This window comes from Lathyrus oleraceus, chromosome 6 (assembly GCF_024323335.1).
Source record: "Lathyrus oleraceus cultivar Zhongwan6 chromosome 6, CAAS_Psat_ZW6_1.0, whole genome shotgun sequence".
Classification (NCBI taxonomy): Eukaryota; Viridiplantae; Streptophyta; class Magnoliopsida; order Fabales; family Fabaceae; genus Lathyrus; species Lathyrus oleraceus.
The window spans coordinates 302,067,808-302,139,896 of record NC_066584.1 but is presented as its reverse complement, the minus strand read 5'-3'; the positions used below and the strand labels follow the sequence as shown (position 1 = coordinate 302,139,896).

Here is a 72,089-nt window from a genome sequence, read left to right as displayed (position 1 = left end):
TCACATTCTTCAACTTTGGCTTCGATAGCCAAATTTTGTAGTTTCTTAGCTTCTAGAGCCGACTTTCTTTTGTTCTTAGTCAAATAGGCCGAAATTCGAGTTAAACTTTCTGACTCAGTAGTCATTTCCATCGAATGTAGACCACCCCGTAGGTGGAATTACCATTTCTGGCTCCATTTCTTCTTCAGCATCCCATATGAATCCATAGTCGGGATCGAGGTTCAGGACACGACCTATGTTGACTAAAGTGTAGGACCCCGATTCGTCATCACAAGGCGATGTTTTCCAAATGCTGGTCAAAAGATTTCTTCGAGCTCTTGGCCTCGTCGATCCTGTAATAACTCTAGTCAGCTTTGATGTTTTCAACGATGTCATCCTTTCTCCAAATTATGAGTCTTTGATGTACAGTTGATGGAACTGCTCATATTCCATGGATCCATTCCCTCCCTAGGAATAGGTTAAAATTTGCTCTAGAGTTTATTACCATGAAGAGCGTCGATCGCATGGTTGTACCAACGACTAGATCGACTTGGATAACCCTAAGTATGTTATTGGTTTTTCCCTCGTAGTTGGATAAAACCATATTATGTTGTCGGAGATCATCGTCACATTTCCCCATCTTCTTGAACAAAGTGTAAGGCATCAAGTTGACAGTTGCACCTCCGTCTTCGAACACTTTGTTCACTGTTATCCCGTCGACCTTTTCCCTTATGAATAAAGGTTTCAGATGGTACATCATCCTTGGACTAGGCCTTTCGAATGTGGATTTTTGCTCCTCAACCATGCCATTATTCATAATATAATAGCATAGTGGTTTACCTTCAGCAGTTTCATCTGGCATGAAGTCCTCCTCTGCTTCAGAGACTTCTGACACCATATCATATTCTATAGGAAACACTGATAAGATGCCACAGTTAACGATAAAATCTTCACCATAAGTGTCATCATTATTATCGTCATACATCTCCTTATCAAACTCTTCATCGGACTAAGGAGAATACTCAAGCTCCTCCTTATCCGACTGAGGGGAGTATTCAGGATCCTCCTCATTAGACTATAGCGTGTTCTCAAGTTCTTTCACATTCTCGACCTGAGATGAACATTTCATACTTTGAGATGATATTATCCCTTTTCTTCCCGTAGGGTCAACAGTCATGGATATTGTCTGATTTGCCATGATCTCCCCTTTCACTGTCCATACTCCTTTTGGGAGTTGCCTTTTCTGTCCAGCGGTTTCCACAGGCTTCAACTACGAAGTCGAAGCTTATTTCCCAACTTTCTTATTTCGCTGGTAACGCCTCCATTGCGTTCTGGTCATGGGGTTTTTTCCCTTGTAGTTAGGAGAAACCACATAACCTCTTGCTTCGACCTTATTTTTTGGAATCTTTGCTTCTTTTTTCAAATAGAGCACTCTCCACTTTGGCCTATTGCCCCCCTTTGGTTTACCGATTCCACCCACTTCTCTTGTGGGATATCCGATGGAGGAAGGAAAGTCTTTGGTCGAGGTTGCTGGAATTTCCTCATGTATTCTTCATTTCAGTGTGGTGCTCCATGTTTGTCGAACACAAATCTGGGGATGATAGGCTTCTCTTCTTTCTGTGCCTGCTTTTTGTCAGCTTCAAATCTTTCAGTGGATTTCTCGTCGAACACAATGTTATACCTTGGGAACAGTACCATTTTTGATCCACTTACTTTGCATTTCTCTTGGAAATTCGTCAGGTATTCACCCGCTTGAGGATAAACCACTTCTAGTTCATCTTTAGTTCTCTTGTCGAAACCGTCAGTAGTTTCAACCATCAATACGTCAAAGGATTCAACTAAAGACTCAGTATCCAGAGACTCCATGGGACCATCATTAGTATCCACCATCATGCATCTAAAGGGTTCAGAGTAAAAAGCTTCTTCAACCTTCAGAGGATCTGAATCCACTTGCATCTTTGGCCTTTCGCCAAATTCAAGCCTACCTTTTTTCAAAGCTTTTTGCACCAAATCCATGAAAAGAACACATTGATAAGTTTTATGACCAAGAAAGTTATGAAACTTACAAAATCCCCTTTTCTTTTTTTGTTCTAAAGGAGGATCCTTTAAACCCCGATGAACAATAATTTGACCATCTTTAACTAACAAATCAAAGATATTGTCACACTTAAACACATCAAACGTGTAAGTTTTAGCAACATATTTATCCGTTTTTTCTTTATCGATGGGACTTTTCCCGTTAGATGGTTTTAATAATTTACATGTGTAAGGAGGTCCAGACTTGAGTTTATCCATGTTAACCTCGCTTTCGTCGACAAGCTCTTCATCATCAAAAGAGTAGTCATCAACTAATATATAAGAAACTTTCTCTTTCTTATGGTATCAGCCATTTTTGGTCTTTTCGGCTTTCAAGCGTTCGATGTGTCAAACCCTATCAGCTAATTGTGCCATATCCCCCAGACACTGTGTATCTAACTTCTTTTTGATAGAATAGTCTAAACCACCTGCGGATATTTCGACTAATTTGTTCTCAGGGACTTAAGTAAAGCACATAGTCTTCAAAAGTCTAAACTTGTTGAGGTATTGATCGACTGTCTCAGTAGTCTTTCACTTGACGCTGGCTAGTTCTTTCAAACTTATTTTCGTCTGCCCCATGTAAAATTGTTCATGGAACAACCTCTCTAACTGCGTCCACGTTTGGACGGATTGTGGAGGTAGCATCTTAAACCAAGTGAACACATTTTTTGTAAGATAACTGGGAAAGTATTTCAACTTCAAATCCTCATTGTTTGCTATGTCGCCAGCTTCGATTTGATATTTGGAAACATGTTCGACGGAAGACTCTTCAGTATCTCCGACGAACTTAGTGAATTTTGGAACCTTCCATCCCCTAGGAAATTCTATTTGTAAAACAAAATCTGGTAAGGGAGAAGAATATGTCGGCCTCTATAGGCTTGGGTTTATCCCGTTACGAACTATGATTTGTTCGACAATAACTTCTAAGTTTTGCTCCCCAGTCATTGCCTCTTGCCGAATCTGCCTGACCACATAGTCAAGATCCTGATTTCTATCAACTAATACAACGGGAGGCCTTTGGGAAACCCTAAGTATTGGTTCGACTTCCTAGTATTCTTGCTCAATCGTTTCATCGACCATCTCCTCATGTAGGTGTAAGACCCCAATTTTGACCCTAAGATCCCTCATGCAATTTCATCATAAGCATTAGCATTGGGATCATACCTTGGCATCCTCCTTACCCCTCTTTCATTGGGTATGTTTTGGGAGAGATCACCAAGCACTATGTGATTGTATCATACTTGTATTTTATCATTTTACTAGCCAAAATACCAAAAAAATATGTCTTTGCATTTTCCTAACTCTTTTGTAGGTAGGGCATGATCTCCATTGATCTATCAAGTTCATATCTAGGGTTTAAGACCCTCATAACAAAGAGCATAACCATTGAATTGATCCAAGAATGGTTATGAGCATCATATATGAGTTCCATTGATTACTACATGTTATATTGATCAAGTTTTCTTCAAGAGTTTGGAAGTGATTTGCCTTGGAAACCCTAGTTTGACTGGGTATCTTCAATAACTTCTCCAACAAGCTATCTCACCAATTGATAAAATTTATCAAGGGATACTTCAAAATTCATCATATTATGCACATATGATCTACCATGAGCCAAGAAAGTCCAAAGAATTGAAGGTTAGCAAGTTGGTCGATGGTGGTTGACCAGATGAATTCATCTGATCAAAACTGGGTCTCCATAGACCCTATATCCTACAATTTTCACAATATGAAAATGATTTAAAGAGAAACGTTACTCTAAATGACATTGCAAACAACTTCCATTTTGAGACCTAGAGCTAGTTGTGCTTGGAAAATCATATTCTATGTTAAAACATTATAGGTCATTTTGTCTAAACCCTAATTTGAAAGTCAACTTTGCAAGGCCATAACTTGCTCAATTTTTATGAGATGAAAGATTTCCAAGTTTCATAATTAAATTCAAGATGTCTACTTCAAGTTTTATGTTTGGAGTGAGAGCTAATTCAACTTTTATGAGCATGTGATATGAGTTTACATTATAGGTTATTTTTTACCTATACCTTTGAACAAGAGATTTTTGCAAACTTCAAAAATGCATAACTCTATCATTCTAAATCCAAATGACATGAAATTGGTGACATTTTGAATTTATTTGAAATAGCTACAACTTTTATTATGACATTTTTCTCATTTGAAGCTCACATAAAAAGTTAAGCAAGGTGGAATATTGAGATATATGGCTTGACACTTAGAAAAAATTTCAACATGTTGAAATTTCCAAACTTCCACCTCAAAATTCTCCATGTTCCAAGCTCCAAATGAAAAAGTGTTGAACACAAAACTTGTTCCCCTTGATCCAAGCTTTCCAAAGAACCCAAGTTCATGCATTTTGGATGAGGTTTGCTATATCTTCGCATGGATTTAACAGGGCTGCATAATTGGAAAGAATCAAACTTCAAAACTTCAGTTTACTTTGCCTTGCTAATCAATCTTCCATTCAAACTTCATTTGGAATCATTTTGGACCTTTTTTCATTGCATCATGGGCCTGTACATGGCCATGCACTCGTGCCATCAACATTGCTAAAATTGGACAAAATTTGAAGTGTGCAAATATCATTCATTCATGCTATAAATACATGACCACTGTGCTCATTTGAATCACACCTTGCGCGCCAGCTTTTCCCCCCATTGAAACCCTCTCATTCCAAAGGAAAACCGGATAAACTTCAATTTGAAATTTGAGTTTGAATCTCAACTATTGGAGATTCAAGAACTCCAGGATCCAAAGCCTTGCAACATGTCTAATCACTTCCTGCTAGCTTCTCAAGTGTGATCAGATCGTGTTTGGAGCAAGCAACATCAAGAACTGCATAACATTGAAGGTAATTTTCAAAAAACTTTCTCTCTTCGATTCTCTCTCAATTCTACTCAATTCTCTTGGATCTTTGGTTGTCTGAAGTCCTACTAATGTAGGCAAGAAGATTAAGTTGCTTAGAGGTCAAATCGAAGCAACTCAGTTGACACACCTCAAAATTCAACTCATCATATCTTTCTATATATGTGTGGTTAGTTAAAATTGAGGTCATATTCGTGCTCTACACCATTTTTTCTTTCAGATCATGTCCTCCTTTTTCATTTATGTGATGGTGATGACTGAACCAGTCCGGTGAGCCTCGCCTGAGAAGGTGACCGGAGGTCCAGCGCCGGTGGTGTGCTGGATAGGTTCTGAGCCACATGATCATTCCAAAATGTTTTAATCTCACGCGTCCATTGTGAATACCAGGCGTGTGGATGAGTTGACTAGAGCGCATCATGGAAAGCACGTTCTAAGCCACTTGATCTGCCACCTCAATTAATGAGGGAGATCAAGTGGCTTACGTTTTTTGCTATTTTCTGATTTTCATTTTAATCCTTTTATTTTCATTAATTCATATTATTTTTAATATTGATCCAAAAAATATGAGAGTTTCACCAAAAAATTTCAAAAAATTTCCTCTTTCATATTCTGAATTAAATTTTTTTTTTGGATCATTATTAATATTTTTCATGATTTAATTGATTTTGTGATTATTTTTTAATTGTTTAAAAATACTTTTAAGTCTTTAAAAATTCTGAAGTTTTTTCTCCAAGGTCCTTTGACCTTGTTTGACCTATGATAAATCTCATGGACATTTCTTTGGTGTTTTGATGAAGTTTTAGGAATTTGATAAACCATATTTAATTTAAATGTATTATTTTAGTCTTTTTAATTGAATAAATGCCACTTAATTGTGTTGACCAATTGTGATGACTTATTTGAGTTTGACTCTTGTTGTTGAGCCTTGATCAAGGTTGATTTGACTTTGTCAAGTTAATATCATTGGATTTAGGGAATTGATGGAATGTACATTCCATCTCCCAAAATGAATGAATGATATTAATTTGGTAAAAATCCTCCTTTGATCAATTTGAGTTTTAATCCATTTCATCCCTCTTCATCTCATTCCCATTCTTTATGCATTCATCTCATTTGGCCTATGATATCTCAAACTCCTAAAGCTAGTTGATTGAAAAATTAACATGAGTATGGATGAGATTATGTCACCTCTTTTGCATATTCTTTTTGTGTGTGGTATGTTTCATGAGCATAGTCCATTATACTATGTCTCAAACATGCATTAACACCAAAATTCTATTGTCCGACCTCAAATAGTTGTGACTTCTACATAAGTCCAATTATAATTGCTTAACATAGCGCTAAATTTGTGACACAAAAGGCATATCATTCTAGTTAGTGAGATTGTAAGTCTCCTCTCTTTCATGGTATTGTATGGAAACTTGGCCTTTTTTCCTTCCTTTGGAAGATGTCTTGGCTCAAGGATCCATGCTTGTGATAAGTGGGTTGAGTGTTCTCCACAAAATGTCTTAAAATAAAAAGCAAAAGCAAAATAATACTAACTTCTAACTCATTAACAACTACCTTTTAATTTCAAGCCATTTACTTTAATGTCATTTAATTTTAGCCTTTATTCATTTGCCATTATTCATACCATTCTAATTGTTTATGTTAATGTAATTTTCACTTTGTCCATTTGGACCATATTGTGTGATATATCTTGTTTGTGTATACTTTGCTTGTTTGTGTGGTCTTTGACCTTTAATGTACATAATAACAACAAAAACCCTAAAAAAATTGTGTGGACTGTTGGCTTAATCTTGGACAAATGGACTTAGAACTTAGGCAACATCCCTATGCTAAAGGACTTGGTCAATGCCAACTTTCTATGAAACCAAGTGTTTGCAATTTGAAACTTCATCTGATACATCATTCAAGATCCCTCTGAGTTCATCTGCAATATGATCATTATGAAGCTGTTATTTTGAACTTGTGACTTGTGGAATTCATCTGTTACATGGGCTAATCTGAATAAGATTATGGAATGGCTAAAGCTTGGATGTGGCTATCTTTATTTGATGCCTTTGCTCTTCAAGATAATATAATTGTGCATTTGTGTGTTGCTTGATTCTAAATGTCCAAGGGAATTCTGGGTTTCTATTGACATTCTTTTCTATTGGAGTGCTACCCATTTGGTCAGATCTTTTCAACTCTTAACTTTTAATTTTGTGCATAGGATTAGTCTCTTCATCTTCTCCCCATTTCTTTAATTTCAAAATCTCTCCTTCCATTTTCAAAATATTCTTTGACTGTAACTTATTTTGTTCTAAACTTTGACCACTTTGCAAAAAGATAGAAACTTTGGTCTTATGCCATTGCATTTTCAAACTTCTTTTCGTAAATCAAACTTGTAAATAAACTTAACTATACTTGACTTAAACTTTCAGAAAAAAGCCAAAATAGAACTAACTCATTCAAACCATTTTTAGGCCTCTGTGCCTTTAAAACTTAAAATTTTGTTAAAATCAATGCATCCACTTTGAAATTTGTATCACGAACTACGAGGTTTTGATCCCTCATTTTTATGTTGGTACGTAGGCACAAGTCCGAAGGTCTTGTCAAACACAAAAATATAATTAATGAATTCTTTTCTCATCCCCCCATTCTATTTGTTTGTAAACATCATTTTGTATCAAATACATATGCACACAAAAAGGGCTCCCTAGGAGTACCTAAGACACTTTGGGTGCTAACACCTTCCCTATGTGTAACCAACCCCCTTACCTGTAATCTCTGACATTTTATTAGTTTTGATTTGAAAACTTCTTACTTTTGGGTTTTGTTCGTACTTTTTCCGTTTTCCCTTGGAAACAATAAAAGCACGGTGGCGACTCTTGTTATTTGATGTCTAGCTTATCCATAGCTTGATGATTATGAATTTACCGCTACAATAGGACCAGGGTTTCCGGTCGAGGCGGAGGTGGAGGAGTCTGACGAACTTGCGCTCCGGGAGCCCTTAGGAAATCTCCTATTCGGGTCATCTGAGTTTCCAATTGTTGGTAACTCTGAGTCGAATCCTGAATTAAAGTTTTCAGTATGATACCCATTTGTTGAGTCAGCATGTGAATCATTTCGTGATTGCTTTCATCCACTTGTTGTCTTAGGACTGCGACAGAACTTGATGTGAAAGTTGGGATTGACTGGACTGACAATCCGAAACCTAGGGGTCGACCAAATTGGTTTGTCAAAGGTCTTAACCCCTGGTAGCGTGGGAATGTCGATGATGGAGTTTCGCCAAATGTCGAGCTGGTATTATGCATACTTGCCATAAAATCAGTTGGCATTCCCAGCGTTCTATACATGGGAACTGTAAAACTGGGCATGTATTGCCCTGAGCTCCCCATCACCGTCGACCTTGGAGTTTCAGGCTGACACGGTGCTAAATTGGTCCACTATATGACGTCAAAATCGTAGATATAGTACCGAAACCATCATTGGTCGCTGGCGATGCAACTGTGTCCCCTCCCGAAGACGGTTCTTCGTTTGGACGTGGTGATACCATTTTGCCACTACGTAGTTGCATATACTGAACACAATGGATTCCACCAGGTGTGCCAATTTGTTCGCCATGGCTAAACAATCTCTAGCCTTCCTATCAAGGTTTACTTACAAGACCGACTACAAAGTCCTAGACCAAATTTGTGTTGAGTATATGGTGTGTTTGTTCGTAAAGTGTTTGGATCAATAGAGCAATAAGTAAAAATGTTTGCAAGAAAAAATGCAGTAAAAGTAAAAGGGTAAAACAAAGATAAAGACGTAAATGAAGAGAACAAATGAAATGACTTGATAAGTTAAATGGTTTGAAAATAAATGTGGAAGCAAGTGTACATTTTTGCAGGAAGTTAACTCTTTTCTCTTAGACGCTTGATATTTCAAGTGTTTTCCTAGCAATGTTACAAATGCCAACCCTAGAAATGAAAATCACATATACTTAAATAGTAATAAAAAATAACTGTTAGGGGATTGTGGTCCATTCATGATGCGCCACGTGTCGGAACCTGTCAACCCATGTCTCTAGTAACTTCCCCACATTCTGCTTCAAAAGATTTGTATCCATCATGACACGTTTCGCTTCGACTTCGACAAGATCACCCCCTCCGTCGACTTCACTTTGACCTGGCTTAGGTCCTTCCTGACTGTCGAACCGCTTTTGACTGCATCTCTACTGTTCTGATTTCTATCTATCGACGTGGTCGAAATTTGTCAGCTAATAGTCCCCTTTTCTTTTTTTACAACAATTATTTATTATTTATTTTTTATATTTATTTATTGAAATAAACGTAAGTTACAAATGAGAGACGAGTTTATACGTTGAGCGGTTACTGTTTAGCGGTTACGATAATGTTCCTTTATGACTACATATGGGTGAAACAGAGATGGGAAATGGAAAAGTAAAATTGATGCGAGAAAGAAACAAAGCACGTACCCATGGGACAAAAGAAGGGAAGGGATCTGGTTTTATTCAACTTGCAGCACATAGAAAGTCTTCTATTCTTTTTTTCTAATGAGATTAATTACTATGCACTGTCAGTGTAAAAAAATTTAGACAATCGATTCATCACCATCACCCTGTCATACCCCAAAATTTGCCCATTAATCGCGCAAAACATTTCTCGAAGCACTCCAACTTATTCTGCAAGGCACTGACCTTAAAGGAACAAAAGTCCAGCTCACAACAGACCCAATCCAGAAAAAGGCCCAAACTGGCATGCTCGCTAGGCGAGCAAATCCTTCGCCTAGCGAACCCTTCGCTACACGCTCGCCTAGCGAAGCTAGCGAATATCAGAATTTTTGGGCTTCATTCTGAGCCCATTAGGTCACCACAATCACTATAAATACCGACACTTCAGTCACGAAAGGGGGGGACGAAGACAGACGAAGACAGACGAAGACGGACAGAAACCCTGGCACAGAAACCCTGGCATAGAAACCCTGGAGACCAACTCAGAGAATTCCGAGTAAAGAAACCCTGAAGGCCACGCATCCGCACCAAGGTTGCCTCCGCCCAATTCGACCCGATTTGCCAATCCAAAGCTGCAATTCCATTGCAAACAGGTTTGCGCATCACTACTGTTTTATGCTTTTAATCGGTAATCGCTACATACATAAGGCATCATGATTAAATTTTCGGATATGTAATTTGATTTCACATGTGAATTTAAGTATGCCTGAATATCCTGAATGTTTGTCCATGCTATTCCTGTAACTAAATGCCATAAAGTTCAGGGTGCCGGAGATCATGCTGCTATCAAACTCAAAACCCGTAGCAGCTCGCTAGCACATCGCTAAGCGAGCCAATAGCGAGCACTCGCTAAGCCTTCGCTAGGCGAAGCAGGAGCGAACGGGACAGTGGCTGTTTTGTTTCTTTTCTGTTCTGCCTTATGTTTATCTAATCAAGATTTATTATAATTCTGCATTATTTGGCCTGACTTTATGACTGTTGTGTTTATTTTGTGGTGCAATTTTCAATTGTACTTTATCTCGATGTTCTAACCCGTGTGCTGAATTGTGTAAAGGCTTACACATTCCCGAAGAAACGGCCGGCTAAGTATTCCACTTTATTTGTGGGATACCCTTATGGAGATGGATTCTGAATTACTTAATTTTAATGTGGAGATACATCCTAAATTATCTAGCTGATTTTAATGTATTGATGTCATCGATTTTAATGTGGACCTAATTACTTAATCGATTACGGCTATCTAATTAATTGTAAAACTTTGCCTTTAAATATGCGATCTTGGACCTCTCTTTGTTACCCTACGACTACGGTATTACGGTCATGTCCCGCGAATATGGGGATACACTTAGCAAAGACCCTTCGGTTAAACCATCATAGTCCCTCGAATGTTGCCTTTGTCCCTCGATGACCCTTCGGTGTAGCCTACGGTTAAATGATGATGGTCCCTTCGAATGCTAAGGTATCCTCACAACTGTTGCCTTCAATGACCAATCGATGACCCTACGATGACCCTTTTACATCCAAAGGATAAAACTACTTATTTCTCAATAATAAGAACGGTTTTACCCTCACAAGGATAGGAAATGCCCATCACGACCTTGGGTAGGTATAACTCTTAATTGCTTACTCACAATTTAAAAATACTTTTCACACTTCACAAATACTAGAAAATCACCACTTGGTATACATTCATACTAGAATCATTACTGAGTTATATTTTTCTAAACCATTTTCAAAACTAAACGAGATAACCACTTTGTATACATTCATACGAGAATCATTACAAAGTTAAATTCTCTTTTTCAAAACATTTTCTAAACAATTCACAAACACTTTTTCAGACAAGAAAAATAATATAAGTGATCAAGCAATTAAGAGCCCATGGATAACCATGGATACAAAGGGTGCTAACACCTTCCCTTTGTATAATGTACCTCCCGAACCCAAAATCTAACTAAGGTCTTTCCTGTTCTTTTCCACCTTTCCTTATTGGATAAAAGAAAAGTCGGTGGTGACTCTTGCTAACCGCGACATTTGCTTTCCAAAGCAAAAACACACAAAGTCAGTTCACCGTATGACAGAACTGGCAACTCTACTAGGGATGTTTAAAAGGAGAGGTTACCTTAAAAAACAAGATCACGTATTCAAATTGTCTGATTTACTTTTAAGGGATTGCTTGGGTATTTTATGCTTGAGTGAAAGATCCTACACCCGGATCTAGTGTACCTTAGGTAAGTAGCAATAGATCATCGCGACTATCCGGCTTATACTGGAATGGTCAAAATGATGGCTACGGTTAATGTGACACTTTGGATGTCCTGATGTTCCTCATGTTTACTTGAGGAAAAATTTGGCTCCCGCGTGGTGTCATCAAAGCATTAACCAGACCTTTAGAACCCTAATTGACTCATCCTAGCCATTAGAAAGTAGTGAGATAACTGACTTCGGTTCCGACTGAGGTTGGTTGAGACTCGATACTACACTCTTTGAGATTGGACTTTAGGGAAGCTTCGGTCAACCACTTGGTGTTGCACTGAAGTGGACTTAAAGGAAGGTCAATGATTTGAGATCCTTCTAGAACACGGTTACTACTCTAGGACAGGTTGAACCAACCAAACTTCAGTGGGGAGGGTACTTACCTATGGAACTCATGCAAGCCTTAAAACTTAGGAATGATGATTGTGTGACTTGCTTGTGCTTGTTATTTACATAACCTCATAACATCATAACATCATAACATCATAACATCATAACATCATAACATCATAACATCATAACATCATAACATCATGACATCATGGCATTGTACTAACCATTTCAAGGACTTTAAAACATGGAAAACATTTCATACATGGCATAGCATAACATCACATTGCCTAACAGGTACTCTAAAGGACCATATTCTCACGGTCTTCGTCTTAAACAGAAAAATGGCTCTCGAACAAACTGTCAAAGATCTCCAGGCTCAGAATGCTCAATTCCAGGAGATGATGCTGAGCTTATCCAAGGGGCAGGAAGAACTGAAGGCTCTCTTGCTCGAGAAGAAGAAAGACCAGAAACCTGTGAGTTACATTAACCCGGGAAGGAGGCTTAAAGGACAGGCTGCAGGAGTCAAGATTAGAATTCCGAAGGATCAAGAAGAGGAGACAGAGAATGATTCGGAGGATAAGAATGTTGATCTCTTCAACCATGAGGACGACGATGAAGATTATGAAAATGAACAGTACTCTCCAAAAGATGATAAGTATAACTTGCTGGAAGAACGCATGCTAGCTATGGAGGGTCAAAAGGCGCCCGGTCTGGATTTCGAAAGCTTGGGACTGGTCTCTGATGTGGTCATTCCTCGCAAATTCAAGATCCCCACTTTCACTATATACGATGGGGCATCTTGTCCTCAGATGCATCTGAGAGCTTATGTGAGAAAGATTCAGCCGTATACCACTAATAGGAAACTATGGATCCATTTCTTCCAAGAGAGTCTGTCTGGCACACAGTTAGAATGGTACTATCAGCTCGAGAGCTCTGACATCCACACCTGGACTGACTTAGCGACAGCTTTTCACAAGCATTACCAGTATAATTCTGAATTAGCACCTACTCGGCTACAGTTGCAGAATATGACTATGGGATCTAAAGAAGGCTTCAAAGAATATGCTCAGAAATGGAGAGATTTGGCTGGCAGAGTCAAACCCCCCATGACTGATCGAGAATTAGTGGACATGTTCATGAGTACACTGACTGGCCCATTCTACAGCCATCTATTGAGAAGTTCCTCATCAGGTTTCACTGAACTTATATTAACAGGTGAGCATGTGGAACGCGGCATTCGAAATGGAAAGATACAGGCGGCTACCTCTGATCCTCCGGAGACTCCTAATGACATCACTGCCCCTCTGCCTAACCATGACGAGACTGTCAATGCTGTGGAAGATGCTGATAACGATTGTGACTTGGATAGTTGGATTTTCCCAACAATTGGCGACGGACTCAATAATTGGAAGGCTGAAGACACTATCCTGATTTCCTTTAGTCAGGAGTAATTGTTATTGCTTATTTTAATGTATTAAATTTTGTTAAAGGTTTCGTCATTTTATAAGCATCTTCACATTCAATAAATCAATGGACCTTTTTGCATTCAAATATTGCGCTCTTTATCTTTCCTGTCATCTTTCAAATAAGCTATGTTTTCTTGCACACACTCACGTAACAATTTGCCGATCCATATCCACTCTGGATCCTGTTGGTAATAATTCTGCTACTGTGCATTATGACTTTGAAAATCCGATCTACCAAGCCGAAGATGGAAGTGAGGAAATTTGTGAAGTCCCTGAGAACTTGCCAAACTATTACTGCAAGAAGGAAAGACCATACAGCCGCAGGAATAATCAATTGAAACTGTGAATCTGGGTACTGAAGTAGACAAGAACATTACTGAGGAAAAATCAAGAGATAATATGGAATGATGAATGTCAAGAAGCTTTTGACAAAATCAAGAAGTATCTCCAAGAACCCCCAATTCTGATGCCACCAGTTAAAGGAAGACCTCTAATCATGTATTTGACCGTGTTAGAAAATTCAATGGGGTGTGTTAGGGCAACATGACGAGTCTGGTCGAAAAGAGCGTGCAATATACTACCTTAGCAAAAGGTACCGACTGTGAAACAAGATACTCACAGCTCGAGAAAGCTTGATGTGCTTTGGCTTGGGCTGCTCGCCGACTAAGACAGTATATGTTGAATCATACCGCTTTATTGATTTCTAAGATGGATCTTATCAAATACACATTTGAGAAACCTGCTGTCTCCTGAAAGAGCTATCACTGATAATGGTGCTAATTTGAACAACAAGATGATTACTGAACTCTGCACGCAGTTCAAAATAAAACACCATAATTTCGAAGTGGCGACTTGGTAACAAAGCGTATCATTCTACCACAAGGTGATTCTAGAGGCAAATGGACTCCCACATACGAAGGGTCATTTATAGTTAAGAAGGTATTCCCTGGTGGAGCCAGGATGCTTGCTACAGTGGATGACGAAGAGTCCCCGCATCCCGTGAACACGGACATAGTTAAAAAAATACTACGCATGTACACCCGGCAAGTCGAAAACCTGAAAAGGCGGCTTGGGCAAAAAAGGGTATCCTGGTGGACTGAAAACCTGAAAAGGCGGTCCAGGCAAAAATTAGGGATTAAAGCGTATGACTATGTCCCGTTCTCGGTCAGCTTCACCTAAGTTCAAGGGACTAAACAAGCCAATCACTTCTATCCGACAGCAGGAGATGAGAGGCTTGAAGACATAATGACAGTAGTGGAATTAAAATCGATGGGACTTTTTCTGCATAGCTTTCTCTTTGTTTCCTTGACAATTTCCTCTTACTAGGATTTCTGTCTCCTTGTACACAAATTGCCTGTTTATGGGCCCTCTTTCAAAATCAATACAATTTTGTTTCCAAAAAAATGCTTTTGTTTTACTTTCTCTGTTTTGTTTGCGTAAACGTCCATTGATTTAGATTGAATTGGTATATGCATTTGAATATGATCGATGTCTATCAAAATACATGTATAAAATAGCCATAACAGTTACCGAAAGACTTTAGGGTCGAGGATAAGGTCTAACCATGCTTTCCAACAAGTCCGGTTACAAATCCAGTTCCCCAGCAAAACCAGTTATTCCCCAGAAGAAATGGGTATCACCAGACAGACTAGTCATCTCTTCTATCCTCAGCCAGGCTCTGTTGAGTATTTCCACCATCAGACAGAAATCAAATACCCCCAGCTGAGAAGGGGTCATCAATACAAGTATCTCCAACCAGAAGATGGGGATTTACTTTCCCCAGGGAGTCGCCAGGAAAAACTTTTCAGATGCATAATTCATTCATTACATCATTCCACAGCATACGCATGCATACATTGTTCGCATTTATTTTCATAGGCATAAAACATCTCATGCATCATGACATGGCATGAAGCTAACTTTATTTTTCAGGTTAATTATCCTTCGGATACAGTCAAAACAAAGGTCCATTCAGACAGACGTCTTTATCAATTACATTCAAGATTCAACTACATCTCTCAGATACAATCCATATGAGCATTCACTCTGGCAAGCGCTCTGATATCCGCCCAATGGTGGCATCATTAAACCCATCCCAGACATTTATTGCAAATACAACATATACAAATATCATCGGATATAGCCTAGTGTACGGCTCATTCTGATTCAGCTCAACATATGACTCCTTCAACTCGGATGCGATCTAACGCACGATCCATTCTGATCTTCAAATCCTTAGATGCTACCTAGTGTACGGTACATTTCTGAAGTGTAGTCTAGCATACGACTACCCCTTTCATCATCAGATTCAGCCTAACGGACGGCTCATTCTGCTCAAATACGGTCTAATGTACGACCCAGTTAGACCTTCATCTCCTCAGATGCTACCTAGTGTACGGTACATTTCTGAAGTGTAGTCTAGCGTACGACTACCCCTTTCATCATCAGATTCAGCCTAACGGTCGGCTCATTCTGCTCAAATACGGTCTAATGTATGACCCAGTTAGACCTTCATCTCCTCAGATGCTACCTAGTGTACGGTACATTTCTGAAGTGTAGTCTAGCGTACGACTACCCCTTTCATCAGCAGATTCAGCCTAACGGACGGCTCATTCTGCTCAGAGACGGTCTAGCGTACGACCCGTTTGGATGTTCATTCCCTCAGATGCTACCTAGCGTACGATACGATCTAGCGTACGATCCGGTCTGACCTTTACTTCTCCGGATGCAGCCTAATGGACGACTCATTCTGCTACTCAGATACGATCTAGCATACGATCCATTCTGACCCTTATATCTCAGATACAACCTAATGGACAACTCATTCCGCAACTTAGATACGATCTAGCGTACGATCCATTCTGATTTTTCATCCCCAGCGAAGTCATCCGCCTAATGAACACCTCACTCTGCTATTCAGATATGGTCTAGCGTATGATCTATTCTGATCCCTTATCCCCAGCAGCGTATAACACACTCTGACTCCCCAGCGAAGTCGACAAGGGAGGACTCACGATACGGTCTAGCGAATGACCCGGTATGACACCCATGTCTTCAGATATCGTCTAACGTACGACACAATCTGAAGCTCTCATCATCAAACTTCCTGGATGGCATCTTTAAGCCCATCTCCATCAAGACTAATTGACAAGTGCAAATTTTTGGGGCATTCTAGTGTTCAATAATCTTCCACCTCCAGACCACGAATGGCATACCTGCCATCCTAACTCTCTCGGTTCAAGAATATTGAACAGGGGCAGCTGTCATACCCCAAAATTTGCCCATTAATCGCGCAAAACATTTCTCGAAGCACTCTAACTTATTCTGCAAGGCACTGACCTTAAAGGAACAAAAGTCCAGCTCACAACAGACCCAATCCAGAAAAAGGCCCAAACTGGCATGCTCGCTAGGCGAGCAAATCCTTCGCCTAGCGAACCCTTCGCTACACGCTCGCCTAGCGAAGCTTGCGAATATCAGAATTTTTGGGCTTCATTCTGAGCCCATTAGGTCACCACAATCACTATAAATACCGACACTTCAGTCACGAAAGGGGGGGACGAAGACAGACGAAGACGGACAGAAACTCTGGCACAGAAACCCTGGCATAGAAACCCTGGAGACCAACTCAGAGAATTCTGAGTAAAGAAACCCTGAAGGCCGCTCATCCGCACCAAGGTTGCCTCCGCCCAATTCGACCCGATTTGCCAATCCAAAGCTGCAATTCCATTGCAAACAGGTTTGCGCATCACTACTGTTTTATGCTTTTAATCGGTAATCGCTACATACATAAGGCATCATGATTAAATTTTCGGATATGTAATTTGATTTCACATGTGAATTTAAGTATGCCTGAATATCCTGAATGTTTGTCCATGCTATTCCTGTAATTAAATGCCATAAAGTTCAGGGTGCCGGAGATCATGTTGCTATCAAACTCAAAACCCGTAGCAGCTCGCTAGCACATCGCTAAGCGAGCCTGTAGCGAGCACTCGCTAAGCCTTCGCTAGGCGAAGCAGGAGCGAACGAGACAATGGCTGTTTTGTTTCTTTTCTGTTCTGCCTTATGTTTATCTAATCAAGATTTATTATAATTCTGCATTATTTGGCCTGACTTTATGACTGTTGTGTTTATTTTGTGGTGCAATTTTCAATTGTACTTTATCTCGATGTTCTAACCCGTGTGCTGAATTGTGTAAAGGCTTACACATTCCCGAAGAAACGGCCGGCTAAGTATTCCACTTTATTTGTGGGATACCCTTATGGAGATGGATTCTGAATTACTTAATTTTAATGTGGAGATACATCCTAAATTATCTAGCTGATTTTAATGTATTGATGTCATCGATTTTAATGTGGACCTAATTACTTAATCGATTACGGCTATCTAATTAATTGTAAAACTTTGCCTTTAAATATGCGATCTTGGACCTCTCTTTGTTACCCTACGACTACGGTATTACGGTCATGTCCCGCGAATATGGGGATACACTTAGCAAAGACCCTTCGGTTAAACCATCATAGTCCCTCGAATGTTGCCTTTGTCCCTCGATGACCCTTCGGTGTAGCCTACGGTTAAATGATGATGGTCCCTTCGAATGCTAAGGTATCCTCACAACTGTTGCCTTCAATGACCAATCGATGACCCTACGATGACCCTTTTACATTCAAAGGATAAAACTACTTATTTCTCAATAATAAGGACGGTTTTACCCTCACAAGGATAGGAAATGCCCATCACGACCTTGGGTAGGTATAACTCTTAATTGCTTACTCACAATTTAAAAATACTTTTCACACTTCACAAATACTAGAAAATCACCACTTGGTATACATTCATACTAGAATCATTACTGAGTTATATTTTTCTAAACCATTTTCAAAACTAAACGAGATAACCACTTTGTATACATTCATACGAGAATCATTACAAAGTTAAATTCTCTTTTTCAAAACATTTTCTAAACAATTCACAAATACTTTTTCAGACAAGAAAAATAATATAAGTGATCAAGCAATTAAGAGCCCATGGATAACCATGGATACAAAGGGTGCTAACACCTTCCCTTTGTATAATGTACCTCCCGAATCCAAAATCTAACTAAGGTCTTTCCTGTTCTTTTCCATCTTTCCTTATTGGATAAAAGAAAAGTCGGTGGCGACTCTTGCTAACCGCGATATTTGCTTTCCAAAGCAAAAACACACAAAGTCAGTTCACCGTATGACACACCCGTTTGCATTACTTTATAGATTTTTAAAATCAAAGTCAAACGTGTTTCAACATCCAACGGCTATGATTAACTGACGGTGTAAAATCATTTTACACTGTCAGTGTATTTCAATTAAATCCTTTTCTAATTCTCATTTTCTTACCTATGCATTCTTTTATTTATTTAATCATTTCAATAGTTAGTAATGAAGATGTCTAGAGAAATATAAAGGTCATGGATAAACAATAAACCTATTTTTTTTTATGTCTAACATGATAGTTATCAATTTATTTCGTACTAGCGTCCAGACGGACACTCATGTGCCTGTCGCTTTCTCAGATACTGATTCACATAAAATATAAATAATAGTATATTTTTATTTTTAATTATTTAATATTTAAAGATAATAGTGTGAAAAATAATAAATCATTATATAACCGCCGTTTGTGGGAAAAAGAAGTTTAAATTAAAAATAAAATTAAAAATAATATATTTTGAAGAAAAAAAAACTACACCAAATTCATGTTTTCACTTTATATATTAGTATAGATTTTAAAATTATTAACAAATTCTGACTTTACAGTCGAGTATTGTTTAACTACAATATCAATAACTTCACAACCATTAAGATATCCATATATCAAAACTTATCTTTCCCACTAGGAAGATGATAGATTTAGAGATGCATGCAGAGATTAAACATTTTAGCAAATGATATGTTCAAGATAAATTATATGTTTTTCAATGTCATTAAGAAAACTTCAAATTAACTACTTTGACACTTTAATGCAGATGTTGTTCACTTTAATGGTATCATTTTCATGGTGATCGACTCATTTGTAATAGTTCAAGTTCGATTTGATCTATGTGCTGATTATCTTTAAAATTATCTTGCATTGGAATAACAAAAATTATGTCACTATATTTTTTTGGTTTGTAAAAGTTATTACAATGATACTGTGTGGTTATTCAGTTTAGCCACAATTACCAATATTAAAATGCAATATAGTGAGAGTTGATTATTATTGTTGCATTAATAACAATAAAAGGAAAAGCATTATTCATTGAATATTGTGAGAATCTCGGATTTGGAATCTGTTAGTTTAAGCCTATTTGATGTAAAAATCAACATTGTTTTAATCGGTAGATGCCAACCTGAGTGATATCACCAACCTATCTTTTCCTACAACCGCAAGTTTTTCCAATAACTTCTCTCATCTTTATTTTTTAATATCTATGTTATGTTTGGTTTTTACAATGATGGATGTCGACTAAGAGAAATTTAGAGATTTCTGTATTTTTTTTCTTTAATTCATGACAATTGTTTTGAATTGGTGCTATTAATTGTTTAGAATTATGATCAATATGTTTATGTTCTAGAACTCATAAAAAAATAACACTATAACTTTTGGAAATAACTTCGGTGACTTTGTGACGGATAACGTCACCATAATTTTATCGGATGTCAAACTCTTTTCTTCAAAAATTGGAACTTCCATCAATAATTTTTTTATTCTTAACCAATAAACAATGGTTGGAATAAACATTCAATCGATCAAGATTAAAGGTAATTCGGAGAATAAAAAGAGATAATTGTTGAAATTTCCATAAAATACTCTAAAGCATTGTGAAAGGCATGAAATACAGCCATTGGTAATAGAAGTTTAAACTTCTTCTTTTTTGAATTTATGCCTTACTTTTGTTACACAATACAGTTAATTGTTATTATAATTTTCATTTTTTTTTGTTATAGTATTTCTATTTCTTAATGGTATTTATTTGTATTTGGTCAATGAAAACACACAACAAAATGTGAAAGTATCTAATCTAAACTTTCTAAATATAAGTCATTGTTTCATTGCTGTAACTTCTTAAAAAAATTGTAGTTTTTAAAGTGTTTATTTTTTCATTTTTAAATTTTAATGTTTAGCTACTTTTGATTTGTCATTGTCATGTAGCATAGAAGAGACGAAAAGATGGGATAAGGGTGTCATACATGTCACATGTCAATTACTCAGATTGATTTTTTTCTTCTGTTTTGATTGAAATTTTATTAATTTTACAAGTTCAATTATTTTTTAAAAGATATATCAATGAAAATGGTGTTTATACTTACAATCACACAAACCAAAACGAAAATTACATAAAACCAACATATATTACTAATGTATAGAATACATTTTTTATTACCTCCATTTTTAAAAGTTACACACCAAAAAACTAACTTGCAATTGATAGTTAACCCAAACAAAAGAAGAAAGGAAGAAAAAAAATAGAGAGGAACAAGTGAGAGAAGAAAGAGGATTATTAAGGTGGAAGAAAAGTATATGAAAGAGAAAAATATTTGAATTTTTTTTTGGTGAAAGTCCCATATTTTTTGGATCAATATTAAATTTATTATGAATTAATTGATTTTTCCTTTGTTTTTAATTGTTTAAAAATATTTTTAAGTGTCCAAAAATTATGATTTTTTTTATCCAAGGTCCTTTGACCTTGTTTGACCTATGATAAATCACATGGCCATTTATTTGGTGTTTTGATGTGATTTTAGGATTTGGACAAAACATATTTGAATTTAATGCATTATTTTAATATTTTTTAATTGAATAGGCCATTTTAATTGTGTTGACCATTTGTATTGACTTGTTGGAGTTTCTCATCTGTTGTTGGATCTTGGTCAAGATTGATTTGACTTTGTCAAGTTAATATTATTGGATATAGGGGATGGATGGAATGTACATTCCATCTCCCAAAATGAATGAATAATATTAATTTGGTAAAAGTCCTCCTTTGACCAATTTGTGATCTTATTCATCCCTTTCCCTCTTCATCTAATCCCCCTTCTTCATCCATTCATTTCCATTGGCCAATGATATCTCAAGGTCCTAATGCTAGTTGATTGAAAGATTAACATGAGTATGGATGAGATTAGGCCACACCTTTGCATATTTTTTGTGTATGGTATGTTTAATGAGCATAGTTCTTAATACTATGTCTCCAACATGCATTAACACCAAAAGTTTATTGCCCGACCTCAAATAGTTGTGACTTCTACATAAGTCCAATTACAATTGCTTAACATAGCGCTAAATTTGGTACATAAAAGGCATAAGCATTCTAGTTAGTGAGATTGTAAGTCTCCCCTCTTCCATGGTATTGTGTGGAAACTTGGCCTTCTTTCCTTCCTTTTGAAGATGTTTTGGTTCAAGGATCCATGCTTGTGGCAAGTGGGTTGAGTGTTCTCCAAAGAATGTCTTGAAATCAAAAAGAAAACAAAACTAACTATTGACTTACTAACCATTAACTTTTACTTTCAAGCTTTTACTTTTAATGCAATTTACTTTTATTGTTCTATTATCATTTGTCATTGTACATATCATTCTAATTTTTTATATTTATGCAATTTTCACTTTGTCCACTTGGACCATATTGTGTGATATACTTTGTTGCTTTGCTTGTTTATGTGGTATTTGACCATTAATGTACATAATAATAACAAAAACCCTAAAAGACTTTTTGAGTGGACTGTTGTTTGATCTCCCCAATTGGACTTAGAACTTAGGCAACATTCCTTTGCTAATGGGCTTGGTCAATGCCAATTTATGGAAGAACCAAGAACTTGCATGTTTGTATTCATCTGATACATCATTCAAGACATCTCCAGATTCATCTGCAATATTGATCATTGATAAGTTGTTATGTTGAACCTGAGACTTGTGGAATTCATCTGTTGCATGGGTAATTTTGAAGAAGATCATGAAGTGGATAAGCTTGGATGAGGCCATCTTTATTTAATGCCTTTGCTCTTCAAGATTGATATAATTGTGCATTTGTGTGTTGCTTGATTCTAAAAAGTCCAAGGGAATTCTGGGTTTCTATTGACATACTTGTCTTTTGGATTGCTCCCATTTGGTTAGATCTTTTCAACTTTAAACTTTTAAATTTTATGCATAGGGTAGTCTCTTCATCTTCTCCACATTTCTTTGATTTCAAATCTATCCCTCCATTTTCAAAATCTTCTTTGTGTGAACTATTTTTGTTCTAAACTTTGACCACTTTTGCAAAAGGTAGAAACTTTGGCCTTATGCCATTGCATTTTCAAACTTATTTTTCTAAATCAAACTTGTAAATGAACTTACCTATACTTGACTTAAACTTTCAAAAAATACAAAAGAACTAACTCATTCAAACCATTTTAGGCCCTTGTGCCTCTCAAACTTAATTTTTGTTAAAACCAACATACTCACTTTGAAATTTCTAGTACGAACTACGAGGTTTTGATCCCTCATTTTTATGTTAGTACGTAGGCACAAGACCGAAGGTCTTGTCAAACACAAAAATATAATTAATCAATTCTTTTCTCATCCCTCCATTCTATTTGTTTGTAAACACTACTTTGTACAAAATACATATGCACACAAAAAAGGTTCCCAAGGAGTACCTAGGACACTTTGGGTGCTAATACCTTCCCTCTGTGTAATCAACCCCCTTACCCGTGATCTCTGATTTTTATTAGTTTTTATTTGAAAACTTCTTACTAATTGGGTTTTGTTCGTACTTTTTCCCTTTTCCCTTGGAAACAATAAAAGCACGGTGGCGACTCTTGTTAACTGTTAGATACCCAAAAGTGCTTATTTGAGCTATCAAATATGGGCATCTTTCACTCCATTTCCTTGCTAAAGTGTTCAAAAACACCTTTGTTTTTGATGAATTGCAAAACAATGATAAGCGATCTTGGTACCTTTGATTTGTGTGTTATTGTGTAGGAATTAGGCATGAAATAATAGAAAATGAAGCCACAAGAAAGTTGGCAAAAGGACCAAACAAAGGATGCATTCATCAGCTTGCTCGTTAGGCGAGGGTTGTGGCGAAGAGCTCGCTAGGCGAGCGCCCAGCGAAGAGCTCCAGTATTTTACAGTAGCAAACATCAGCAAACTCGCTAGGCGAGCAGCCATCGAAGGGTGTAGCGAACACGTCCAGACTTGGCCAAAAGCGCAGCCAGCACTCACTCGCTAGGCGAGCCATTAGCGAGCTCCCAGCGAGCAATTACAGTAGCAAAACCTCCTAAGCTCGCTGGAGCGAAGGCTGAAGTGTGGGCTTCGTCTAGCGAAGGTTTTGTTCGCCTAACGAACATGCCAATCTGGCAGAGGTTATTTCTTTGGGCGCAGGTGCCTTAGGTGCCTATTTTAGGGCTCGCTAGGCGAGCCATTCTGCTCGCCTAGCGAGCATGACAGCTCAGTAGCAGCTCTATAAGTAGCAAGGGCTACTTTTTGAAGCCATACCTTACACCTCCATACTTTTGTACTTTTTAGATATTTTTTCCAGCATTGCTCTAGAGATCTTTTGTGACCTATAAATCATTTCTCTTCATCTCTTAACAATCTTTCACAAAAAGAAGGTGGATTCCCATCAAATCTCGATTATTCGACTCGGATGTTGATCAACCTCCTTCCGAAACTTGTTGACCAAGCTACCATGAAAATGAGTAGCTAAGTTCTTCATTTTGTCAAAGTTAGATGTAGATGATCATTAGCTTTGTGTGTAAATGGGATGATTTTCATTTGTAAACTCTTTAATGATGAATATATGGTGAAAACTTTGTTCTTATTGAAAACTCTTTGTGTTGGTTTATGATCGAGAGATGTTTACCAACTCTTTACCTAGGTTTTCATCCAATCTTGTTTGTTAGCTAGAGATAGTAATGAATGATTTTGTTCACCATAAGGTTGAACCAAAAAGTTGTCATTTTGATAGATTGTGTTAGAGATAAACAATGGATCAAAATGGGAAAACTCACAATGTGTGTTAGAGATAAACACATTGGGAGGACTTTGTGAAATAGTTTATCATCTAAAGGAGTTTATAAGTTTTGTTGATCGAACATATACATGCAAAGTGATCGTCGAACCCTAACTTTGGCAATATTTCTCAAATATTAAAACCAAATCATTTACCGTATTTTATTACACTTTTATGCAAGACACCGTGACTAAAACCAAAAACCCCCTTGTTACTACGAGTTAAGAATTGAAACAACTGTCGAACGACGGCGATATCTCACAATCCCTGTGGAGACGATAACAAAAACCCGACACTAAAATCACATTCAACAAAATGGCGCCGTTGCCGGGGATTGTGAATTGATATTGCGAGCATCGCAATAGTTGCTTAATTTTTAGCTTTCGAATTTTTGACTTGTGCTTGTAATTTGTTTGGTTCAGTGTGCAGCTTTCATTTTATGCGAGGGCAGATTCCTGTTGACGAACTTCTTTTTGATCCAGAGATCGAAAGAACTGCAAGGAGGCTGAATAACAAAACGAGACGAAGGAGGCAACAGGCTAGACAACGACAAGAACAAGGAGAAAGTTCTTCTACCACACATCCACCACCGTTCATACCAATCATGGAACCACCACCACCGCCCATTTCCACTCCATGTGTAAACAGTCCAAGGAATACTGCTCAGTTTGCCAACCACACGGGAAGGCAAGCCGAGATGAAAACGGAAACTCTTAATTTACTATATGGAAGTCCATTCACCGGAATGGACCATGAAGATCCCTTTGCTTTTCTCACCAAATTTTACGAGATAGCATTGGCGGCCGCAGTTGATCAAGCTCAAGAGCTTCCGTTGTTCAAAAGATTATTTCCCCACGCTTTGCTCGGCAAAGCAAAAGATTGGTACTTAGATCAAACACCAGCCGTCATGACAGACTGGAACGTGTTGGAAGAGAAGTTCATCGAAAGATTTTTCTCCCATAACCGGTTCATGGAATCCAAGACGGCCATCTCAGTGTTTTCACAAGGAACCAATGAATCATTAAATGAGGCGTGGGAAAGATTCAAATCCATGCTTCGGAAATGTAAAGGGCATGGTTTTGATGAATTGACTCAAATCCATATTTTCAAAAATGGACTTCAACCAAATTGCAAGACGTTGTTGGATGCTACCTCGGGTGGTTCTTTATTGTCTAAAAGCGCCGAAGAAGCTACAAATATCATAAGCTACCTCGAATGGCTCTAAATGATCTTCAAAGTCAAAGTAGAGGCAACTCTTTGAAGAAGCCGGGAGTGCTTGAACTTGGGACGAACGATGCCATTCTTGCCCAAAACAAACTGATTTCACAACAAGTGGAACTCTTAACGCAACAAATAAAAGAGTTGAGAGAACCTTCAAAAGCTAAACAAATAGCTTGTTGTGAGCTTTGCAAAGGTGAGCATGACACCGGATTTTATCCACCTCCCGGGTTCGAAGAAGTAAACTACATGGCAAACCAACGGGACTACCAGCCGAGACAACAACAATAACAACCTTATCAACCACATCCTCAAGATCAACAACAACAACACTTCCAAGGGAATCAAGGGTTCCAACCTAGGAGTAACTATTACCATAACCAAGGTTATGGGGGTGGTTCTTCTAGCCGTCAAAACCCTCCCCAAAATCCTTATCAACCTCAACAACCGCCGGTCGTAACGTCAAAATTAGAAGAGACATTGACACAATTTATGCAAATGTCAATGGCTAATCAAAAGAGCAACGATACAGCAATTAAAAATCTCGTGACTCAAGTTGGACAACTCGCTAAGCAACTAGCGGAACAACAACCCGATCCTTCTTTTTCGGCGAACACGCAAACAAATCCTAAGGAGCATTGTAAAGTGATCACAACAAGAAGTGGGAGGGAGTTGATTAGTGAGAATAAAAAAAGAGATGAGAGTGAACAAAGAGAGGAAAAAGAAAAAAATGAGGAGGAAATATTGGAGGATAATATTGATGGTGAAGTGGGGGAGTGGAGTGAGGAGGAAGTTGAAAAGAACGAGAAGAATGGTGAAGTTGAAAAGAAAGAAAGTATGGAAATTGAGAAAAATAAGAGTGATGAAGTAATGGTGGAGGAAGTGAAAAAGAAAAGAGCAAGAAGTTCTAGAGTTGCTAAAGGAAAGGAGGTAGTGAGCGCTACTCCAATCCAAAACCTTCCTTATCCACATGCTCCATCCAAAAGGGAGAATGAACGACATTACGCCCGATTCATGGATATTTTTAAACAATTGCAAATCAAAATTTCGTTTGCCGAAGCATTGGAGCAAATGCCCAAGTATGCCAAATTCATGAAGGACATACTTACAAAAAAGCGGAGGTATACGGAACCGGAGACCATTGTTCTAGATGCGAGCTGTAGTGCAATTATTCAAAGGACGCTTCCGAAAAAAGAGGTTGATCCGGGACGAGTTACTTTGCTGGTTAAAATTGGTGATATCTATGTCGGAAAAGGACTAATTGATTTGGGGTCAAGCATTAATCTTATACCATTGTCTATTGTAAAGAGGCTTGGCAACATTGAAATTAAGTCCATCCGGATGACGTTGCAATTGGCCGATAAGTCGACTACCCATCCTCATGGCGTAGCCCAAGATGTTTTGGTTAAAGTCGATAAATTATTTTTCCCGGTCGATTTTATTGTTATTGATATGGAAGAGGATGATGATGCTCCGCTCATTCTGGGCCGACCGTTCATGAAAACCGCGCGCATGATGATAGACGTTGACGACGGTTTGATGAAGGTGAGAGTCCAAAATGAAGAAGTTACTTTCGATCTATTCGAAGCAATGAAGCATTCAAAAGATAGAAGTGATAGCTTTCGCATTGATGTGATCGAAGAGGCAATTTTGGAGGTTTCTAAGCATATTCATGAGATATCTCCTATGGAGTTAGCTCTTGATGACTCATTTGAAGTTTTCACAGTTGAAGAAGAGCAAGCTCTTGATGAATGCTTAAGAGAACTTGATGGTTTAAACGAACTACAACCGTGGGAAGTTGAGGAGGAAGACTTGAAGAAGGAGGTTAATGACGAAAAAGCGCCTATTGAATTGAAAATGTTACCTTCTACTTTGAAGTATGTATTCCTAGATGAGACCGAAGCAAAGTCGGTCATCATAAGCAACCTTTTGTTAAATGATGAAGAAGCCCGTTTGATCAATGTGCTAAAAAAAATCAAGAAGCCATGGGTTGGACTCTTTCTGATCTCAAAGGAATTAGTCATTCCTATTGCATGCACAAGATCTTAATGGAAGAGGATTTTAAGCCGATAACTCAACCACAACGCCGCTTAAATCCTACTATGAAGGAGGTTGTTAGAAAGGAAGTTGTCAAGTTGTTGGATGCGGGAATGATTTACCCGATTTCGGATAGTCCATGGGTTAGTCCTGTGCATGTGGTTCCGAAGAAAGGTGGAATTACCGTGATCCGAAATGACAAGGATGAGTTGATCCCTACTAAAGTTACAACGGGGTGGCGAATGTGTATTGATTATAGGCGGTTGAATACCGCAACTCGAAAAGATCATTTTCCACTCCCGTTCATGGACCAAATGCTCGAAAGACTCTCGGGGCAACAATACTATTGTTTCTTGGATGGCTATTCCGGGTATAACTAAATTGCGGTTGACTCGGCCAATCATGAAAAGACGGCTTTAACATGTCCGTTTGGATTTTTCGCATACCGAAAAATGCCCTTTGGGTTGTGCAATGCACCGACGACTTTCCAAAGATGTGTGCAAGCCATTTTTGCCGACCTTATTGAGAAAACAATGGAAGTCTTCATGGATGACTTCTCGGTATTTGGTGGTTCCTTTAGTTTATGCTTGGCAAACTTGAAAACGGTGCTTGAAAGATGTGTGAAGACCAATCTTGTGCTTAATTGGGAGAAGTGCCACTTCATGGTGACCGAGGGGATAGTGCTTGGCCATAAAGTCTCTTCAAGAGGGCTTGAAGTTGATCGTGCTAAGGTTGAAGTGATTGAAAAGTTACCTCCTCCGGTGAATGTGAAGGGAATCCGAAGCTTTTTGGGGCACGCCGGGTTATATCGGCGCTTTATCAAAGACTTCTCAAAGGTAGCTAAGCCTTTGAGTAATTTGCTAGCTAAGGACCAGGTATTTCTCTTAACCGATGAATGTTTGCAAGCTTTTGAGACTTTGAAAGAAAAATTGGTTACCGCTCCGATTATAGTCGCTCCAAATTGGAATTTAAATTTTGAGTTAATGTGTGATGTGAGCGACTATGCAATCGGAGCGGTATTAGGCCAAAGAAAAGAGAAAAATTTTCATGCGATACATTACGCAAGTAAAGTTCTTAATGAGGCTCAAATTAACTATGCCACCACTGAAAAAGAATTACTTGCGATAGTGTATGCGCTTGAAAAGTTTAGGTCTTATCTTATAGGGTCCAAAGTCGTAGTGTATACCGACCACTCGGCGATTAAATATTTGCTCACCAAACCGGATTCGAAGCAAAGGCTCATCCGTTGGATCCTCTTGTTGCAAGAATTTGATGTTGAAATCAAAGACAAGAAAGGATCGGAAAATTTGGTGGCGGATCATTTATCTCGCTTAGTTAATGTGGAGGTTACCGCTTCAGAGAAGGAAATCCGGGAGAGTTTCCTGATGAAAACTTTTCAAAATTCAAGTTAGGCCGTGGTTTGCAGATTTTGCGAACCACAAGGCTAGTGGTTTTGTGCCTCCCGACCTAACTTCGAACCAAAAAAGGAAGTTTCTTTCGGATGCCAAGTATTACGTATGGGATGACCCGTACTTGTTTAAGTTGGGTAGTGATAACCTTTTAAGGAGATGCGTTACTGGCGATGAAGCGCAGAGCATCCTTTGGCATTGTCACAACTCGCCTTACGGCGGACACTATAATGGGGTGAGAACGGCCACTAAAATCCTTCAGTCAGGATTTTATTGGCCCACTATTTTTAAAGACGCACATAACCATGCGCAAAGTTGTGCTAGTTGCCAGAGAAGCGGTGGGATTGGTAAGAGAGACGAGATGCCTCTCCAAAATATCCAAGAGGTTGAAGTATTTGATTGTTAGGGCATCGATTTTGTAGGACCATTTCCACCCTCTTATGGTAACGAGTATATGCTTGTCGCAGTTGATTACGTTTCTAAGTGGGTTGAGGCGATCGCCTCACCTCGGGCGGATGCGAAAACGGTAATAATTTTTTTGAAGAAAAACATATTTTCCCGTTTCGGAACCCCCCGAGTGTTGATAAGTGACGGAGGGTCACACTTTTGTAATGCACCGTTGGAAAGCATTTTAAAACATTACGGTGTATCACACAGAGTGGCAACTCCGTATCACCCACAGGCTAATGGGCAAGCCGAGGTCTCTAACCGTGAGATTAAGAGAATTCTCGAAAAAACTGTGTAAAATTCGAAGAAAGAGTGGTCACAAAAATTGGATGAAGCGTTATGGGCATACCGTACCGCCTTTAAAGCTCCAATTGGGCTCACTCCTTTTCAATTGGTGTTTGGTAAAACTTGCCACTTGCCGGTCGAATTGGAGCACAAAGCCTTGTGGGCTCTGAAATTTTTAAATTTTGAAAAGGATTTGGCAGGTGAGAAAAGGAAGGTGCAACTGCTTGAGTTGGAAGAGATGCGCAATGCCGCATATCACTCAAGTTGGTTGTACAAAGAAAAGGTAAAAAAATATCATGACAAAAAGCTTCGAAAGAAAGAATTTGTGCCCGGACAGTTGGTCCTATTGTTCAATTCCAGGTTGAAGTTATTCCCCGGAAAGTTGAAATCAAAATGGTCGGGGCCATTTCGGGTCAAAGAAGTGAAGGAGTACGGAGCTATTGTCATTGAGGACATGGAAAAGAAGGAGAGTTGGACCGTTAATGGCCAACTTTTGAAGGTTTATCTCGGCGGTCATGTGGATCGCGAGAGCTGTGCTATTTCTTTGGATGCTCCTCTTTGAGCATCGCACCGTCGAGCCTATCCGACGTTAAACAAGCGCTTGTTGGGAGGCACCCCAACATTGTAAGTATTTACAGTTTTTCTGTGGTGTCGTATTGGGATTCCAATTGTTAAACCTTGCTGAATGTACCAGGAATGCTGTTTTTGAAAAGTCAAATGCTGTCATGCTCGCTAGCTGCTCGCTAGGCGAAGCAGTAGCGAGCAGATTCGCTAGCTGCTCGCTAGGCGAAGCAGCAGCGAGCGCTGCGTGGCAGCACTAATTTAATTCTCAGCAGGCCACTCTTTTGGGCCCATAACCATTTTTAATGTGTTGCACTCACGAACTCTGAACTCACACTCACAAACACTCTCTCACATTTCATCTAACAACTCTAAACCCTAACATTGCATCCCTAACCTCCTGTGCATTTCAAATTCAACAGATCTCAAATCAGGTATGCCCCTTCTTCATTACTTTCTGTTTCCAATTGCTTGAAATTTCTGAACATGAGACATTTAGGGTGAAGTTGGTGGTGTGGGAATCTTTAGGTTTTGCATGTGGGTATAGAATTACATGTATCCTAGAACGATTCTTTGTATGATAAACCATTTTGTTTCTGAAAGGGATACCATGAGACTTACGTTTTTCTGGAATTTGGTTGTTAAACATTGCAGAACCCAAAAACCCGTAAGATTCGCTAGCAACTCGCTAGGCGAATCAGTGGCGCGCATTCGCTGCCACTTCGCTAGGCGAACTTGTAGCGAAGCTTCGCTAGGTTCTCGCTACGCGAAGCAACAGCGAGCATGACAGTAGTTGGAATTCTGGTTTTGCTTTCTAATCTGTTTTATGTTGTGTGGTTTCCTCTTTATGTCTGTGCAGATGGAATCCAGGTCCGGAGCTTCGAAAAAGAGAAAGGGCGGGAACACTTCCCGTCCCGTACCAATACAATTCGACACCGACAAATTTGTCGGGCCAAAGCAAGCCGCAAGATACATTGCTTTGGAAAAGCGAAATATTTTTCCGGAAAAGAGATTTTTAATCAACCCTGAAGACACGAACCGAACATTCGCCGGGTTGATTAACAGCAAAAAGTGGGACCGATTAATATCCCCCCTGGAGCATTACGATATCGCAACAGTGTGTGAGTTCTACGCGAACGCACTTCCGAACGATGACGAGCCATTCACATGGACGTCTAGAGTGTCTGGCCGTCCTGTTGCGTTCGATCGGGATGCAATTAACCGTGTCCTGGGTGAATCGCTCCATCTGGGAGCCGAGGAGAGAGACACCTACCACCAAGATTTAAGGCTTCACCGGGATACTGATGCGATTTCTGCTGCCCTGCTTCTGAAAGGGAAATCAGTTGAGCTGAACTCATCTGGGGTTCCCATGAAATACCATAGGGAGGACATGACTCCCTTGGCTCAACTGATTCTTTTGTTGGTTCTTACAAACATCGCACCCAAGTCTCATACTTCTACCGTGCCGATCCCAGTGGCACACTTGGTACACAACATCCTCACGAACGTCCAGATTGATGAGGCGAGGATTATTGCTTTTGAGCTGAAGTCCGTGATTGAAAGCGGGCTAAAGTCGGGGGCACGAGTGAATTGTCCCCTGGCTTTCCCTTGCCTAATCATGGCTTTGTGCCTGCAAGCGAGGGTGAGGCTACCCTCTAGGGGTCAAGTAAGGATCCCGCCACCCATTGATGACCGGTACGTGGCCAAGTATTGCAAACCGAAGAATGTAAGAAGTAGTTCAGCTGCTGAGGTTACTGGGGCTTCTGATGGTCCTGGTACTTCTACTCTAGGATCCGATCCTTTCCAGCAGGCTGTCTGCAACTACAACTGGGATTGGATGGCGGCAACTCAGCGCGCCATGCTCGATATGCACGATTCTATGCAGCTGTTACAGCTGCAGATGCGCGACCCCTCCGGAGAGCATTCTATGATGACACGTGAGCAGTTTCTGCAGCACGCGAGCTGGCCTGTGGACAGGCCTGTGTTTGGAGAGGGGGCGGGTGCTGGTGCGTCTTCTGGTGCTGCTAATGATGATGATGATGATGATGATGATGATGATGAGGCTACCGGTTCTGAAGCCGGTACTGATGAGGGTTATGAGTCCTTGGAGGGCTAAGTTTATTCTATTTTTCATATTTTGTTTTATTTCTATTGTATTTTCAAATTTGTGTATTTTGATGTTGGTTATGTACTTTTGGGGTGTTTTGTCCCCCATGAACAATTTTAATTTTTGAAGTAATGTATTATTTATGTTTTAAATTTCGTTTGTTTTAATAAACTTTTGGTTGGTTGAGTGTCAAACCTTCTAGATTGGTTGCTCCTCAAAGAAGTATCCAATGAAGGTGCATCCGAGCTTGGATGGCAATGATAAAAATAAACAAGTGAATATGCTAAGGTACATGGTTACCTCCGGTTAGAATTTTAGAATGCATTAAGAACTTTACTCTTTTTTGTAATTGAATATTGTCTTTTTGCAACACAATTGAATGAATGTTTCATCTAGGACTTAAAACCACAAATTGTGAGGAAACCTCCATTGTACACTTAAATGCTGGATTCTAATAAGCCTTGTTGATTCATTTGATTCATGCTTTGTCTTTTATTATTGTGAATATGTGGAAGCAATTAGAAATGATCAAGGCACTTGTTTTTTTTATCGCGCACAACCAATTCCAAATACAACTTACCTGTGAGCAGAGAGAGTATTCATTCACCCCTTTGAGCTTAAACAGTTGAATCTCAACTTAAAAAAAAGCGAGATTTCAAAAATCTTTTTTTCTTACAACCCGGAAAATTTTGATAATTATTCTTTTGCCGTAAAAAGTCAAGAGCATTCACTTAGGGTGAGTAAGAAATAAGTTGGGGAGAACGAAAATGAGAATCGGTAAGTGCCACAACTCTTGAAAAACCGAGCAAGCATAAAAAAAAATATATAAAATATAGAAAAGAGAAACATCTGTTTTGTAAATATGATGTGAAAGAAAAGAAAAAAATAGAGAAAATGAAAATGAATGCTTGCTTGGAAGAAAAATAGTGAAAAACAAAAATTGAGTGGTGAAATAAGAGTTGTGAAGGTTTCAAATGAGAAATAAATGGAACGAAGTTGAGATGTGTGAATAATGTACAGTGAAGGTCTCTTTTGCATCGGCAATTTCGTTTTCAATGGCCTTAGAAATGACCCTTGTTTGTTAACCTAACCAAGCTTCAACCGAAAAGTCCTTAGTGATCTTCGTGCTTCCACATTACCATTTATAATTGTTAGACATTGTATGAATTGAATTGATTTCTTCATTGTTGTTGGAGAGTGAGATTATTCCCGCGGTTGCAAACGCGTAATTTCTTCAATCCTTATTCGAAGAGGAGAGATAGGGTGATTCATTCAAGATAATATTGTTGTGGATAGATACTTATTTCGCATTACTACTAAGTTTTAGTTCTTGTGTATTATTTTATTCTAACCGTTGGAAATTTGTATCTGCTGATTCGCTTGTGTTTGAGCCATTTTATCCGATTTCGGAGAAACCTTTTTCTTAATGCAAATCCTCTTGTCCTTCAAGAGGCATACTTTGCTTGAGGACAAGCAAGAATCTAGTTGGGGAGAGTTGTTAGATACCCAAAAGTGCTTATTTGAGCTATCAAATATGGGCATCTTTCACTCCATTTCCTTGCTAAAGTGTTCAAAAACACCTTTGTTTTTTATGAATTGCAAAACAATGATAAGCGATCTTGGTACCTTTGATTTGTGTGTTATTGTGCAGGAATTAGGCATGAAATAATAGAAAATGAAGCCACAAGAAAGTTGGCAAAGAGACCAAAAAAAGGATGCATTCATCAGCTTGCTCGCTAGGCGAGGGCTATGGCGAAGAGCTCGCTAGGCGAGCGCCCAGCGAGAGCCCAGCGAAGAGCTCTAGTATTTTACAGTAGCAAACATCAGCAAACTCGCTAGGCGAGCAGCCAGCGAAGGGTGTAGCGAACACGTCCAGACTTGGCCAAAAGCGCAGCTAGCACTCACTCGCTAGGCGAGCCATTAGCGAGCTCCCAGCGAGCAATTACAGTAGCAAAACCTCCTAAGCTCACTGGAGCGAAGGCTGAAGCGTGGGCTTCGCCTAGCGAACATGCCAATCTGGCAGAGGTTATTTCTTTGGGCGCAGGTGCCTCAGGTGCCTATTTTGGGGCTCACTAGGCGAGTCATTCTGCTCGCCTAGCGAGCATGACAACTCAGTAACAGCTCTATAAGTAGCAAGGGCTACTTTTTGAAGCCATACCTTACACCTCCATACTTTTGTACTTTTTAGATATTTTCTCCAGCATTGCTCTAGAGATCTTTTGTGACCTAGAAATCATTTCTCTTCATCTCTTAACAATCTTTCACAAAAAGAAGGTGGATTCCCATCCAATCTCGATTATTCGACTCGGATGTTGATCAACCTTCTTCCGAAACTTGTTGACCAAGCTACCATGAAAATGAGTAGCTAAGTTCTTCATTTTGTCAAGGTTAGATGTAGATGATCATTAGCTTTGTGTGTAAATGGGATGATCTTCATTTGTAAACTCTTTAATGATGAATATATGGTGAAAACTTTGTTCTTATTGAAAACTCTTTGTGTTGGTTTATGATCGAGAGATGTTTACCAACTCTTTACCTAGGTTTTCATCCAATCTTGTTTGTTAGCTAGAGATAGTAATGAATGATTTTGTTCACCATAAGGTTGAACCAAAAAGTTGTCATTTTGATAGATTGTGTTAGAGATAAACAATGGATCAAAATGGGAAAACTCACAATGTGTGTTAGAGATAAACACATTGGGAGGACTTTATGAAATAATTTATCATCTAAAGGAGTTTATAAGTTTTGTTGATCGAACATATACATGCAAAGTGATCGTCGAACCCTAACTTTGGCAATATTTCTCAAATATTAAAACCAAATCTTTTACCGCATTTTATTACACTTTTATGCAAGACACCGTGACTAAAACCAAAAACCCCCTTGTTACTACGAGTTAAGAATTGAAACAACTGTCGAACGTCGGCGATATCTCACAATCTCTGTGGAGACGATAACAAAAACCCGACACTAAAATCACAATTAACATTAACTGATCTCTAGCTTGGTAATAGCTTGATGATCATGAATTTCCCGCTACAGAAATTAAGTGGCGACTCTGCTGGGGAGTAGTCTCCAGTGGGTTTAGCCTACTTTTTTGTGTAAATATATTTGTATATATGTGATGTTTGTATATATGTGATGTTTGTATATATGTGATGTTTGTATATATGTATGTGTGATATAATCTGCTTGTTGTGCTTGGTGATCTCTGAGTGGTGAGATAAGTTCTAACCCGAACTTGAGTGCGATTAAGAAAGGAGTATGGTATAGTCATGTTCGACTTGTGTGGAGTAGTCCTTAACAAGTTGGCTTGAGACCCATCTGCTCAGTGGAGACTCCTTTGGATTTGGAAATGTCACACAAGTATTTGTGGTTAGGCATTACTATTTCTAATTGGGTCTGAGAAGCTGAGGACTTCAGAACATTTAACCCATATTGGCCTATTTAGGACGTAGTGCGGAAACTATTCAAGTGTAGACTTGATAACAGTTGTTACGCGATACTACACTCAGACGAGTTTCTCTTGAGAATATTATGGGTCGATGAGTCAGTCATCTTAACCTGTAATATCCGATGGATGTAATTAAGACTCTGGGAACTTTTTAGAACATGATTTACAGGTTTTATCCTTAGTTCACTCCTTTGGGATGGTTCTTACCCAGACTCCATGCTCGTGACTTGCAACAAACCCTTGATTCTTGGTTGATCCAATCAAGTCTTGTCAATATCAATGGAACTTGGGTGTTGATCAGGTGTAAACCATAATCCACCAAAATGGATGATTGATCTTGACAATGACTTGATTACAAATATTTTCAGACCATGGATTGTGGACGAAGGAACACTAAGAAGTACAGTTTCAGATGTCCAGATTTGAAAGAGTTAAGGAAGCTTGTTTCAATGATCAATATTGCAGATGTACAGTTTCAATGATCAATGTTGCAGATGAATCTAGAAAGATCTTGAATGATGTATTAGATGAGTTCAAACTTGTAAGTTCTTGGTTCTTCAACAAATTGGCATTGTCCAAGTCCATTAGCAAAGGAATGTTGCCTAAGTTCTAAGTCCAATTGGGGAGATCAAACCAACAGTCCACTCAAATGTTTTTTTAGGGTTTTTGTTATTATTATGTGCATTCATGGTCCAAGACCACACAAACAAGCAAAGCAACAAAGTATATCACACAATATGGTCCAAGTGGACAAAAGTGAAAATTACATAAACATAAACAATTAGAATGATATGTACAATGACAAATGATAATAGAACAATAAAACTAAATTGCATTAAAAGTAAAAGTTAATTACCATGAAGATCTTCGATCACATGGTTGTACCAACGACTAGATCGACTTGGATAATCCCAAGTATGTTACTGGTTTTTCCCTCGTAGTTGGATAAAACCATATTATGCTATCGGAGATCATCGTCGCATTTTCCCATCTTCTTCAACAAAGTGTAAGGCATCAAGTTGACAGCTATACCTCCGTCTTCGAACACTTTGTTCACTATTATCCCGTCGACCTTTTCCCTTATGAACAAAGGTTTCAGATGGTACATCATCCCTGGGCTAGGCCTTTCGAATGTGGAGTTTTTTCTCCTCAACCATGCCACTATTCATAACATAATAGTATAGTGGTTTACCTTCAGCAGTTTTATCTGGCATGAAGTCCTCCTCTGCTTCGGAGACTTCCGACACCATATCATATTCTACAGGCAACACTGATACGATACCGCAGTTAACAACGAAATATTCACCATAAGTGTCATCATTATTATCTTCGTACATCTCCTCATCAAACTCTTTATCGGACTAAGGAGAATACTTAGGCTCCTCATCATCCAACTGAGGGGAGTATTCAGGCTCCTCCTCATTAGACTGAAGCGTGTTCTCAGGTTCTTTCACATTCTCGACTTGAGATGAACATTTCATACTTTGAGATGATAGTATCCCTTTTCTTCCCGTAGGGTCAACAATCATGGCTATTGTCTGATTTGCCATGATCTTCCCTTTCTCCGTCCACACTCCTTTTGGGAGTTGCCTTTTCTGTCCAGAGGTTTCCACAGGCTTCAACTGCGAAGTCGAAGCCTCTTTCCCAGCTTTCTTGTTTCGCTAGTAACGCCTCCATTGCGTTCTGGTCATGGGGTTTTTTCCCTTGTAGTTAGGAGAAACCACATAACCTCTTGGTTCGACCTTATTTTCTGGAATCTTCGCTTCTTTTTCCAAATCGAGCACTCTCCACTTCGGCCTCTTGCCCCCCTTTTGGTTTACCGATTCCACCCACTTCTCTTGTGGGATATCCGATGGAGGAAGGGAAGTCTTTGGTCGAGGCTGCTGGAATTTCCTCCTATATTCTTCATTTCGGTGTGGTGCTCCATGTTTGTCGAACACAAATCTGGGGATGATAGGCTTCTCTTCTTTCTGTGCCTTCTTTTTGTCAGCTTCAAAGCTTTCAGCAACTTTCTCGTCGAACACAATGTTATACCTTGGGCATAGTACCACTTTTGACCCACTTACTTTACATTTCTCTTGGAAATTCGTCAGGTCTTCACGCGCTTGAGGATAAACCACTTCTAGTTCATCTTCAGTTCTCTTGTCAAAACTGTCAGTAGGTTCAACCATCAATACCTCAAAGGATTCAACTAAAGAATCAACATCTAGAGACTCAATGGGACCACCATTAGTATCCACCATCATGCATCCAAAGGGTTAAGAGTAAAAAGCTTCTTCGACTTTCTGAGGATCTGAATCCACTTGCATCTTTGGCCTTTCGCCAAATTGAAGCCTACCTTCTTTCAAATCTTTTTGCACCAAATTCATGAAAAGAACACATTGATAAGTTTTATGACCAAGAAAGTTATGAAACTTACGAAATCCCCTTTTCTTTTTCTGTTCTAAAGGAGGATCCTTTAAACCCCGATGAACAATAATTTGACCATCTTTAACTAACAAATCAAAGATCTCGTCACACTTAAACACATCAAACGTGTAAGTTTTAGCAACATATTTATCCGTTTTTCTGCATCGATGGGACTTTTCCTGTTCGATGGTTTTAATAATTTACATGTGTACGGAGGTCCAGACTTGAGTTCAACTATGTTGACCTCGCTTTCGTCGACAAGCTCTTCATCATCAGAAGAGTATTCATCAACTACTATATAATACACTTTCTCTTTCTTATGGTATCGATCATTTTTGGTCTTTTCGGCTTTCAAGCGTTCAATGTGTCAAACCCTATCAGCTAATTATGCCATATCCCTCAGATACTGTGTATCTAACTTCTTTCTGATAGAATAGTCTAAACCACCTGCGGCTATTTCGCCTAATTCATTCTCAGGCACTTAAGTAAAGCACCTAGTCTTCAAAAGTCTAAACCTATTGAGGTATTGATCGACTGTCTCAGCAGTCTTTCGCTTGACGCTGGCTAGTTCTTTCAAACTTATTTTCGTCTGCCCCATGTAAAATTGTTCATGGAACAACCTCTCTAACTGTGTCCACGTTTGGACGGATTGTGGAGGTAGCATCATAAACCAAGTGAACACATTTTTTATAAGATAACTGGGAAAGTATTTCAACTTCAAATCCTCATTGTTTGTTATGTCGCCAACTTCGATTTGATATCTGGCAACATGTTCGACGGTAGACTCTTCGGTATCTCCGGCGAACTTGGTGAATTTTGGAACCTTCCATCCCCTAGGAAATTCTGTTTGTAAAACAAAATCTAGTAAGGGAGAAGAATATGTAGGCCTCTATAGGCCTGGGTTTATCCCGTTACGAACTATGATTCGTTCGGCAATAACTTTTAAGTTTTGTTCCCCAGTCATTGCCTCTTGTCGAATCTGCCTGACCACATGGTCGAGATCCTGATTTCTATCAACTAATACAACAGGAGGCCTTTGGGCCACCCTAAGTATTGGTTCGACTTCCTGGTATTCTTGCTCAATTGTTTCGTCGACCATCTCCTCATGTCGGACCGGGGTTTCCGGTCGAGGCGGAGGTGGAGGAGTCTGACGAACTTGTGCTCCGGGAGCCCTTAGGAAATCTCCTATTCGGATCATCTGAGTTGCCAATTTTTGGTAACTCTAAGCCGAATCCTGAATTAAAGGTCTCAGTATGATACCCATTTGCTGAGTCAGCATGTGGACCATTTCGTGATTGCTTTCATCCACCTGTTGTTTCATGACTGCGACAGAACTTAATGTGAAAGTTGGGATTGACTGAGCTGATAATCCAAAACCTAGGGGTCGACCAAATTGGTTTGTCAAAGGTCCTAACCCCTGGTAGCGTGGGAATGGAGATGATGGAGTTTCGCCAAATGTCGAACTGGTATTATGCACACTTGCCATAAAATCAGTTGGCATTCCCAGCGTTCTATACGTGGGAACTGTAAAACTGGGCATGTATTGCCCTGAACTCCCCATCTTCGCCGGCCTTGAAGTTTCAGGCTGACGCGGTGCTAAATTGGTCCATTATATGACGTCAAAACCGTAGATATAGTGCCAGAACCAACATTGGTCGCTTGCGACGCAACTGTCTCCGCTCCCGAAGACGGTTCTTCGTTTGGACGTGGTGATACCATTTTGCCACTACGTAGTTGTATATACTGAACACAATGGGTCCTACCAGGTGTGCCAATTTGTTCGCCATGGGCAAACAATCTCTAGCCTTCCTATCAAGGTTTACTTGCAAGACCGGCTATAAAGTCCTAGACCAAATTTGTGTTGAGTATATGGTGTGTTTGTTGGTAAAGTGTTTGGATCAATAAAATAATAAGTAAAAATGTTTGCAAGAAAAAGTGCAGTAAAAGTAAAAGGGTAAAACAAAGATAAAGACGTAAACGAACAGAACAAATGAAATGACTTGATAAGTTAAATGGTTTGAAAATAAATGTGGAAGTAAGTGTACATTTTTGCAGGAAATTAACTCTTTTCTCTTAGACGCTTGATATTTCAAGTGTTTTCCTAGCAATGTTACAAATGCCACCCCTAAAAATGAAAATCACATATACTTAAATAGTAATAAAATATAACTGTTAGGATATTGTGGTCCATTCATGATGCGTCACGTGTCGGAACCTGTCAACCCATGTCTCTAGTAACTTCCCCACGTTCTGCTTCCAAAGATTTGTATCCATCATGGCACGTTTCGCTTCGACTTCAACAAGATCACCCCCTCCGTTGACTTCACTTTGACCTGCCTTAGGTCCCTCCTGATTGTCGAACCGCTTTTGACTGCATCTCTATTGTTCTGATTTCTGTCTATCGACGTGGTCGAAATTTGTCAGATAATAGTCCCCTTTTCTTTTTTTTTTACAATAATTATTTATTATTTATTTTTTATAATTATTTATTGGAATAAACGTAAGTTACAAATGAGAGACGAGTTTAGATGTTTAACGGTTACTGTTTAGCGGTTACGGTAATGTTCCTCTATGACTACATATGGGTGAAACAGAGAAGGAAAATGGAAAAGTAAAATTGATGCGAGAAAGAAACAAAGCACGTACCCATGGGACAAAAGAAGGGAAGGGATCTGGTTTTATTCAACTTGCAACATATATCAAAACTTATCTTTCCCACTAGGAAGATGATAGATTTAGAGATGCATGCAGAGATTAAACATTTTAGCAAATGACATGTTCAAGATAAATTATATGTTTTTCAATGTCATTAAGAAAACTTCAAATTAACTACTTTGACACTTTAATACAGATGTTGTACACTTTAATGGTATCATTTTCATGGTGATAGACTCATTTGTAGTAGTTTAAGTTCGATTTGATCTATGTGCTGATTATCTTTAAAATTATCTTACATCGGAATAACAAAAATCATGTCACTATATTTTTTTGGTTTGTAAAAGTTATTACAATGATACTGTGTGGGTATTCAGTTTAGCCACAATTACCAATATTAAAATGCAATATAGTGAGAGTTGATTATTATTGTTGCATTAATAACAATAAAAGGAAAAGCATTATTCATTGAATATTGTGAGAATCTCGGATTCGGAATATGTTAGTTTAAGCCTATTTGATGTAAAAATCAACATTGTTTTGATCGGTTGATGCCAACTTGAGTGATATCACCAACCTATCTTTTTCTACAACCGCAAGTTTTTCCAATAACTTCTCTCATTTTTACACTCTAAAATATTCATTTAAAAACAAAGGAAACACTCATCATATCCATTCTTGATTTTATTTTTTAATATTTATGTTATGTTTGTTTTTTACAATGATGCTATTAATTGTTTAGAATTATGATCAATACGTTGTTATGTTCTAGAATTCATCAAAAAAATAACACTAACTTTTGGAAACAACTTCGGTGACTTTGTGGCGGATAACGTCACTGTAATTTTATCTGATGTCAAACTCTTTTCTTCAAAAATTGGAATTTTCAGCAACAAATTTTTTTATTTTTAACCAGTACTCAATATCTTTTACGAGGAAGAAGAAGATAAATAATGATTGGAATAAAGAATCAATCGATCAAAATCAAAGGTAATTCGGAGAATAAAAAGAGATAATTGCTGAATATTTAATCATGATTATTGAAAAATATTGATCATATTAGTTATTCATTGATTTGATAATTCAAATACATATAACAATAGTGATTTTCAATCATCATAATTTAAATCAAAATTAAATAAAATATATACATTCGTATTTTGACAAAAGCGGACAAACGGGCACGAGAGTGCCCGTTTGGACGCTAGTCCTTAATAACCAATATTATCAAAAAATGAAGGATGTAATACCCGAGTTTGAGTGGGATAAGGATGGAAGAATCAACTAGTCTGGTTTGGGAGAAATTTTTAAGAAATGTTCCTACTTGAAAAAAAGCATAAGAGTTTTATCCATAACGTGTGGAAGAATGAAGCCAAAGCCCTGTTAATATGAAGAAAACTATCGAGGTCACGTAGGCAATCATTTCTCTAACCTAGGTGCACATCTTCATTTGGAAAGTGAAAACATCAACGACTGAATATGTCTTCACGCATATTATCAACGGTTCATAGCGGTCATACTTTCTCGAGGGAAAAATCAGTGTGCTGAAGCATTAAATGTTGCACATGTCCCAAGTAATGCTTGAGGGACTTGCTCCAAATAATGATTGAGAGACTCGCCCCAAACAACACTTGAAGGACTCGCCCCTATCGAAACATGCGTGACTCACCCTATGCAACACTTGAGGGACTTGTCCTATGCGATTCTCAAATGATTCATATCACTAAGACCATTGTCCATTTTAAATTAACCACTTTGCCCCTCCCAGATTTTGTGCTTGAGGATCTGTGGACTATGATAGTTTTATTGGGCACATAAAGGGACAACCCATGACAAAGCAGGCCACCTAAAGCACTGGACATTGGATGGGCGCGTTCCGGGTCGCCCGATTGGGCCTGGGCTTCCCAGTCCGAACTCAAATCCATACACCACCATTTTTTTGACACGTGGCCTATGATAAGGTATCCAGGGGATAACGATATGGGGAATGGAATTCAAAGAGAGAAACTGTTCCTCCAAGATTTGGGGAAGAACTGATCTTTCCCTACTCCCACGTATTCGTTGGGAAGCTAGGGAAAATTGTTTCTCTCCTTCCCGCCTGGCCCAAGGAACCCTCAATAAATATTCCAATCTTAGGGCTTGGAGATTCGTTCATTAATTTTAACAAATTCTAGCATACAAAGTCTTTTACTATTGAGCACTTGAACAGACTCTCCCTTTCCCTTTGTTGGATTTGACAAGTATAAATATAAAATAACTTCTTATAATAACAAAATATAAAAAGAAAAGAAGTAAGGAACAAAAGATTATAATGGCTCTCTAGTCCTAATATAAGTAAACCAATAACTCATATTTTCACTATAAGTAAGAATAGTCTAACTTGATATGGCCTATAAATTATCACGGATGATCCCATATAATTAACAAATATTGAGATTCCCCACCCCAAAAATATGATGACTATTATGTCCTAGGCTTTCTTGATAGCACCAGATCTTGCTTTCAGATTCAGAAAGATTCCCCTGATGCAAGAAACATTCCAAAGTGAGAAAGTCTTGAACAATGTTTGTCTCAAAGTTACTTAATTCAAATTAAAAGTGAGCTGAATGTAAATTGACTGCGCTTAGATATTATTGTAGAGGCAAAAACATCAAATTCTATCTTTATATTAGAATCAATTCTAGAGCTAAAATCAATTCTACCGTCTACACCTTTAGAACCAACTTTAACTCCAAAAACAGTGAAACCAAACATACTTCATATATGAGTTGGCTTTGCCAAAATGCATTTTATTTTGAGTGTGGAAGAATAATTTCAGTATTTCTAATGCATGTATCAAACTAGATAACAAGAGGAACACAAGAGATCATTGAAAAGATAGAGAAACTCACCAGCATGAAGCAACAAAGCTGTGAAATAAAACACGGAACTGCAAAGGCATATACTGATAATTCACCCAACCAACGACAGGCCAAAACTGCATGTTTAAAAAACTAACTAGTTACGCCATCCATAAACTAACTATTCAAAATGTTCCATTGGCCAAACAGAAGAAGAAGAATGTTGACATTTCCATACCTTCCACGCGGTCATTTGGACAGAAGGGTAGTCGTTTTTCACTTTGTTCATTACTAGATTCCAAGGTCTTCCTGCAAACCAACCTCACTTTAATTCTATAAAATGTTTTATAATCTGCTGTTCATCATATTAAGGATATGTTCGACAAAAAACTAGTTTTGCACCAAACATTGGGATAGTAGGTCTAGCACATACCTTCTATGACCAATCCATAATACATCATGAAGACAAAGTTGTTCCATGGAGCACTAGTTATTTGTTCAAGAATCACCTAGTAATAATAGGATATTTCATTCATAGAACCTAATAAAACAAAAAAAAAAACATCCCTGTAAATTAAAGGATAGAGCAAGTTAACCATATTGTACCTTCTTAGTAACAGTTTCATTGCCCTTCTTCCCCTTGAAAAGTGTATCCATCAATTTGTGAAGAAAATGTCCAAAGGGTCCAGAATAAGCAAAACCATATAGCTGCAAAAATAATCTGATTTTTAAATTCCCTCATACCTTCAAAGTTCAACTCCAATCAGTTAAAATATGCATACATACCATGAAAAGAAGAATCCTTCTGAGTTGAAGCTTCTTAGCTCCATATATTTTCTGTGCCACAGCATCACTAAAACCAGCTAGAAGTGATGCAGTAATTGCCTAACATAACAACACATACACAAACTTTTAATTTTCACCAACCCAATTAGATTCTTGAAAATAAAAATCTACGAAGCACAAACACTTCTAATAGTAGGCGTGTGCGTCAGTCCTTGACACCTGTATGACACTCATATGACATGCGTCGAAAAATCATATAGTTATCGGAAAAGTCAGACAAATGTCTTAAAAAAATGGTTTTTTCTATTATTTCGACACACTTTTAATCGGTGTTCAATACATGTAAGACACTCATGCTAAAAGACAATTCAGACAAATCTTGTATGAAAAAAATGTTTCTTTCTTTTTGCTTTAACACATCTTATAGAATTTGGGACAAATCTCTTGCACAATCTAAAAGAGTTAACCTGAATTGCAGCAATGTATTCAATGATAAATAACAATATATTTGAAAATAACAATTATAGGAAATGAAAAGAAGAAGAAACCTTGGTTCTTAGAGGATGAAGCTGAAGCTGCAGGAGATATTTCTTCCAGGCATCGTTCACTATGTCGGACATGGTGATTAATCAACCTCGGATCGTCTCTGTCACCGAAACTTTTACATTCTATTTTTATCCTTTTGTTTTATTCACTATACAATTGGTCGATGTAATATATATTGAAATTGGTCTATCTAATCTTTATATTAGAGTCACTAAAATGAAATTGTTAACTTATTAATCAGTTTTTCTTTATTAATGCTTATTTGACACCAACTAACTAACTATAACTTAGACAATCATCTAACTTTTACTTCATTTAATATAACTATATGTACCACATAATTGTTATTATTTACGGTTTATAAGTATTGTTCTGAAGGTGTAAGAAAGTATTACATACTTATTTAATTAGAATATTTTACACCATTAAAAAAATATAATTAAAATTGTGATGTGGAGGCAATAACTAAAATTGTGATGTGGTGGCAATGACAGGAGCCAGAAAGTTTAATTTATAAGACAAAAATTTATATAATCTTATAGTATAATTTTTTTTACTCACTTGATCTCAAATAATAAGGCTCTTTTGCATTTTTTTCCTTTAATATAATATTTTTTTTATAAATTTTTAAATGCATAAAATATTATTTATATAAGATTAATAGTCTCATATGTTAATACTGAAGTTTATTTTAATCTATTAATTTTAAAAAAAATTATATTGATCTTTTAACTCCAAAATATATTATGATAGTTTTTTTCGTCTAATTAAGGACGAAAAAATTCAGAAATTAATTATTAAATTTATCGTTAATTAGACAAAAATAACTAATATAATACATTTTGAAAACTTAATTAAGTGACCAATATAAATAATTTTAAAATTAGTTGACCAAAATGAATCCAATATTAATATATGAAAATAAATAGTAAACATTTATATAAATATATTACTTATTAAAACTATTAATTCATTTTTTTTTTAAAAAGTTAACATAAATATATTTATAAATAAATAAATGAAACTTGCTAATAGTTATTAAAAAAACATAATAATGATACTAATTTTTTTTTAATATATGTAATATAAATAGGAACGTATAAATAACAATCAGAGTGATTGGTACTTAGTTATTTAGAAATAAAATAGTTTTGTGTTTTTTTTTAATTTATCAAAATGAAAAAAAATTGTTAATGATCTTTAATGATTAATAATTATATTAATAGGTTCAATTATAATGTAATATAGCGTTACTTATTTAAATGCTACTCATGTTAATGTTAATGTGTAAAAAGATTGCAGCTTGGAAATGGAGGGCTAACATAGTACAATATAGCATGATTCTGCAATTTAGATTTTAAATGGAGGCACATGCCCAAATCATATTAAGTGTATCTAATTATATTTGTCTTTTTTCTATTGACAATGTAAAATTATTTTAGGTAAATCTATATTTTTTTTTCTTCTTTTACTTATTATTAGTTTTTTAATAGATTTTCATTAATATCTTGATCACTTATCTACTCAATTTAATAATAGTCTAAATTATCTTGTTAATTCGTCAAATACGTTTATTGATTGACAAATAATCTAATTTTAGGTTTTCATTTCACTAATCAATTGTTCTTAATTAACTAATCAATAATTTAATAATATTCATAACTTAATAGATTAGCAATTATATTAAGATAATGGAATCTCAAATTTAGTAACCACATGACTTGACAAGTATATAATGATGCTGATATGTACTAAGGACAAGGTCACCACCTAGCATAAACATATAGTCCGCTATTGATTTTCTACCACAAGCATCACCGTACCCATTAGAATCAATGTATCCAACAAGCTTACATTCCTTCCCTTTTTGTCTGCTAGTGGAAACAAAATAACATAATTAACGTGCCTCTAAGGTAACTCAATATTCTCTTAGTGGCGGTTAGGTGTGACAACTTTGACTTTTGCATGAATATTTTACATTCCAATTCCCAGAGACTGAGTTGGTGTGACAGCCGAGTACGGTGAGGTTAACAGGTTAGATAGTCGTGTTTATACCTACTTATCAAAATCCGGTTAGGTTATCAAAATAAGCAAGACGGAGTTGACCTCATAAGTCGGGAATGATCTAGTTCGTGCAAGTCGGATCCGATGATAAGGCTAAGATATCATTTGAAGGATCGTAAGAAACAATTACAAATGATGCATTATGCCAGGGGAGTTATAATTATTGAAGAGGCGGACATTACATAGCAATTATAAAGACGGAGGACGTTACTGGAAAATGTATTTATGAGGAATATGGAGAGTATAACAGGAGAAAAGAGAAGGAAGTTGGGACCAATAAATAGGAGAATGTTTGGAGGGTTATGACAAGCAAACACAAGACAGGAAATACATAATAGACACTTCAATCAATCATTTTAGGCTCTCCTTAACTAAAAACAAGGAAGTCAACCTTGAAGTATTTTTTTAGCAAGAACATTTGGCGTCCACCACGGGGCCTCGATAAAATTTTTCCAAGCCACACAAAACCATCATCAAAATCATTAATACTTATGCTGGATGATATCGGGATCATCTCCCAGTCGAAGCGATCCACCTCCGCCACCAGATATGGTTCAATTGCTCGCAGCGTTGGAAGCACATTGTCAGCAAAATTAAACCTTGCAAGACAGTGTCTAGGTTTTGCAAACATAAATTCTTCAATAGAGGGATGCAGAGGAGGAGCCTCTGGATTCCTAGGCATCATCTGAAGCTATTTGGGAAGATCAAGTCCCGAAGAACTTCAAGCCAACGTTGCTAGTGTCTTTCAATGGTAAAACTGATTCACATGAGCATATTACTGCAATCAATAACTAAATGGCAACGGTAGGGGCTTCTGACTCACTCAAATGTAAGCTCATGGTCGAGACCTTTAAGGAGGGTGCTCTGCGATGGTTCATGTGTTTACCCAGATGCTTAGTTGTCAGCTACGAGGATTTAATTAATAAAATGGTACAACATTTTTTCAGCAAAGTAAACATAGGAAAATGTTGACTACTCGTTTATTTAACGTCCCACAATGGAACTCAGAATCTCTAAGGGAATATATGGAAAGATTCAATGAAGAAACAGTTAAGGCATCTCATCCGAATCAGGAAATGTTCGTCCGAGCATTTCAGCACGACCTCAAAGCCGAGTAATTCAATGAATCCTTAGCACAAAAGCTGACATCAAACATGGATGAGGTTATTACCCAATCGGAATGCTACATCAAAGGAGAGGAAAGTAACATGGAAAAAGATCCCGGGATTCAAAAGAAAAGGTGCGGGTTAAAGAAGAAAGATCCGAGCATATGAGCAATTATCCTACATCTGGACTCCGAGATCGGACAATGATGAGGCCAACTTGACGTCTGACTGACAAAGAAGCTGAGAACACACCGTTAAAGGCCAGGCGAGTAGATATCATAAGGCAAGTTTACAATATCAAGTTACTCCCCATACTCGAACGATCAAAAGGTGATTATGATGTGATGGGAAAAGATGGCAATGCATGGTGTGCATACCACAAAATCCATGGATGCCATACATAGAATTGTCATCAGCTAAAAAATGAAATCGAGGCCTTGATTCAGAGAGGTCGGTTGTTGTTCTATGTTAAATACATCAGAGGACAGTCAGGAAAAAGAAGTCCTCCCCGAGAAGACATCATCTCAAACAACCCTACACAGAATAAGGGGAAGAGCATGAATGAAGTTTGCGAATCCCGAATGACTTATGATACATTAAACACCATTGCTAGAGGATTTATAGGAAGAAGAGTAACTAGTTTGGCTAGAAAAAGATATGCCCGGACAATGATGCACGTCAGGTAGAAGTCTCCTTCAAAAGAAAGGGAAAACCATACCATAATCACCTTCTCTAAAAAAGACGTCGAAAGAGTGTTAGCCTATGAAGATGATCTGATGGTAATCAAAGTGCAAATCCGGACCTGGAACTTGAAACGAGTTCAAAAAATCGACCCGGAAAGCTCGACGGACATTTTGTACTTGGAGGCATTCAAGGGAATAAACTTTGATATAACCGAACTGTTACCCTTTAAAGGTTTATTAGTCGGATTCTCAAGAGAACCGGTGCAGGTGTTAGGACATTTACCTATGATGACTACTTTTGGTAATGAGGAAAACACGAAAAGTGTCCTAGTGAGGTACTTAATTATCAATGTTGCATTTCCTTAAAATGTTATTGTTGGCAGGCCCTCATTAAATGTTCTGAAGGCAGCGTTGTCCACTCTTTACCTCACGTTAAAATACCCCCTGGAAGATGGTCGAGTAGGAGTAATAAAGGGTGATCAAGGGATAACAAGTAAATGATATAAAGATAGTATGAAGCTTAAGAGTTCTCGTCAATGAGCCAATCATAGGCGATCAGGTAAAAGTTAACTTGGTTGACATCGATCCAAGGGAAGATCCAGTAGAGGATAATCTTACACCTATTGAGAATGTAAAGACAATACAGATTAGTGCCCGATCATCGCAAACAACTCAGATCGGCTCTAGTTTATCCCTTGATGAAGAATCCGATGTCATCAGAATATTGAGGGAGAATGTAGACCTGTTTGCATTGAAACCAACTGTTATGCCCGGAATTGACCCCAACATATTTTATCACCATATAGCATTGGACTCAGGCATCAAACTAGTAGCACAGAGAAAGCGGAAGGAGGGCGAAGAAAAGAGAAAGGTTATAGAAGATGAAGTCGGAAAGCTCATGAAGGTTGACTTTATTAAGGAGATCAGGTAGACGACTTAGTTAGTTAACATAAATATGGTGAAGAAGAAAATAGGGAAATGGCGAATGTGTGACTTCACTGACTTGAATAAATCATGTCCAAAAGATCCCTATTGCTTCCTCACATTTATCGACTCGTCGACAGGGCTTCCGGTTTTTGTCTTTTTAGCTTTCTAGACGCCTAATCAGAGTACAACCAGATTCGAATGAATCCATTGGATGCCCCTAAAACAACATTTATGACTAACAAGAACAATTACTATTATAAGGTGATGCCCTTTGGTATAAAAAATGCAGTCGCTACCTACCAAAGACTGATGTATATGGTGTTTGTCTCACAGATAGGACGGAACCTGGAGGTGTCGTTGATGATATGGTGGTAAAAACCCCAGAAGACAGGAAGCATGTCAAGGACTTAGAAGAAACATTTTCATCAATTCGAGGTTATAATATAAGGCTAAACCCGGACAAATGTACATTTTGAGTAGACTAGAGGAAATTCCTTGGATTTATGTTAACCAGTCGAGGAATAGAAGCGAACCCGGATAAATTCCAGACAATCATTGACATGATAAGTCTACCGACAGCAAAAGAGGTACAACAGTTAACAGGGTGTTTGGCCACCTTATCTCGTTTTTTTATCTTGTGCAGGGGATAGGTCGACCCATTTCTTTGTTGCGGTGAGAAAATCAATGAAATTCCAATGGACGGAGGAATGTGAAAAAGCTTTTAAAGAGGTAAAGTGTTTCTTATCCTCACCCCCATCTTGGCACGACCAAGGAAGAATCAACCAATTATCCTATACTTAGTTGTATCAGACAAAACTATGAGTTCGGTATTAGTTCAAGAAACCGAGGAGGGAGAAAAGCCGATATATTTTGTTAGTAAGGTGTTGAGAGGAGAAGAATTACATTACCTGAAGATTGAACGTCTCACGTTAGTAGTAGTAATTATAGCCCAGAAATTGAGATACTATTCCAAGGACACCCCATTATCGTCAAAACCAACTATCCTATTAAACAAGTCTTGAAAAGCCAGATTTGGCAGGGAGAATGGTCGCTTGGGCGATAGAGTTGTCAAAATATGATATAAAATTTGTACCTCAAAGTAGCATTAAGTCCCATATTCTCACTAATTTCTTAAACGAGTTAAGTGCTCCAGTTTCAGAATAATCTTCGTGCAAATGGACTTTATCTGTGGATGGATCCTCTAATCTCAAAGGAAATGGAGTCGAGATAGTGCTAGAAGGACGGAGTGATCTATTACTTGAATACTCTTTGTGTTTTAATTTTTAGGCTAGCAATAACCAGACATAATACAAAGCTTTAATTGTAGGAATGAAGTTAGCAAGAGAGGTCGGAGTGACACATTTATTGGTCTAAACTGACTCTCAATTGATTGCCATCCAAGCCAAGGCAGAGTTTCAGACAAAGGATTCGTCGTTGTTCAGATATTTGAAAAAAGCTCTCAAGATGTCCCAAACATTCAAAGAATTTGAGATAGCCCACATCCCCAGGGGGGAGAATACCAGAGTCGATCCCTTGGCACAGTTAGCAAGCACAAAAGGCACCGGGTTAAACAAAATAGTAATTCAAGAAACCCTAGAAACGTCAAGTACAAAAGTTGAGGAAGTTATGACACTGAATGAGGCTAGGGGTTGGATGACACCTATTGTTCAATATTTGACTCTGAATGAGTTGCACAAAGAAGAAATAGAAGTCACGCACATTAAAAGGATATTTGTGAGGTACCTCATCATTGTCGACCACTTATCTAAGATAGGTAGATCAACTCCTATGTTGAGGTGCATCTCTGAAGAAGACACAATTTTTGTCATAAAGGAAGTATATGAAGGAATTTGTGACAGTCGCATTGGAGGAAGGCCATTATCAAGAAAAATACTTATAGCAGGATATTACTGACCGAGCATGTTGCAGGATTGTGCATAATTTGTAAGACGATGTGAGAAATTTCATTTTTTCTGGGATGAAAAAGAAGCTGGATGAAGTCAAAGGATTGTGGGTCGAGTACTTACATGAAATTTTATGGTCTTATCATACTATGCCTCATTCAACTACTCGGGAAACTCCATTCAGGATGGTTTACGGCAATGATGCAATGATACCTGTTGAGATCAATACACCGACATAAAGACGTATATATTTTGATGAAAGCATCAACTCAAAAGGTTTGGACAATGCAACAAACTTGTAGGGTGAAATCAGGGAAACTACCCACATCAGAGAATTCAGCTAAACAAAGAATTGCTTGGAGGGAAATAACCCACACCAGAGAATAAGGCAAATGGGATTTCACAAAGGAGACTTAGTGGTAAAAAGAGTGACGGATCCCACGAAGAAATGAAAACTAACTCCGAATTGGGAAGTGCCCTACCATGTTCGCCAGAGGTTAAATAATGGGGCTTATAAGTTAGAAATTTAGAAAGTGTTGAAATACCCATGACTTAAAATGTAACTAGTCTTAAATTTTATGTCAACTAGACTATGTAATAAATATATTGAATAAAAATGATGGGGATGCACTTTTTTCCCTTGCTAGGGCAAGGGTTTTTAATGAGGCACCAATAGTTAAAATAAATATCTTTATAAAGAAGATCCGAGGACATGATCCAGGAAAAAATCCAAGCAATTTAAAGCGTGTGGTATAATCGGTTGCGGTCAGGCAACATTAATAAAACCTCTGAGCTAATTGAAGTCCAAGCAACTTAAAGCCTCTAACATAACCGGCTACGGTCGGGCAACGTTAATAACCTCAGGCCTAGCTAAAGTCTAAGTAACTTAAAGCCTCTGTTATAATCAGATGCGATCGGGCAACATTAATAAAACCTCTGGCCTAATTGAAGTTCAAGCAACTTAAAAACTATGGCATAATCGGCTATGGATGAGTAACTTTAATAAAACCTCTGGCCTAACTAAAGTCCAAGCAACTTGAAGCCTTTGGCATGATCGGCTACGGCCGGGTAATATTAATAAAGTGTTTGGTCTAAAAATCTTATATGATAAAAAAGGATAATATGTATACCGACTTAGGAAGTCAGTTAAATCCTATGGTTGGGGACTTAAAATATGTGACTCAAATAAGGAACAAATAAGATATTAGAAATCAGACAAAACCCACAGAAAAGTAGATAACATCGTAACTAAAGCCTTTGAAATGCTTGAATTGTTGTGCGAAGAAATACAAATGTGCACATCACAACTTATGGCTAATAAAAATAATAATTTAACTTCAGACTTCAGATGTCTGATAATCCGACGTCGTGTCCTTGGGGTTCTCTGCTTTAGGGGAAGCTTCTTCCATATTGACTAGTTGCCCATCCACCACCGTTTTGAAAAAATCCATCCTTGATACATCCAAGTCTGGTGCGATGCATAAAGCCTGAGCTTTGGCTTTTTCAAATGCCTCATCACTAGCAGAAAGCGGGTCTACCTAGGCATCTTGCAAAGACTTCTTCAAAGTTTCATTGAGAGCCCGAGTTTGTTCTGATTCTTAGGCCAAATCGGCATTGGATATTTCCAGCTCCAAGCACTTGGACTCAACAACTTATTTCTGTTTGGTCATCTCCTATAATTGGGACTCCCAAGTTTACTTTTGCTCATTCATTTACATCAACCGCTTGTTCAGGTCCTCCACTTTGTCGGACTGAACCTTTAAATAGTTATTCAATTGAGTTACCTCATTGTAAAGACGAGTCTCGTTCTGCTCATGAGCATCACTCACTTAGAAAAGACCTCGGGTCATCATTGCACATCTTATCAAGTATGCCCTAGGTTTTGTGTCAATTGTTGAGCACCAATAGACTTTACTTTTTCGACATCATCAGTTGTGTTCAAGTGATCGTAAAGATACCTAAGCCCGTCAAAGCAATTGGACCAATACTTAAACTCCAAAGAAGGTTTAGATTGATGACTTCTACCTGAATCTTGCATAAGAGTGGTAATTGTCAAGCCGACTTGACTAACATCATCACTCATCAGAGTCTTCATTATCTTTGGAGAATTGGGCTTTGGATCCTCGGAGGTAGGGGCAGAGGTTGGCTAAGGCTCTGATATGACATGAGCCACTTTAGTAACATCCAACTTCATTCTTTTATGGGCTCAGGTATGAATTCCCGTGAGATCACTCTTAGAAACAAATTGATCTCCACGCCACGCCCTAGCCTCAACCATCGACTTCTTTTGTTTGAAGAGTTTGAGATTTGTCATGTTGGTTGAAATAAAAGAGCCAGGATCAGTAAAAAGGATGACTAATGACATCATATTAGAGCAATAAATAAATATGTGATCATTACCCAAAAAATTAGAAATTTGTTCGGGGTCATCGATCATCTGTAAAAGAATTTTGACTTTCACTACCCAGAAAGCATCCAAAACGGACAAAGATCGAAGTTCCAAGTCATTTAATTTGTCATAGTCAAAACTAGAGGTATGCAAAGGGTTGTCCGACCAATAGATATGGAAAGGGTAGTTCTCATCTAAATCGTACATACCCTGGGGACATCTTTTCCACTATTAACTCAGAGGAATTTACTTTAAAACCCTTATAATTAGTAGTGTAGGCTTGTAGGAAGCTCTTTCCCAGAACTCCAATGAGGGAAACTCATCCTTCTTTTTCTGCACCTCTTAACTCGAAGAACGAGTAAAATAAACCTAAGGTCGACATTATGTCCATTGTGTCACATATAGTTTCAAAAGAATTAATAAAGCCCCATCCAGTATGACATAATTGTGAGGGGGATATGTTTAGGGTTTTTACAAGATCGAATTCGAAGTCGATAAATGGAATAAGGACTTTAAAGTCTTCAATGACTCCTGAATAAATATAAAATATTCCTCCAACACTTCTTTGGGACGAGTAATACAAACCCTTTCACCAACTACACAGGGTTCCAGTATAACGTCCTCTTCATTTCCAGTGGAAGAGATTAAAGTAGTGGAACGAAGACTCAAGATATAACTTTCGTCGATAATATTGTGGTCATAACTCAAAACCTCTTTGTCTATCAAAGATCATGTTGCTTCCATCTGAATATCCGAAAAACCAGAGGAGGAAGACTCTGAATCAGTCTTACTAGTGGGTAAGGGATTTCACCATAAACTTCTCTTATAATTCGGTCAAAGCCCACTCTATTAAAATAACCCTCACACCCTCGCATACATGCATTCCAAATTGTATTCATATCACTAGCAGTAAGAACAATTGAATATGAAGACATAGTAAAAAGAACAGAAAAGAAATGATACCTGGAGTCTGAAGGAATGGAGATCAGTTGGTAGACGCTCAAGGAGAAGGTTGCTTGGAAAAGATATTGAATAAAAACTAAGCCTTTTAAAGTAATAAAATTGTAACGGTCAATAATTTATATCAAAGGGTAATCATGAAAGTGGGAGTTCCCATAAAAGTCATCATGAAAAGGAGATAGAAAGACTGATCATCATTAAAATAACTAATGAAAATCGAGCAGGATCTTGATCTCAAAGAAAGGGAATTTTGAGATTGTTTGTCTAAACACTTCACACTACAACAAACAAGACCTTAGACAGCGCTTTTTTTAGCCTTAGACAGCGCTTTAAAGCGCTGTCTAAACCTCCGCTGCTAAAGGTTTAGACAGCGCTTTTTTAAATCTTAAAAGCGCTGTCTAAGCCCCCCCCCCCCCCCCCCCCCCCCTTAGACAGCGCTTTGGCCAAAAGCGCTTTATAAGACCCTCTTATTTTAAATTTTTTAGGTATACCTTAGACAGCGCTTTTGAAAAGCGCTGTCTAAGCCCCACCCCCTTAGACAGCGCTTTGGCCAAAAGCGCTTTCTAAGACCCTCCTATTTTAATTTTTTTAGGTATACCTTAGACAACGCTTTTCAAAAAGCGTTGTCTAAGCCCCCCCCCTTAGACAGCGCTTTTGCCTAAAGCGCTTTCTAATCCCCCCCTTAGACAGCGCTTTTTACAAAAGCGCTGTCTAAGGTATACGAAATTTTTTGAAGCTTTTGTTTTAAACCACATTTTTTCCAGGTTTATAAACCAGAATTTCTACCTGTTTTCAACCAGATTTTGACAGACAATTATCACATTTTATATATGCCATTTTGGCCTTTTTTCTACCAATTTTTGGCTAACAAATATATATATATACCAATTCAAACCAATTTTGCCTTAAATGTATCAAATATATACAAATTTATGTACACATTTACAAGTCATAACATATACTACAAATGTACACATTAATTACACAAATTTATGAACAAACATTGAGCTTTATCATGAATTGACACCACTCCTCTTTGATTTCGTCCACTTGATCCTTTGTATAAAATGCATAATTTAAGACAATTAGTTCAATTTAAGACAATTATATGTAATTACCTCTGGAATGTTCGGCTGAAAGGTACAGTTGATACTGTCTTTGTCCGAAGCATCTCTGTATACTGTTGAGGCGCTAGCCTCTCTTTCTCTCCTCAATGCATCAAGCTCAGCTTGCATGGCTTCCAATCTTGCATGAAGCTCCCGATTACTAGGAGCCTTTCCTTTTTTAATACTCAGGGAGGTCGGAGCCTTTCCTTTCATAACATGCTTGATAACTACCGTTAATATATCAAACTTTTTTTCGTGTTAGAAAAACAGGTTAGATTAAGTACCATCTGAAGACCACTTGGGCTCAATTGGAGACTCTATAACGGAAGGATCATACCCAGCTACACAGACACTCTTGTGGATCTCTCTGCATCGAAACAAGAGATGATTAAGCTTCAAGTTGAAACATGACATTTACGTATAATAAGAAACTATAACATAAATTATTATATGGAACTTGAGGCAAAGAGTTCAGCTCACCCATTTTCAGAAATATAACCGACCCAAAGTTCGGATTTATCCCATGGCATGTTGGGGTGACTCCATTGTATCCATGCTATCCTCTCACTTTTAGGATCTAGACGCGGGAAAGCATAGAAATCACTCCCACCGACTAGTACTTCTGGTTCTGAAAGTTGCACAACACAATTACACTTAATATTGATTGCAATACCTTATAATGAAAACAAGCATTAAGATTAAGACAATCAAAATATAATAACTTATGAAAACTTATAACAAACAACAAATAAACACACACGCATAGTATTCATTAAGCTCCTCATAAAGCTAAACTCACTAGTAAGATGGAAATTTTTACCCTGAACATTGTTGTTGCCAAGTGCTATGGATACAATAGTTGTAGGTGGATTTAGACTGCTTTCCCTACGATCTAGCAACATGATTGAACATTAGTGAGCAAATAATTGAATGATTTAAGTAAACTCGCAATGGAAGCGTTCTAACATACGCCTTAAAGAAGAACTCATTCTTAATTGCTTACCTTCCCTTACAGTAATAAAACGGTTAAAGCGTGTATCCAATACTCCATCTGCATAGCTTACAGTCGGTCCACCATAATCCGGAGTGAGAGGTATAGGAGACACATCTGGTGTGATCAAACACACAAAAAAAACAGCACAAGTTAACAAAATTGCTTGCTTCACACACATTGAAAATCACACAACACCAAATCAACATTCTCATGTTGATACAAATCAATATGCAAGTATTAAGCAAAAAAAAAATCAATATGCAAGTATTGAGCAAAAAAAAAAAATCAATATGCAAGTAAACTACAGTTGACTATAAAGAAAACTTAATTTGATGGCAGAATAAAACTACCATGCATTTTTGGAAAGACGGTAAGTTTGATAAAATCATGGTGGCGCTGTGATTTTGTTGGTAGTTTTTGCTAAAATCGTCTGTGTGCCAGTGCCACCGTAATTCAGCTTAACTCGCCGTGAATCCAAACATGCACATATCAAAGGTGCGCAAAAATAAGGGTATTGGGGAGTGAAAACTGATGCTTGCTTACCAAGAGAAGAGATGAATTGTTTGTATAATCTCTGATCCTTGTAATTTGCAAAAAAGACAACATCTCCTGAAACAGTGAAAGCACCACCACCATATTCCTGAGCCAGGGTTCTCACTCCAAATTCCTTCGGAGTAATATCTACAGCCTCGCCCCCTGGATTTTGCGGCTCAAGAACAAGAACTGCCCGTCTGAAACAAAAACAAAATTGTGAATCAGGACAGTCTGTATTGACTTATTTGAGTTTATCTAGTGGCATAAGCATTTCTTCCAAAGAGCTTACAAACACAGCCTAGTACATGTTCATAAATTGTTTTCAGCTTATTTTCATTCAAGAATAGCTTATATCAAAACATCAAAACAGTTTGACTTTTATTTTACAGAAATAACTTAAACATGAGTATGATAAGTGCTTATAGCATAAGTGCTTAACTAAGTTATTTATCCCGTCAAAGCCTAAAATTGGCCAAAAGGGTCACCTTAAAAACTCCAAAACATTAAACTTTCAGCCTTTTTCACTTTCATCTTATCTAAAAGTGTTTATTTTTAAGCTTCCATCTAACAGTTTGACTTTTTTTACAGAAATAACTTACATAAGTATGTAAGTGCTTATAGCATAAGTGCTTAATTAAGTTGTTAATCCAGTCAAAGCCTAAAAAAGACCAAAAGGGTGATCTTAAAAACTCCAAAAGATTACATTTTTCAGCCTTTTCCCTTCCATCTTATCCAAAAGCACTTATTTTTAAGCTAATAACAAAAAGGGTCAATGAAACTTACCCTGATTCAGCCGGACGCGATTCAAGCCAAATCAGACGGCCACTACCATCCACCGCGGTTCCACCAAGCCTCTTGGAAGCGCCGGAGACGACATCAGCAGTGATGGGTGATGTCCAAGAGCCATAAGGGGCAGTGGTTGTATCAGAAGAAGACATTGTTACCTTGGCGGAGGTATTGAAGTAGCATGCACGACGTCGTTGGTGCGGTGTTTTGGAAGAGAGAGAAAACTTTGGTGTGTTGAAATGGTTGAATCTGTGAGTGTGAGTGAATAAGCACTTGGAATAGTGATAAGAGGAAGAGGGGAAACGAGTGAGAGTGAGAAGAGCAATGGTAGCTAACGTGGACATTCTACCATTTTTTATTCTCAAAAGCGCTGACTAAGGTCTATATTTAAAAGCGCTTTCTAAAAGCGCTGTCTAAGGGGGGGTCTTAGACAGCGCTTTCTAAAAGCGCTGTCTAAGACCCCCCCTTAGACAGCGCTTTCATTATTTTTTTAGAACATTTTCCGTGTTTTATTTTTATTTTAACCTTAGACATCGCTTTCTTTTAAAAGCGCTGTCTAAGATGCGCTGTTAAAAAACCTTTTTGGCGTAGTGTCACTCTAGAAGAACCTCATGACCAGGGGGATTATGTGCATCCCAGAATTCCCTGAGGCCGAGTTGGTGTGACAACCGAGTAGAATGAGGTTAACATGTCGAATAGTCGTGTCTATACCTACTAAACAGAATCCGGTTATGGTATCAAAATAAGAAAGACGGAGTCGACCTCGTGTAAGTCGGGAATGATCTAGTTCGTGCAAGTCGGATCTGATGACAAGGATAAGATTTCATTTGAAGGGTCGTAACAAACAGTTACAGAATGATGCATTACGTCAAGGCAGTTATAATTATTGAAGAGACAAACGTTACATAGCAATTATAAGGACAATACACGTTAATGACATATGTATTTATGAGGAATATGAAGATTAAAATGAGAGAAAAAAGAAGGAGGTCGGGACCTATAAATGGGATAATTCTTAGAGGGTAAAGGACAAGCAAACACAAGACAAGAAATACATAACAGACACTCCAACCAATCGTTTTAGGCTCTGCTTGACTAAAACAAAGAAGTCAACCTTTTAGTGTTTTTTTAGCAAGAACAAATATAGTTACCATTCTTACACTATATGTAATGTCAGGTCTTGTGTGACAAAGATACCTTAGTGATCTAATGAGAATTCTTTATTGAGTTGGATCAATGTCTTCCTCATCTGAGTCCTTTGCCAATTGTATTCTTGGCTCAACTGGTGTTGCTGTAGAGTTGCACTGCTCCATCTCAAAGCTCTTGCGTATCTCACTTGCATATCTTCTTTGATGCATCAACAATTCCCCTACTAGATTTTTAAAACTCAATTATAAGGAAATATAAGATGTTTCAAGATTATCCATCTCAAATTCCTTCATTAGGTCTAATTTGAAGTCTTCAATTTATTTTTCACAACTACTACTGATTATCAAATAATCAATATATAGACATAGAATTATCAGCTCATTATTTCTACTCCTTCTGACATATTCACCATGCTCAGGTGCACATTTCATGAATCGGTCTTTGAAATGTTTCACGCCATAAGAATGTGCTTCAAAGTAACGGGTAAGCTGTGCCAGTGTAATCAAACATTGGCCTCGAGCACGATTTATTTCACTTTGTTGTACACTGAAAAGATGGTAGAAAAGTGACAAAGATGGTCTTCCTTCCTGATAGTCACACAAATATTGAAAGACTTTGATATAGGCCCAACTCACAGTGTTCAGTTGTGAGGTGCGCAATCATGAGGTGGTTCATAAGTTCTATTTCAAAACTATTGAAGGGCAGTCTGAGACCTAGAATCGAAAAGATGAACTAAAAAGGGATGATGCACTCGCCATATTCAATGCAAATCATTTTGTCTTGCTCAAGGATTAATACGCCCCAGTCAGAAAAAGGACCCACGTTGATGAAAGTACTTTCGAGACTATCTGAGCGAGAAATGATAAAAAGAGAAGTGAAATCGCAAGATCTACCCAAGAGACAGAAGTATACTCTTTAGATTTTTGACACATGGTGGCACCACTTTCATCGGTTAAGAAAATAATATGTTGTAGAAATGCAGATGACGAAAAGAACAAAGGTAACGCCTCAAGAGTATGTATAACTGATTCTATAATGATCGCGCAATGTCTTACTGGAAGAAAGAAGATGAACATTATCAACAATTCATATTTTCTTAGAATAACACTAAAGTTTTCTAGATTCCAAAGGTCATCACAATAAAGCATATGAAAAGACATCTAAGGCATGAGGCGCATTTATGGCGCGAGTTTCCAATAACAATGACGTCACATCTTGACTTTTTACTCAAACTGTGTCACGACCAGTAGAAAGGGACAAACGTAACAAAGCCTCACTCTACATTGAAGAGACAAGAGTTTGGGAGACAACTGTTATGGACCGGTCAGAAGGCCCAATATTCACAGCCCCGGTCAGAAGGCCCAAAATTCACAGCCCAAAGAGCATACTGACCAACCGTGTATTCGCAAAACAGATATGTTATCCTAGACTAGAGTGCATGCAATTTAAATACAAACAGATCCCCACATTCCAAGCCTTAAAAAAATTAATAAGTTGTTATAACTGTCTAACTATATAAAATAAAGAATTTATTATTTTAAAGAAAATATTTGTCTCTTGCTCTTGGCTCCCTACCATCCACCTATGAATACTAATTTTAACAACAGGATCCTAAGTTACACGCGAAGATAAATTCTGTGTTTAATTAAATTTGTTTCAATCGCAACTATCAGAAATCAAACCTCTGAATTAACTTTTTCCTTCATGCTTTGTAACTTTCATTCTAAGTGAAATGAATTAATCATGTTTCTTTCAAAAATAAAAGTAGAATACAACTGATAGCAAGATTAAATATGTTTAATTCTTAGAAGAAATAGGCTTAATTTAGTTAATAAAGTTTTAGAGATCAAAATCACATATTAGATGAAAATTGCAATGAATCCAAGTTTAAATAATCTATAAAAGGGGCACATGCCTTATCAATCAGACCATGACAATTTGATAACACTGAGAAGTAAACCAACAACTCATATTTTCACTGTTGCGCAAAGTCATAGCAAACAAAAGTAAGAATAGTATAACTTCAAATATGGCCTATAAATTATCATGAATGATCCCCTATTATTAACAAGAATGGGAGATTTCCAATCCCAAAAGCCTTGAAACTATTCTGTCCTAGGCCTTCTTCTTGATAGCACCGGACCTTGCTTTCAGATTCAAAAAGATTGCCCTGATGCAAGAAAGAAAATCAGAGGTACATTAAGGGAACGTTTGTTTTAAAGTAAGAAGCTGAAAGTAGATAAATTTACCAGCATGAAGCAACAAAACTGTGAAATAAAACACGGAACTGCAAAGGCATGTACTGATAATTCACCCAACCAACAACCGGCCAAAACTGCATGATTAAGAAACTAATTAGTTATGTTTTCTATAAACTAACTATTCAAAATGTTCCATTGGCCAAACAGAAGAAGACTATTGACATTTCCATACCTTCCACGCGGTCATCTGGACAGAAGGATAGTCGTTTTTTACTTTGTTCATTACTAGATTCCAAGGTCTTCCTGAAAACCAACCTCACTTTAATTCTATAAAATGTTTTATAACCGGTTGTTCATCATATTAAGGATATGTTCGATAAGAAAAACTAGTTTTGCACCACATATTGGGATAGTAGGTCTAGATTACTATTGCAACAAATTGCTGATCAAGACACCATGTTGATTTATGAATAATGATAATTTTGAACTCAGTGTTACATATTGACCTATAAATATTGATCAATTTGAACTTTACATACACTGACTTCAACCACAACATGAACTATGCGGCAACAATGATCAACATTCAAAGTAAGGGCGTGTATGCACCTAACACATACCTTCTATGACCAAGCCATAATACATCATGAAGAAAAAGTTGTTCCATGGAGAACTAGTTATTTGTTCAAGAATCACCTAGTAATAGGATATTTCATTCATTAGAACCTAATAAGACACAAAATTAAGTGACAGAGGACACACAATTCATCAAGTTAACTATATCTATGTACCTTCTTAGCAACGGTTTCATTGCCCTTCTTCCCCTTGAAAAGTGTATCCATCAATTTATGAAGAAAATGTCCAAAGGGTCCAGAATAAGCAAAACCATATAGCTGCAAAAATAATCTGATTTTTAAATTCCCACATACCTTCAAAGTTCAACTACAATCAATTAAAATATGCATACATACCATGAAAAGAAGAATCCTTCTGAGTTGAAGCTTCTTAGCTCCAGAAATTTTCTGCGCCACAGCATCACTACAACCAGCTAGGACTGACGCAGTAATTGCCTAACACAACAACACATACACACAAGCTAATAATTAATTTTCAACAACCCTATTCTTGAAAATAAGAGTTAAAAAAATGAAAAGAAGAAGAAACCTTGGTTCTTAAAGGATGAAGCTGAAGCTGCAAGAGATATTTCTTCCAAGCATCCTTAACTATGTCGGACATGGTGATTGATCAGCCCCGAGATTGTATTATTTTGTTGTTATTTAAAGAAACATAAAACGGGTTGACAGTGAGGTAGCATGTTAATTTAACTTATTCTGCGATACTGATATATATGGAAGGGTTAGGTGGCAAGATTGAGAAAAGCTATACACGTCAATCACGACTGCCGCCTTTAAATAACATTAACGTGTTCACCAGAAATAGCCATTTGTTTATGGCAAATGGCAATGAATGACATATATCGGAAAGTGGAGATTTTGGCTATATATAATATATGAATGAAATAAAAATCATCTCCATCTTTTAATAAGATATACATAAAAAATAAAATAACATGATTGTCATAATGATTATGGATGTCCTAATTCACTCCAAATCAACCAGAATGCTTATTTAATCGAATAATCGTCTACTTATCCAATTCAATCCAATCTATTTAAATTCATTGATATTAGATTCTGATAATAAGTTTGAAATTTTGAATTCGCGAATCCAACTCATTAGTATATTACGTTATTTTTATTTTATTATTATTATAAATAATCTATCAAAATTCCTATTACGCATACCTATCTTTTATATAATTATAATTTTTTTTATTTGTAAAAACCTAAGTCTAAATCAAATTTTAGAGATTGAATTTTTTTTATAGAAAAAATAATATCTTACTATTTAAATTATATTCCACATATTATATATATTTTTTGGACTTATTTAGACTGTATGGAATTTTTTTTAATGGTTGTAATCGCATAGTTCTGGTAGGATGATGTGTTACATGTTCAAAATTGTTTGGATGGTTGTAATCGCATAGTTCTTGTATTATAGTTGTTTTAATTTTTTTGTGTTATTGTTTATGCAATGGGACTTTCGTCACAGACGTCTAATATGAAATAAATTTAGTTTTTCATACATTGCAATAGAGGTACATGTGAATTTATCTGGTTGTGCTCGTTCAAACACTAGGACAGTTATTACGATTGTGACCTGGCTGACGGTATGAACTACATAATCTAACCATTTTGTTCGTCGTATCCATTTCGGTTCGAATCCGGATACTGTTTGGGCGACCATTTTTCTTCCTTCGCATAACTTCGTTGTGCCAGACTATGTCCCCTTGATATTCAGGCCAGTAATCCTCTTTTGCCACTACGGAAAAACTAATTTTATAAACATTTGATAGGCTGGTGACTTTGTAAACTTCAGATAGCAAGTAGGATTGATCCCTTCGAACCTTTGAGCATGCTGCAATGACATGGGAGCAGGGCGTACGAAAGGCTTGGAACTTTCCGCAGTCGCACCAACCTCTATCTAGTTCGACTCTGTACAGTCCCATCTGCATGCTCTCATTGTGATCCATGGACTCGGCAACACTATACCAACCTTTAGTGCGGCCAAACACCGTGAATACATATGTGTTTGCTTTGGAAGCTTCATGTCTAATGAATTTCATCGAAGCATCACTGAACAACTGCCCAGATTGCAACACTGAACTTCATTTGGAACGTCGACTCTCAAATAGCGCCCTTAGCCTGAAATATGTTTTCTGCACCAAAGCGGTTATAGGTAGGTTACGAATTCCTTTAAAGACAGAGTTCATTGATTCCATAAGACTTGTTGTCATGTGGCCCCAATATTGACCGTTGTCGTATGCCCTAGTCCGCTTCTCCAATTGAATATTATCGATCCACCATACTGCGTCTTCGTTTGACAATCTTATTTCTTCACGGTAGTGTTTGAAAGAAAGTTCTAATAATGCATAATATGCATTGACAACCTTCTTCTGCAATGTCTTATCTTTGATTTTCGCATGAAATTCTGAGCAATATGTCTAATACAGAACACATTCGTCGAAGGAGGATTTTTCCAGCCATTATCAATGTTATTATATGCACTGATGATTGAAGGGTGGCTGTCGGGGATCAAACATAAGTTAGGCTGAGGTGCAACGTGCAATCAGAGATTTCTTAGGAAAAAACTCCATCCCTCAGCAGTCTCCCCTTCAACTAGGACAAAGGCGATTGGAAAAATGTTGTTGTTCCCATCTTGTGTCATTGCCATCAGTAACATTCCTTTGTATTTCCCGTACAACCATGTACCATCAATTTGTATAATTGGTTTACAGAAAGAAAAACCTATGATGCATGGTTGATATGTCCAGAAGAGATGGTGGAATATTCCATTTCCAACAGCACGCGTCCCGTCTGGTGTATACGCGGGAAATGTTTCCAACTTGACAATAGTCCCGGGAGCATATTGTTTTAGAGCCAACAGGTGTTTTGGAAGTTGTTTGTAAGACTCCTCCCAATTTCCAAACACTTTTTCAATAGCCTTTGTCCTAGCTATCCATGCCTTCCTATATGATGGAGTGTACTCGTACTCTGCCCTAATATGCGAGATTATTGTACTCACCTTTAACGACGGATTTTCGTCAATGACAGACAATATTTCATCGCATATTAGCTGAGAGCTTAATTTCCGATGATCATGCATTGGGTTTTTCAGCATGCATGTGTGATATGGACCCATTGATCCAATCTCCCAAGACTCGCTCCTCTTCCGGTACGAACCTGACAACCTAAAAAGGAAGTGCTAATTCGGACAATAAATTTTATACCTCAATGTGTTAGTTCTGTCAACTCTGAAATCAGCTGATAGTTGCATGTGTAATTTTTTAATGGCTTTTACACATTCCTCTTTTGCACAAAATGTGTCTCCTTGTTTCAAAGATCCTTGCATTTGCACATAAGGATTGTACCATATATCTAATGAAGGTTCATCAGAACCCAAATTCAACCTTGTCATGTGTTGGGGTGGATAGTATACATGACTAGATGGTATTGGCTCCTCTTCCTCATCAGCGTTCACCATTGAATCAACCATGATCTCGGCTTCTTCTTCTTCGTCATCTGGAACATTCACCTCAGCTTGTTCGTCATCAGTTTCACAAAACACTTGTGACTGATCAATGAACTGAGACACTTATTGTTGATGTGGTAATATATACAACTCTATATCGTTGTAACTAGATTGTTCGTGACTGACAAACATATGCTGAATATTGTCATCATCTCGAATCTTCTTCTGATAAAACTTCATCTGGTTTTCTGCAAACCAAACCGGATTTTTATAGATGATTTGGCGACATTACTGCACTGCAATTTCTTTTTTATTCTTTGTTTCAGATGTGAAAAATTTGATCGTCGATTTATTGTAAACCGAGTTACCTCTGTGTTTCGAAAACAAAAACTGAATAACTGATGATCAAATATTTCACCTTCGATATGGGCACTGATCATGTAATGTTGTGTGGAAGGAATTTTTTAAAAATCTAACTTTCTTTTCTTTACTAAAATTGAATGCATTTCTAAGTTGTTCATCTGCACAGCCTAAATAGTGTAAGCATTGAACGCATTGATCACTTGGTTCGTCTGTACATACTTGACCATGCATGCAGTGAAAAAAATCCACATGCAGTGACAAGAATGACAAGAACACACATGCGCCCAGGGAATCTCTGAAGCAAGGAATCTTTGTACTTAATATTCCAAACAGGAGCCCATTCCATAGGCGCCATAAAGCAACATGGGCACCAAGAGGAAGGGCACCCCTTCCATTCATTTACACAAAGGCACAAAGAGGAAGGGCGCCTCTTCTTTGCATGTGACTAATCACATGCAAGGGCCAAGAGGAAGGGCGCCTCTTTCTTGCATTTGATTCTTCACATGCATGCGCCTAAGACAAAGGCTAGTCTACTTTTGTTATTGCATGCAACCAATCCCATGCTTCGTAGGTTGCAAACCTACTAACTCATTCATCTATAAATAGCCTTCAAATCACAATATCAAATAATCTTCAACACTACTCATCTATACTCTTTCTTTGTCATATTATTTCTCTGCCACACTCAAGCTCTGCAACATCAAATTATGTATTTGTTAACTATGGGTGATGAACACAGAGGAACACTCGAGAATATCTTGACATTTGTATGTTATCACTCTCTTTTTACTTATTCCGTTTTTAAGTCGTATACCTTTGTTATCTATGTTTGTATTATGTATTTCTTTTTATTATTTTATTTCTTACTTATTTGTTATTAGGATCAGAAGCGTTTTAGATGCCGTGTACATGAATATGTACCCCACGATCCTTTGATAAAACCATATATTAGAGGATGTGGATTTGGAAATTTCCTCAACATTGTTTCGTACTCGGTGGACTACAAGTTCATTCTTGCTTTGTTGGAGCGGTGGAGACCCGAGACCCACATATTTCACCTTCCGATCGATGAGTGTACCATCACACTTGAGGACGTATACATGTTGTTGGATCTCCGTATAGATGGAAAGGCCGTGAATGGTAGAGTTAACCAAGACAACTCTATCTGCAATGAATTATTGGGTGTCCCTTTGTTCGACGACGAAACTGAGGGAGAGTCATCCGGTCAAGCAAGGGGGCAATGTATAAATATAAAATACCTTAAACAGTATTATGCCAGTATAGTATTGTCCGAAGATTCAACCGAGTACGAGAAAATAATTAAAGCTCGGTATTATATTATGATTTTATTTGGTAATTTTTTGTTTCCACAAAGTACAGGTAATTCAGTAAATATTATGTATTTACCTTTGTTACGTAACATTAATAAGGTAAGCACATATAGTTGGGATTCAGCCGTGTTGGCCCATCTATATAGTGCAATGTGTAAAACTGTAAAAAGGAATACTTGTACTTTTTTTCATGTGCATATTTGCTACAAGCTTGGGGTTGGTCAAGAATGTCGTCGCTCGCCACGATAAACGAGAACTCATTCATGTTCCCGTTTGCAACTAAGTAAGTCTAACACTTTACCATTTAGTTAATTATATTTTATATTACAATTAACAGTAAATAATATTTTTCACTTTTTTTTTATCTAAGGTGGTCAGTAAGGGGGATGAATTATAATAGGTGTCTGAAACACACTATTGTAGTCCATCGCAGTCTACTGGACCACATTGGACATGACGATGTAATACTCATACACAACTATATTTTAATTTAAAAATAGTTATCAAATTATTTTTCATCTAATCGTTTCGTATTATTTTACAGTTTATTTGGAGGCCATATTTGGATCTTGATCATGATGTGAACCATGACGATGCTGCAGTTTGGACAGCGAAGGCACCGATTATCCGACTCACTACGGTGGAAATGCACCAGAGTGATCAGGTCAAACTGCAGTTCGGCATGCAACAACAGATTCCAGAATCTCCCACGTGTTTGGGGAATTGGCATAAAAAAAGGGTTGATGCACAATGGGATTATTCTGATTGGAGAGACTTTGCAAAAGAGATGTGTCGTCAATGAAGGAATCAACGACAACACATCTTAAACGAATCAACCATCCATGGTGCAAGACCAACTCAACAATATATGACATGGTTTAGGTCGGTAACAACTCAACAATTTGTATCTGAGTCGCGGTATTTGATGGATCCACGCCAACTAGCTTCGTCATCGTACGCCCCATAACAATTCCCCACCCAACACCAATGTCAAACCACTCAAACCCAACAACCAACCTCCCAACATCAACCTACCACATACACACAACAACCAAACACCCAACCTCGCAACTCGTTCATGCCATTCATCCAACAACCAACCATCCAACGTCGCAATCCATTCATACCACCCACCCAACCACAAAACCAAGAATCAAACCCTGCAACCACAACCGTCTATAGCCCAGATGATTCATATGGGTCACTTCATCGTAGCCCCCCACCAATGACCACTCAAACAATCCAACACCAAATCACACAACCATTGTTTAACTATAGTACGCCCCATGAACCATTGCTTCATTTCCAAAACAATTCAATGGCCCCATTTGGGCAACTATACCGTCCCCAATCCACCCAACCCCAACGACCTAACTACGATGACATGGGCACCGAACTCCATCACGGAAGCGCCGTTGGCCAGAGCCCCTCCAGATATTGAGAACAAATGATGACACATCTGTCAAATACCGCTGGAACTTCCGTCGGACCTTCCCACCAGCCATCGTTCGATCAGGCCAGCACACAAAGACCTCAAACACCTCAAGCAAATCGTGGGAGATCTCGGAGACAAACTAACGCACTTGGATGTGAAACAGAGGGACGTTTTGATCGAGACGGTCATTAGTTTATTGTCAGTCCAATGTAACCAATTATTACCACGTGAATACAATTTTTTTTACATAATTCTTTTTTATTTATGAAATAAACAAAATTACAAATTAAAAATTTTTAAAAAATAAATAATACAAGGGGTGTATGCGCCAGATGAATTGGCGCATACACCACATGCACCACTTAGGCGCCAGGGGGCATTGGCGCCTCCTCATGAGGGTCAATGCATGCGCCAATGCTATTGGCACCTCCTCATGAGGAGCTCAATGTATGCGCCAATACCTTGGGCGCATCCTATGTTGGCTTAGGGGTCTGGCGCATCCTCTTCTAAAAGTGGTTATTTGGGTTTTTTTTTGAAATATTTGTTATTTTCGATTTTTTTATAAAAAAATAGTTATTTAAAAAAAATCTATTGAATGATATATTTTATTCAAATTAAATATTAAAATTTTGTTATATTTTAATATTTATGTAAAATAAATGTGTTAATTTAATTAATTTTTTATTTATATATATAATATAAATAAATAGGGAAGACCCGTGAATTCAATCCAATTCAATCCATTGATGAGCAAATTCATTCTAGTATAATCTTAAAAGTATGGGTTGAACACTCAACCCAACGACTAATAATAATTTCTTATATAATTTCTAAAGAATTAATAAAGCATCTTTAACGGATTGCACGATGCATAATTTTTTAATCATAAATTAGAAAAAAAATATATAATATAATTCTGGAAGATTATAACAAAATTAGTATTCAGGTATTCTTAAAGAATCGCATACATTTAGGAAGACTCATATGTAAGTATTACTAAGGATTTTAGAATATGAAATTTAATATTATTATTAATAACATATTTTATCTCTATAGAAAAGTATTAATGATCATTTTTATGCATTCTAAAAGAAGTGCATCAATCATGTTAATGCAAAAGTATACCAAAAATATTGCACAAAAAATTGATTTATTTATATACGTAAGATTTGTGACATAAATTTTTAAAACTTTTAATTTAATTTTTAATAACAAATTTGTGATTGAGTTCCCGAAGAACTGTTTATTTATATTGTACATGAGTTCTTAAAAAACTATGCATTTATAACATACATTAATTTGGATATATCGTTTGTAATATAGTTTCCAAAGAATTAAAATAAATATGTCTTGTTTTGCATTTATACTTATTTAAATATATTTGATCAATGTTTATGAGCCAGTCATTTTTATGGTTTTTGAAGAAGTAATATTCATTGATAAATATTTGTGATTAAAAAGCTTATATGTTTTGTTTGAAAAGAGGTGGAAAAAAGGAAAATTTTAATTAAATAATAATTTTATTTTATTTGATAGTATTTAAAATTTAATAGTGATTTCATTCTCTCTAATATGTTAATTTATTCTATTTGATAATTTTATTTTTGATTTTTTGGGGATACTCTATGTTTTTATAATATATACAAGTAAATATTTTTTTATTATAAATTTATTAAGATTGACAAATACTTATTATATAATTTAATGTTACTAATTCGTGACTAATTTATTAAAATTTATAAAATTAATGTGATAAATCTTTAATATTCATTTCATAACTGAATTTATAAACTTGTGCTAATTTATTAAGATTGACAAAAATAAAACTTTGTTATTTTTGTTCTCATTGTATTCTATAACAAAATCAACCATTTAAATGTGAAGTGAATAAATAAAAACTAATTCCTATATATGTTGATTCATTTAAGACACTGTTTCTTTTTTTTCTCCTTCATCTTCTTGTCTTTTAATTATACCTAAGATTATAATATATAATTATAGATGTTATAAGTCTTATTTTTTAAAAGTTAAATATATGAATTAAAGATGTGAATTTTTTCCTTATGATAAATATTTTTTTATTTTTGACATTTTTATATTTTAAAGATAAATCTTATTGGTGATTTGAGTGAATAAGTTATTTTATAAAAAATATTACATTTTTTACTATATATACATTCTTTTATTTAATTTCTAACTAACACATATTTACTTTATTTCATTTCAATTTAGTTTATAGTTATTTGTCCATATATTGTTTTAGAATATCTATTTTTATTTTGATTATAACATATTTTAAAGTATATTGTTCACCGTTGATTCAAATAAATTAATTGAAACATATGTATTATATTTCAAATTCTAGTTTCTCGTTGGTAAAATCGGTTGGATCATCACGAAATGATATGATACGAAAACTAGTATTGAAGAACTGAAGTTTCTTCAATCAAATAAATTTTGTGTGTTCCTAAAGAAAATTAAAATTTTGAGAAATTAAGTTTTTTTCATGACATCAATTGTTGCAACGACTAAAAGATCATGCATATGTTTGTTGTCTACTCAAAACCAAAAGTTTGCGAAATTATTTTCTCAACTAAAAGATCATGCATATGTATTATGATGTAAAAACTAGTATTGAAGAACCAAAAGTTTCTTCAATCTAAGAAATTCGGTATGTTTTTAAAGATATTAAAAAATTTGAGAAATTGAGTTTTTCATGACATTAATTGTTGTATCGACAAAAATATCATGCAAATGTTTATAAAGTTATGAAATTGTTTTTTCAGACTAAGATCTCATTTTCTTAATTTTT

General features: G+C 37.3%; 3 protein-coding genes across 3 annotated transcripts; all 3 read right to left on the bottom strand.

The window, feature by feature from the left end:
- Nucleotides 1-43,413: 43,413 nt before the first annotated feature.
- On the bottom strand, nt 43,414-45,422 carry LOC127092880 (peroxisomal membrane protein PMP22). The gene is made up of 7 exons (XM_051031773.1): nt 45,253-45,422; nt 44,705-44,803; nt 44,525-44,626; nt 44,352-44,427; nt 44,157-44,227; nt 43,970-44,055; nt 43,414-43,600 (listed from the first exon to the last, which is right to left on the bottom strand). Exons 1-7 carry the CDS (start codon nt 45,322-45,324, stop codon nt 43,549-43,551), a joined length of 558 nt encoding a protein of 185 aa, XP_050887730.1. The 5' UTR covers nt 45,325-45,422; the 3' UTR covers nt 43,414-43,548.
- An 11,236-nt stretch (nt 45,423-56,658) lies between these two features.
- Nucleotides 56,659-59,057, bottom strand: LOC127095319 (uncharacterized). Its single transcript, XM_051034027.1, has 6 exons — nt 58,701-59,057; nt 57,927-58,114; nt 57,393-57,497; nt 57,210-57,281; nt 56,870-57,017; nt 56,659-56,756 (listed from the first exon to the last, which is right to left on the bottom strand). The coding sequence occupies exons 1-6, from the start codon at nt 59,045-59,047 to the stop codon at nt 56,666-56,668; spliced, it is 951 nt and encodes a 316-aa protein (XP_050889984.1). The 5' UTR covers nt 59,048-59,057; the 3' UTR covers nt 56,659-56,665.
- A 2,750-nt stretch (nt 59,058-61,807) lies between these two features.
- Nucleotides 61,808-63,535, bottom strand: LOC127092879 (peroxisomal membrane protein PMP22). The gene is made up of 7 exons (XM_051031772.1): nt 63,218-63,535; nt 63,025-63,123; nt 62,845-62,946; nt 62,674-62,749; nt 62,286-62,356; nt 62,102-62,187; nt 61,808-62,022 (listed from the first exon to the last, which is right to left on the bottom strand). The coding sequence occupies exons 1-7, from the start codon at nt 63,287-63,289 to the stop codon at nt 61,968-61,970; spliced, it is 561 nt and encodes a 186-aa protein (XP_050887729.1). The 5' UTR covers nt 63,290-63,535; the 3' UTR covers nt 61,808-61,967.
- Nucleotides 63,536-72,089: the final 8,554 nt, after the last annotated feature.

Coding starts and splice junctions, on each gene's coding strand:
- LOC127092880 (XM_051031773.1), bottom strand. CDS start 45,324: ATGTCCGACATAGTGAACGATGCCTGGAAGAAATATCTCCTGCAGCTT. Junction 44,428..44,524: donor ATGAAACTGTTACTAAGAAG/GTACAATATGGT, acceptor TATTATTACTAG/GTGATTCTTGAACAAATAAC. Junction 44,056..44,156: donor TCCAAATGACCGCGTGGAAG/GTATGGAAATGT, acceptor TTAAACATGCAG/TTTTGGCCTGTCGTTGGTTG.
- LOC127095319 (XM_051034027.1), bottom strand. CDS start 59,047: ATGTCCACGTTAGCTACCATTGCTCTTCTCACTCTCACTCGTTTCCCC. Junction 58,115..58,700: donor TCGCGTCCGGCTGAATCAGG/GTAAGTTTCATT, acceptor TTTTTGTTTCAG/ACGGGCAGTTCTTGTTCTTG. Junction 56,757..56,869: donor GGTTATATTTCTGAAAATGG/GTGAGCTGAACT, acceptor GTTTCGATGCAG/AGAGATCCACAAGAGTGTCT.
- LOC127092879 (XM_051031772.1), bottom strand. CDS start 63,289: ATGTCCGACATAGTTAAGGATGCTTGGAAGAAATATCTCTTGCAGCTT. Junction 62,947..63,024: donor GAAGGATTCTTCTTTTCATG/GTATGTATGCAT, acceptor TTATTTTTGCAG/CTATATGGTTTTGCTTATTC. Junction 62,750..62,844: donor ATGAAACCGTTGCTAAGAAG/GTACATAGATAT, acceptor TCCTATTACTAG/GTGATTCTTGAACAAATAAC.